At 42.5% G+C, this 72,089-nt stretch overlaps 2 protein-coding genes across 2 annotated transcripts in view; one reads left to right on the top strand and one right to left on the bottom strand.

The window, feature by feature from the left end:
- GPC6 (glypican 6) overlaps nt 1-27,429 on the top strand; it is a gene marked incomplete at both ends in the record, with an annotated part of 788,000 nt that extends 760,571 nt beyond the window's left edge. The window contains 3 exons of the mRNA XM_082479868.1: nt 17,604-17,740; nt 26,611-26,786; nt 27,227-27,429. Coding sequence (XP_082335994.1) covers nt 17,604-17,740; nt 26,611-26,786; nt 27,227-27,429 — 516 coding nt within the window. The remainder of the gene's footprint in view (nt 1-17,603; nt 17,741-26,610; nt 26,787-27,226) is intronic.
- A 24,262-nt stretch (nt 27,430-51,691) lies between these two features.
- DCT (dopachrome tautomerase) lies at nt 51,692-69,495 on the bottom strand (the record flags this gene model as incomplete). Its single annotated transcript, XM_082492800.1, has 8 exons — nt 51,692-51,873; nt 54,170-54,371; nt 55,771-55,906; nt 56,012-56,191; nt 57,944-58,110; nt 59,192-59,292; nt 60,723-61,022; nt 69,099-69,495. 8 exons carry the CDS (start codon nt 69,493-69,495, stop codon nt 51,692-51,694), a joined length of 1,665 nt encoding a protein of 554 aa, XP_082348926.1.
- Nucleotides 69,496-72,089: the final 2,594 nt, after the last annotated feature.

The raw sequence follows: 72,089 nt of genomic DNA, 5'->3' as shown, positions 1-72,089 counted from the left end.
GATTTTTCATAAAAGTGTGCTATCCTTAAGGGGGTTTGATTTATTTTTCTGGGATTTTTTTGGTGCTTTCTACCTACTGAATTCCTTTTGAGTCTGAGAGAAAGATAAGATGGTAGCACTGATATCTGCTGTTGTCTGATTTTGAAGGTGAAATGCAAACTGTCACTAGAATCTGAATCCAGCCTGGGAAGCATCACTGAACCTAACTTGTCAGGTCTTCATATGGCTTTGTTTTACAATGAAGATATCTTTCAGAACGTTATTCCAAAGCAGCAACTGTCATAACCATGGTGTTCTGGAAAAGCAGTTAACAGAAATATCACTGAGATTTTGCTCTGAAATTCTTGTTCCACTGATTTTTTTATGAATACAGTGTGATCTTCCAAGGGACTGATATGAGAAGAGACATTTTAAAAAATTATTTTGTGCACAAAGGCTTGTGTTGCTCCTGGAAGAGTTTAAAAGTAGGATTTTCAGTGCCTGTATCTTCAAGCCATATTCAAGGGCACCTTGGTTTAAACTGTAACCAGTGCCCTAGTGTATAGTCACAGGGTTATTTCTGCTCTTTGGGGAGAAAATGAGGCTGCCAATGCACATGTCCTTCATGGCAGAATATCTGCCTAGAGAGAGGAAAGCAGATGTATGTATAAGTCTAAAAATCCCAAATATAGCCTCTAATAGGTGTGATAATTATTTTCAGGGAAAAGTGATAAGATGCAGTTTAAATCCTTGGAGCACTTTGTTCCAATGAATGTGTAGTGTATTTATTAGGGTACTCATAGGATTTATAGCTGCTCCAAAGAAGTACATCTGCTCTATGACTACAGGCAACGTTAGTTTCTAGGGAAAGTTTCTTGAAACTTTTTTTAATATGCTTTAACCTCTTGCATGCTGACTCGATATATCTAAAAGTGAGTTGCTCTACTTAGTCCTCACCAGCAAAGGCTAGGTGACAGCTTCCAGCTGCTCTGGATGCTCAGGCAGGGGTAAGTCCTCTGGCTTGATTCCCAGCTGCAGACTGTCAAGACTCAAGTACACATCACCCAAAACCTGTGTAATTCCTGCTTTCTGGGAAAGGAAATCTGGGTATAAAGTCTGGATGGGAAACACAGGTCTCCAGTAGTACCTGATTTAGACAACCAGGGGTTGCAGGACATACTAATGGCATGCAGCAGCAATTAAGTGTATGGCATGCAGCAGCAATTAAGTGTAGGGCGGTATATATCTGTTTACATATATAGACTGGTCCTGAGAAATGGATATGCTAAAAGAACAGCCTAATAAAACCCCATGTCTACACTGCACACTTGGCTTTGCCCTATATGTACTCAGTGTTTTGACCCAACATACCTCCTGCCCCATAGCTGTACTCATGCAGCAGCCTCATAGCTTGGAGGTGCTAAGGAATCACAGAATCACAGAGTGGTCAGGGTTGGAAGGGACCTCTGGAGATCTAGTCCAACCCCCCTGCCAGAGCAGGGTCACCTACAGCAGGTTGCACAGGACGGCGTCGAGGCGGGTATTGAATGTCTCCAGAGTGGGAGACTCCACCACCTCTCTGAGCAGCCTGTGCCAGTGCTCTGCCACCCTCAAAGTAAAGTTCCTCCTCATGTTAAGATGGAACTTCCTATGTTCAACTTTGTGCCCGTTACTTCTTGTTCTGTCACTGGGAACCACTGAAAAAAAGACTGTTCTCATCTACCTGGCACCCTCCCTTTAAGTATTGATAAGATCACCCCTCAGTCTTCTTTTCTCTAGACTAAAAAGACCCACGTCCATCAGCCTTTCCTCATAAGAAAGATGCTGCAATCCCCTAATCATCTTCATAGTCCTTTGCTGGACCCTCTCCAGCAGTTCCCTGTCCTTCTTGAACTGAGGAACCCAGAACTGGACACAGTACTCCAGATGCGGCCTCACCAGGGCAGAGTAGAGGGAGAGGATGACCTCCCTTGACCTGCTGGCCACACTCTTCTTGATGCACCCCAGAATGCCATTGGCCTTCTTGGCCACCAGGGCACATTGCTGGCTCATCGTCATCCTGTTGTCCACCAGGACTCCCAGGTCCCTTTCCACAGAGCTGCTCTCCAGGAAGTCAGCCCCACACCTGTACTGATGCATGGGGCTATTCCTGCCCCGGTGCAGTACCCTACACTTGCCCTTGTTGAATTTCATTAGGTTCCTCTCCACCCAACTCTCCAGCCTGTCCAGGTCACTCTGTATGGCAGCACAGCCTTCTGGTGTGTCAGCTACTCCTCCCAGTTTTGTGTCATCAGCAAACTTGCTGAGGGTACACTATCCCTTCATCCAGGTCATTGAAGAGTCCTCCTATCTCTGTGTGACTGCACGAGCGCTGCTCCCCTGTTCGCTGCCAGTCAGGCATTGAGAAAACCTGTTTAACATCTCAGGGGGACAGGGGCAGCACATTCGGGCAGCAGGGTACGAGTAGGAGGCAGCACCCACTGGCTGAAGCTGCTCCTGTTCCCCATCTCTCATGCCTGGCCATGGTGTGGGGCACCGTCCTCCACACTCACAGAGCATTGGAGGCTGTCAAGTCTCATACAGTGGGGTCAGCTCCCCTGCAAGTGTTTATAGGACGAAGCTGGAGGTACCATCACCCTTTTGAGATAGTTAGCGAGCTGGACCACAACCTCAGCACACTCTGACCATGCAGGACAGACAGAGCCAACTCTGAGACAGCTGAACAGGGAGATTCTCCTCTGCACAAGGGAAACAGGGAAGAGAAGAGAAATAAAATAGAAAAAGGAAAAAAAAAAAGAAAGAAAGAAAGAAAAGAACCCAATGAAGAGAAGGAACAAATTTTTCATTTTATTTCATGGTAAGTTATTAGTGCTGTGGCAAAGAAAGTTAAACCTCATCACTCCTCCCTGTAGCTGCTGAATTCATATGACCAAAGCTGCATGACTGTTCCTCCTCGTATGTGCCCATTTGTGGCTGAAGATGTGAACAAGAGAGAATGTAACTACTTGCTTGATATTTAGGGCAGAGTAGTCAGCAACTGTTAGTTCTGCAGGCAAATGACCAGTAGGTCAGGCTGTTACTCAGAAATATCACAGGACAATGCTGCCACGCGGAGTGCTGACTAAGGGAGAGGAGGAATGCCAAATGAATGAGCAATCATTAGAGTGTTGTGCTTAGGATGGAAATCTCAATTAGGATTCTATACTTCTCTTGCTCCTTGTTCTTCCTCGTGGCTATTGTTTTACACTACAGCAAGATGTTAACAGTGCAGAATAAAAGGCATGCTAATAAGTATATTTTTCCTTTTTTTTTCCTTGAACACCATATTTGCTTCATGTTCTTTCTTCTGTTGTACATAGGAATTCAATAAAGAAAAAACAGTGATGGGCTGTTTCTTTCCACAGGGTTTTTGGTTTTGTTTTTTTTCAAGCCACCCCTCTCTGAGCATTTGCACATTTGAGAGCAACTGTATATTTGCTCCCTTTCCTCCACAAACACCAGGTCCCCTCTAGGAACATGTTGTTCTTGTACACAAAGATGTAAGAACAGCAGAACAGTCTGTCTGAAACCCATTCTTACCTTTTATTTTTTTTTATCCCAAGCATTATCTCACTCATTATAAGGACTTCTGCTCCTCTACTTTTTTTTTTTTTTTCAAGATGTCTACTATTATTGGCTTTGATGGACAGATGAAGCATGATAGCCTGAGACACATTTGACACAGTATGACTTTGGCCTGCATAAATTACCATCAAGGAGTTTTCAGGGAAGTACTGAAGTAAATTTGCAGTGACTAAAGAATGAGTTATAAATTATAGCATAATCACTGCAGCTGAACAATTTGATGGGTAAAACAATTAACTGAGTTTATACTTTAGGTGAGTCCTCATAATTTTTCCTTATAGTTTAATTTCTCAAACCACTCTGAAACCTTTGAAGGAAAAGACTGTAGAAGGGGGATTTTCCCACTCCCTGGCCAAAAATCACGTTTCCTTTCTGTCAACACTGTGTCTTTCCTCTCACAGGTAATTCAGAGATGGTGGGGTTTGGTCTTTCCTCACATACCCATACCAACTCCTACGGGGGCATAGCTAGGACCCTTCCACCCTGTGCCCATATCTTCCTGGTCCTTTTCTACTTCATGTCACCAAATCCCAGGCTTTTCAAATGACATCCTTGAAATACTCCAATTAAGAGGATAAGAAATGAAAGACTTTGTGAAGCTCAGGATCCTTATGGGATGCTCCTGAAAATATAATTCAGGCACTGGCCTATATTTTATGCATTCAGTATCAGTGGTAGCTTTGACTCAGTGAGGGTAATCTCTTCTGTCTGGTGAAGAGCTCCTGGCTGGAAAATATCACTGGTTTTATAGGTAAAATAGACAGAAAATGCGAATCTTTCTATTATTATCTTTATCTCATTTGTGACACTACCCTTTGCGAGGCTGCTTTTTTTCCATTCTTATTTTTTTCTATGCTGTAAAGAAGTCTGGGTTTATTTTTTATAGACAAAAATGCAAATTTTCTAGGGTTTTCACCACATCTTCTGTGAAACTGTTTTTCTTAAAATCTGCGGTCTTCACTGTTATGGTAAAACAAATCCAATTTTCCAGCCCTGGTGACTATTACTAAATCCTGCAAAACGTGAATTCTAAAGCTTCTAGATTTTGGAGGCAAATAAAGCGCAGCACTTGTTACTTTCTTAATGTCATTATTTTCATGATCGACTCACGGCCGTGGGAACGCAGCTTGCGATCACCGAGTGCCCGGCGTGGCCTTGCGTGAATCCTCCCTGAAACGCAGCGGCGGGCTAAGGTGGGGAAGGCACTTTTTGAAAAAAAAGAGACAAATAAATAACCCGCGTGCAGCTGCCTCAGTCCTGAGGGTGCCGGCGCAAAGCCTAGGCTGCTTTTAAGCTGCCTACGCACGAGGAGCAAGCATCGATCTTCCGTCCAGCTACCCGCTTCCATCAAGAGGGGCAGGCGGCAGGATGCTGCCTGCCAGCTGTAGGCAGCTCTGCAGCAGGCAGTGCTCCGTTATACCTTTTTGTGCTCACAGGCAGCAGTGAAGAGCAGGCAGAGGATTGCCCGGGCTCTGAGGGAAGAATGAGACGAGAATATTTCGCTGTTCTTTGTGAAGTGACTCCCTAGCTATCCCTTGCAGCTCGATTGCTTCGGGTCCTGTAGCGTTGCTTCCCTCACCCAGCCCGCAGCAGAAGATGCAGAGCACCTTCTTCTTCCCGCATCCCATTTGGGCCCCATATATCCCAGTGAGAGCATCCTTGTCACCCCTGAGCCATGCAGCCTGCCCTCCCTTTCTAGCCTCGGCGACGCAGGGGCCTCTCCCGTTAACGCTAACGGGAGGGGGAAGGGGCAGGCACAGCAAGGTGGTCGGTGCCCGTCGCAGAAGGCAGGCTTGACGTCGCTGCTGTCACTGCCCAGCACGTGCGGAGGCAAATAAAGCGCAGCACATGCGGGGCAGCGGCCAGAGCTGCCTCCCCTTTCCCAGGCCCTCAGGAGCAGCGGCCACAGCTTCACCTCCCCCAGCTCTTCCCACCTCCTCCACATCTTCCTATCTGGCTTGCCTTCCCATCCAGCCCCGGGTTGGTGTTTGCTCTTCGTTCTTGAGAGACGAAATCAACTTCACGAACATAGCTGCCTGACTCAGGCCTCAGCGGCACCCAGAGAGTGGTGTGTCCCCCTCAGCAACACGGTGACATAGATGCCAGCAGCAGGCTTGCAGTGGCAGGAAGATGGATGGCAACCTACAAAGCCTGCCCAAGAGCCACCATAAATACGTGAGCAGTAACACCAAGTCTAAATTGCATGCTGTATTTACCTGCTTGATTTAAATGTAGCTTGAACTACGCTATATTGTCATGACTGTTAGGTAGACATATCTTTGGAGGAGTGGGGAGGCTTATTACCTAAAGCAATACCCAAGGGAGGAAAATAGACTTTTCATTATGAGGAAGGTGCTAGAGGTGTAGGAATGATGATTTGTTTATCCAGTGACTCCCTGTTTGATTTCAAGTAATTTTCTTTGCATGTTTCATATATGTATATGTACAAAATAGGGGTATTTCTTTCTGCTTTCCCTTTTTCTGTTTGGAATGAAAACTCCTTGGGACAGGCACCTTCTCATTTAGATTCACACAGTATGCCTCAAGTGCTTGCTACTGTGCCCATTCTTATCCATACAAAATTTCTCCATCGGTGTTTGTTCTTTAAATTGTCCAGATTAGATTCCACAAATGGTCTTGCAGAGTGTACTGAATTTATGGCAGAGGTGAGCAGGGCTCCTTGAATTCATACTGCTCACTGAGTCACCAGGCTCAGACTCCGGAGTCCAGATATAAGCATGTCCCAGCTCTTTTAGCTTCAGAGTGAACCAAAACCTAGGAGTTCATTTCTTGATTCACGATTAGATTGAACACCAATCTTGCAATACCTAAATTTGTGACTTTCCACCCGGCCACGGCAGAAAACAGGAAATCGATTAGTCTCATTAGATTTTTCTCCTTTAGGATAAAATCTTATGAGAACACCTCATTACTTTGCTGTACTTCAAACTGGGCTTAAATTTTCTCCCTCCTTTTGGAGTGATTCCTAAACACTAGTGGTAGCTGGACCCATACCCAACCTCTATGTCTCCTGCCTACATCTTCCTGAGTCCCTGGCAGCCCTGAGGGAGCTGTGTGCAGTTGTTCTGTTAGGATGCAGTAATTGGAGTACTTAACCCTATCATGAAAGGACAAGAGAGTGCAACTCCACATCAGCGCAGAATAAGCCACCCTCTCCTCAGCAGGAAGGTGATGAAAGTCATTAGTATATTGACATAGTAGATTTACAGTACAAGGCTCTCTCTGACTCTGATTGTTTTCCTGATAAGTGCTTTTCATGCTGAGCCTACTCGCCTTGCCAGAAATGCCCTTTGGTAAATCTTGCTGTCTTTGAAAATATTATTGTTTTCATTCTAAATCTTTTGTGATTTTCATTTTGGACTTAAATATTTTAACAAATTATATTTGCATGTTCTATAACACCAATTTGTTGAATCCTCTCTGATCTCTCTGAAGCAACTCTGAAAATGAAATTGTGTATCTTCCTTTGAGAGTCTGGAAAGAAAATTTGGCAAAAAAGAAATACAGAACTCCACATCACCTGAATTAGCACATGCAGTGCCACAAAGCCTTTACGCTGACTTTTATTTCTTTCCTGACAGTATATATTCACCACTTGTAATAATGCAGATTTGTATATTTGGACTAAAATAATCCAGAACGCAAATATCCGGGCCATTGAAATCAGGCTCTAGTTTCAGTTAAGCTGAATAACTGGCAACCAGAAGCACTAGGGGAGGGAAACCTACCAAGCGTTTATTCTGGATTAAATGAAAACGTACTATTGCAGGAAGCAGGAGTTCGCATGCTGTGCCTGCAAGTTTGGGGCGCTCCAGTAAAACACGACTACTGGTTACCATGCGCAGAAAGGACAATTTACCCGCTCGACCGTCTCGCTTCTCTCAACCGCCCTCCCTTGGGCTGAGCCTGCGGGGTTTGACGTTCCCTCCCCAGGATGAGAGAGAGGGTTTGAACCTCGACGGGCGCCGGGCAGGGATGCTCAGCCCTCCCCGCCCGCCCCTCTGCCCGCCTGCCCGGCAATTCCCGCGCAGCATCGCCGCGCAGCATCCCCTCCCCACCCCCGCCCTCGGCTCATCGACCCCTCTTTTTCCCAAACCCCCCTTTCCCTCCCCTTTTTAAGGCGGAGGCGGGGGGGAGGGGGGGGAGGAGGGAGGGGGGGAGGCCGACACCTACTGACGAGCCTCAGAAACTGCAGCCGGAGAGAGGTGGGAGGGCTCGGTACCTGCCCGGTCCCCCGTGGGGGGTCCTCCGGGGACGCCCGTCCTCCCACCGCCCAGGCAGGCTGGGGGGTCTACACCCCCGGCTGCAGAAGACGTGGTCGGGGGGGTGGGGGTAGTGGTGGGGGGAGAGATTTCGATACGTTTCTCTGGTAGGAACACGCATGGAAAAAGAGGGAACAGATTTCCAATAGTCTTAAAATTAGGGTTTAATGGGCCGAGAAAGGTGTTATAGTCTAATGAACTAATTAATTAATCACTTTGCAGCATAAGAATGCCTGCCATGGAAGAGTGGGTGCTTTTACAGCTAAAAAAGAGGTAGTTGGGCACTGAAAAATGGACAATGCCAAAAGATCCCTGAAGTCCACAGGGAAAACTCTACTAGTTTTGGTATTGTATGGATGACAGCTCAAATATTTCATAACAGTGTACAGTAATTTCAAAATCTTAAGGTGGATCCTTCACCAAAATTCTCACTTGCACACTCTGGCTTTACATATTTCTTTGCTTTCTGTATTTTCGACCACCTTAGCACTGCCTTTGCTCCATGGCTGTCTACTCTGGGCAAACAGCTGGATGTGCCACTTGTGGGTGAGGGAGAGGAAGGTCAGAAGCCTAGAAGTTGCTGCCAGGGTAGCTGTCATCTTATTGCTGAATCTTGAGTTATTTCAGGGCCTTGAGTGTCTGCTGAGAGCTTCTTCAGTTTGGAAGGCAATGGAGCTATGTCAAGAAGTAACCACTAGAAGAAACGAAGTTAAATGTAAGGCTACTTCAAGTATGAAGTACAATTATCCTTCTTGCTCTGTTAAGAAAGGATGTATCCCAGCTCTCGCTGCCCATTGAAAATCATATGCTTCTCACAGTTGTTGGGAGGCTTGAACTACTTGTCTGTTATAACACATGCAATTCCCTGTAAACCCTTGAGTTTTAAGAGAAGAAACAGCCACTTCACTACTGGTACCGGATGAACATTTTCAGGACAAATGAAAGTCTGTATAAGCTTGAAACACTCTATCAGTAATTGTTTACATTAGCTATTAACATTTTTCTTGGGGAGATGAAGGACTGTTCACAAAGAATCAGTGCTTAATGGCTAAGCCTTGCCATAGAAAAGCCTCTGGCATTTTCTTTTTAAGATTCCAGCATATTTCTGGTGCTACTTTTATACTTATCGGCAATAAAAAAGCTGATTCCTCCAAGTGCTTTGGATTTGCTTGAATCAGATTTATAGACCATCTTTTTAGCACTGCTCCCAGCTATTACAGGAGAGGGGAAAACTTCTTCAAGTTCCTACAGATTTCCATTTCAGGGTGCTGATGTTTCCAGTAGCTTCCACTTTCCAAAAGCAATGTTTTTATTTACTGGGGAGCCAAGCGCAGTGAACTTGGCCTGACATACCTACTTCAGGAGGCGGACTGGCTGTGCAAATCAAGCCAAGAGCAAGGGCCAGGGTAAATGGGCCCATTTATGGAAAGGAGTAGAAGTTAGGGCCAGGGTAAATGGGCACATTTACGGAAAGGAGTAGAAGTTGAGCCCAGGTTGCTCCACCATTTGACACACTCCTCCCCTTCCTCTCTCCCCAGCCAAAATGAGTGTTGAACGTGGGAAGAGTATGGTATCAAGCTCTACATGCCTGTAAGCAATAATGTCAGTGTTTTTATTTTAAAAAACTCTCCATTGGATGATATGAGGCAGCGTTAATCTCTTGCAGAGCTGCAGTGGCTGCTGGAGGTAAGGTCTCCAGGTGGGGGTTAAGACACAAAAAGACAGCAGTGCCATAAGGCACGTGCTCGCTTTGCCTGTGTTATTTTTGAGCACGGGGCCGTCAGCTCTGAGCAGTGACACTCTAGCCCCTTACACGGGCAATGGCACCTGCCCGTGGAGCCAGATAACACGCCATGTTGTGGCACAAGTGTTGCCGGACCAGAGATGGCAAGGAGACACAGGCACATGTCAACATTCATGAAGACCTGTAATTTATTTTCCTTAAAACAAACATGCAATAGGCAACCTGGATTGCTTTAAAATGCCCGTTTCAGATCAAAGCTGAATGAAGCGAAATGCAACAAGATCATCCAAGACAGTACACCGGGCAGTCACATAAAACTCGAAACCTACAGGAGATTTGCCCAGGTCGCTGCAGGCATCTCTCAAATGGCGCTAGAAACTTAAGTGAGTCAGCGCTGGGTTGCTGTGGACTGTACTGCAAATGTAGATACATAAGTGTAGGAATATTAGCATTGGAGCTGAACCCACCCTAACTCTTTAAAGTTATATATCCGTTAGTCTGAGAATTCAGTAGGGCCAATAGTCATTCTTTACTTACTGTTATTAAAGGCCTTAACTTTTTTCTGCTCAAGGATGTGGATAGCCCTTAGAGGCAATGAGAGCAAAAAAATCCTTTCATTTCACTTTAAAATACTCTGGTGAGAAAAATCTTGCTTTGGAAAGTCGCCTGGCTCACTTGTTTTATTTCACAAATTACCCAAGTGCTCATTTGTGCTTTATAACTGGGATTCGGCGTCAGTTCTTGATTAGAAGAGCTGTCATCTGCTTTTCTGTGCAGAAACATGAATCATGAGCAGGCAGTTATTGGTAGAGCTCCGGAACATTTAAAGTCACAAAGTCAAATTAAAAAAAAAAAAAAAAAAAAAGAGGTGGAAAAACAAGCATTTGTTGCACAAGAAGGCCTGGGTGAAATTCTCAGAACTTCTCTGCACCGAGAAAGTATCAATAACCGTAAAAATTCACAGCCCCCTTTTTAGAACCGCAGCCTTAACGTTTTGTAGGGGAAATAAAGCTTTGGTTAACCTTGGCACTGGCAGACCTCATTAAAATAACAGCCTGTCACTTTCGAGTTTAAAATAACAGGGTTGTCAGTTTTATATTCAGCGGAACAATCTACGGTCTTATTCTCTGGGAAGCGCCGCGGGTGTGCGTCGGGGGGCTGGCGGCAGCGCAAAGCCTGAGCAACACTGCCATCTCCAGGAACCCCCAGATCCAGGGTGCTCCCCGGCAGCTGGGGCGCTGCGATGCTCGAATGCGAGCCCTATGCCCTTTGCTTTTTAAAAAGATGGAAAATAATCCCTGATCAAGGACATGGGGGTTCGGCAGCGGCTCAGCATTTAAATTTATTTTGTGAGAAAGCGTAGAAATGTATAATGTATGAAAAAATAATCTCCGTATAGAGCAAAATAAAGTTCTGCTTCGCTTGTTCGGAATCGAAGCGGGTCGCCCTTGCTGAGGTACCTAATGTGCATTGAAATTTTGGGCACCTAATGAGCTATTCTAAACAAAAATATGAGCCCAAGCTCCCTAGATCTAATCAGGGGAGAAATGAAGGTGCCTTAAAAAAACCTCTGAGAAAGAGATCCTCTTTAGCTAAAGTCACACACCTGGGTGAGATCAAGGGAGCCTGTTTCAGTTGCTTATACATACATGCCTAGTGCCTCTGAGACATCTCTATGAAGCTGGCAGATGTAACAAAGGACATACGGGAGACACATCTTTCTCGAGGGGCAGCCCTTAGGGGTCTGAGTTAACTGCTTTTTATTAAGCCCAGTTTACAAGCAAAACTGTCAGTTAAGATACCCAACTGTCCTCTACTAACCTGCTTCTGACACACAATTCTTGCCCTGACTGTGACACCCACATGTAGCAGAGACATAAACATAACAACCCGTTAGAGCCAGTATACAATGTGTGCTTGCTAATCTAGTCCTTCTAAACAAATTGTTGGCCATTAGTCTTAGAACGCTTTCAGATTAAATCCCTAATGGACATAAATACTGATCGATGTATGGAAAGTCCGGCGCGGTTTTCTGCTGGCACGGCATAACACAAATCAGGTCGTGATGATCTGTTTGTTCTTCCCACCCGGCCATGCCCATGATGAAGGGCATGCTCTTCACCATCCCACACGCGGCGCAGGTGGTCAAGCACCATATCCATAAATCTGTTATCAAGCTGCCTGTCATTAGCTGAGCTCCACATCATTTTTAACGAAGACTGCGAAGGTGCTGGGTGCGTGGCTGGGCACGTTAGACATGTCTAGGTGGGAGCAAGCAGCAGGCAGTAGAAAACAGCCTGTTTTTTCACCTGGAAATAACGTAGCATGAAGAAGTGGCATTAGTTAAACGGTGCTTGTGAATTAAAGGGCAAAGAAATATGTGACTTAAGAAATGACACAGACACGAATGCGGCTTGTGATGGCTACTTTCATGTCTGTTCTCTAAGACAAAACCCCGGACCTCTTTCTACTCACTGACTGTAGCTGTTCTGTTAGTACAACACACCGGTAGGATACACTTTACATACTCGGCCTGAAGCCCCTGAAATTACAGCTCCTCATCACAAACATCCACTTTGAAACATCTCCCAAGCAGCTATGTTGCCACACACCAACCCACAGTACGTCATCCGGAGCAGCACCCCGGTGCACCAGAGAAGCAACGTCCAGTGAGCAGCCAGAAACATTTGTACATTTTTCCAGAGCATAAAGGTTTAACTCCCAGTGGGACTTTGCACTGAGGTGTTTCTGAACGTCCCCAGGGAGAAGGTATCAACAGAAAGGCAAGCTGAACGTTCTGCTTGCATTTCAAAAGGAAAATCTGCCCAAATTGCAGAATAAACAAGAAAAAAAAATGCACTGCAAAAATATCAGGAAGAAGAAAAGATGGTTAACGAGAAGATTTTCTTCTTAACACAAGCAAGGCTCCATATTATTTTATTTCACTTATTACATTAAACCTGGGTCAATTTTGGATGCATTCCACCATCTTTGAACAGTATTTTAACATCTTCTGATATTCCTCTATCTGTGGGAGTAGGGATTATATTGGCGGGGGTGATAAATCTGGAAGGACTATGAGATGGACTTGTCAGGGGACGACTTGTCAGGGGAGGATGAAGAAAAAAGAAAATATATTTTTTTTAAACTTATTTTAGGGCCCCCACCTTTAAAATATGCTTTTTGGCCCCCATTGCTTCTAAGTGTACATTATGCCCCTGCCAAAGAATCGTGTTTCCATCAGAAACTAACCCTAAGTGGATTCCATGGGCAATTGGCTTTCTGGGATCTTTCATACCTGTTATGGTTTGAGAGACCCATAACAATTTGTTGTCATTTAGACAATCATTCTATCACCCAATGACCCCTCCCCACCTGGGAAAGGGAAATCGGGAAAAACAAGAAAACCCAAGAGCTGAAGTATAAACAGATTTAATAGAATAAGATTAGATAATTAACATTAATAGCACTAAAGAACTGATATTGATCCCGACACCAATACAGAATATGCAAAGATTATACTCAGTCAATTCTACCAGTAGGAAGCTGTGCACTCCCAGCAGTGGACAGCAAATGTCGGACACTGCGAGCGCTACGGCTTCAGGAGGAAGGGAAGGCCTCAGGGGTCCGGCACCAGGGCACGAAGTTCTCAGGATGGCAGCCATCAAGGGAGAGAGAGCAAACTTCGCAGCAAACTTTCTAATTTATAATGAGTGTGACGTTGATGGTATGAAATAATCCTGTTGGCCAGCTTGGGTCAAGTGCCGGGGTCTTGCTCCTCCTCATCCCTGCAACCTGGCTAGCTCAAAAACACTGAGACCTTGAGACCCACACACCATAGCTGGCTGTAAAGTAAATATTTTCACAAATTCGGACACTGGAGTCTTCTAAAAGTGCAGTTTTCCCAAGCATTAGAAGAGAAATTAGTCCTGTGTCTCTCAAACCAGGACAATACCTTTTAAAATGTAGTCATTTTTAGCATTTTTAATGCTCTTTTGAATTATCCCAGTGAATCTTTCGATCTATCCAGGCGTTCTGAATTAAAACAAGCAATGCTAAGGTCTGATTCCTGCTAAAACAATGGGCTTGCTTTTTAGCTCACTTCATTGCTTTGGAGCGCAAGGCAAGCAGAGAAGACAGGAACGTTGGTCAGCTTTATTTACCTGCTTATAACTGAACCCATGCTACTGGGACTGGAACTGAGCTCATGGGTGCTGTTCCAAGTTCTGCTGAGGAATTGCATGACATACGTGACTGCCTCGGTCGCATAAGAAGTCAATGACAGAAATAAGAAATTAATCATGGTTCTCAATGTGGGGCATGTAACTATACCGGTCCCATAACTCTGGATATGAATTTCCCTCTGGAAAAGATGCAAATATTTAACATTTCTCACCTACATAGTAATGCCTTTCTTCTGTTAGCAATTACAGATGAAGGCCAGGCTATTTTAATATCAATTTCTATATATCCCCCAATAAATTAAAAATATAACTCTTTGCGTGACTCCTGCTATATCCTTTTTCTTATGAGAGAGAAAGTATTGCCATTCAAAACAAATTTAGTACCTCCAAAGCAGCTGAAAAAAAGCGGTTCAATATAATATCAGGGCTACGTCAGGAAGATAGCTAGGGAAAGGCAGGCTCACTACAGCCAGAGAGATCCGTCTGTCTTAATCCAAATAAATCTTTGCTAGAGAAAGTGGAAAGGAAATATGTAAAATATCAAAATTGCATACGTCTTGTGTTTAAATGTTTCCACAGAAGTCTAAGTGAGCTTGAAAGTTAATCTTTAATTCAAAGAATAGGAAATACCAGGGCATCATTTACAAGGCCACAGGTCACTGGGGGGATACAGTAGTCTGACTTCCTAAATCACAAGCTGGCAATGTTAACTGAATCCTTAGTGGCTTTTATCTCGTTTTCAAGGGACTGCACATCTGTTCCATATTTTTTAAACGCTAGCCGTGATCAAAACGATGTACAGAGGAACATGCGTAACCACGGGGACTAACAAGAGACTTTCTATGGTCATGCTTGAGGAAATCCCAGAACTGAAGCCACCAAAATCTACAGGCAACAATTTTACTTGTCATGGCAGGCATTACATCACCTAATTCTACTCTGCATTTAAATTTACATTAAAAGCGTTCCAAAGTCATTGCCTGCCCAAGTGTCGATCATGCAGAAGTCAACGTGGCCATCAGGCTACTCCCTGAAAGAGGGGAGTCATCATTCCTCTTTCAAGGCCATCAGAAACCACACTGCACTTCCAGGAAACCAGTTTCAGGCTGAGGTTCAAGGAACTGTTTGGGTAGATGCGTGAACTCCACCAGCAAAAGCTGAGAGCGTTAACAGAGGTCCAGTCACACAGCAGGAAAGAGCAAGACTTCCAGGCTGACTCCACAAGTTGTTTAAAGGTCGACGGTGAAATAATGCAATGGGGAGGGGGAGATAGCTATGAAGGGAAGTATCTGAGGGGCATAAAAAGTGTTAAAATGCACCTGAATCGGAGGCACCTAGTGAGGGCTGCAAATGGTAACCTTTCCCTAAGCGGTAGTCATTTTTGCTATTGCTGCTTTTTGTGAGTTATGTAAATGTCTCCCTCTCCCCCAGGCTCTAAAATGGAAATGACACCTCAGGGGGTTGTCCGTGAGATTTAATTAGCTGTCATTTACCAATAATCCTGGGTAAAGTAAGGGCCATCTTACTTTACCAGGTGCACTTCTGAAATGCAAAAAAAAAAAAAAAAAAAAAGAAATCATTATTGTTAGGAAATTTAATGATTTCTTTTTCCGTATGCAGTACACATATAGAGTATGTAAACATCATTTAATACCTTCAGAAGGGACTGGGGAATGGGAGTTCTCATTTAGATTTTCAGGGAGAATCTGGAAAACATGTGATGCATGTGAGCTGGGAGAACCTCTCTCCATTCTTATGCTGACTTCTATGAAAATACAAGGTTTGTACTGCACATTATATCCTTTACAAGGGCCAAGGGGAGAAATTACTTTCCAAGTGGTGCTGACCCACTTGTGGTTCAAAACAGAAGGCTGCAAGTCCCACAGCACCAGCCCTGATTTGATTACGGTAGAAATCTGAATATAACTCTAAACATCTGAGTTTTGAATAGGTTAAAATAACTTCCAGATAGCAACAAAATTACTGCTCTGAAAACTAATTACTCACCACTGATACCAATCAGGTTTCTTGTGTAGTTACCCAGGCACAGGCAATAAATGAGAAAATCCGTCCCCTTGGCTCTCAACTTTCCCAAGCTTATATGAATGGACCCTCCTCTCTACAAACTATTTCCCCTACATTTTCTATGGGATTTCTTTATCTGATTTACCGTGCTGGGGCCTAACAGGCTTTTACGCAGCTCACCATGAATGCTGGGCACTTTAACTGAGTTGCTTGTGGTGGTTACCTGTACCAGCAGGGACCCTGGGGTTTTTACTACTGTCCGCCCAAAGACCCTGGTCCCATGGACCAAAGACATCAGAAAGGACAGGAATCCTATGACCATCCCCACTGCTGCTGAAGTCTTGCCCACCGTCTGTAAACTGGAATTTAATTTTTGGCTTGACAGGGCTCCCCTATTGAGACTTTAAAGGCTTGCAAATGCTACTATCCTATCTCATAGGAAAACAAAGCAACTAGGGCTTGGCAAGGGGTGGGGAGGAGATTTATAAGGTGTCCGTCATGGCAAGAAACACCAGCAACAACTCATGCAGCGAAATACTGTCCTACCTCTTTCTTACGGGTGAAAATGTGGATGGTGTTTCTGAAATAAAATCCTTGGCTGTTTCTATCTCCTGGCTTATAAAGCTACATTCCACAGAGTTTAAGCACTGCAAAGCAGCGTGGGCCATTTGCTCAGAGAGCTATCATGTCTTCAGAACAAAAGATAAAAGAGATAAATAGCCAAGTACAATATTGTACCTCAACAACCTAAAAGCCAATCTCAAAATTGAATGGAAGAATGGAGAGCTTTTATTCCTTGGTTTTTAAAAGAATAAAGCTCAGCAATTTCCTTTGAAAGCTATTCAACAAGCTCCCCTAAATTCTATTACAACTTAATGTGAAATGCATCTGTTTCCATAAGAACAACAGTGGCACTGTTCATCCTTTGTAGTCTGTCCTTTGTTGTGTTTTCTATCTGTTCTTGTAGATTTTTCCACTTTAGTAAACCAAAGGCAAAACAAGAACTGATAACATTTTAGCCAGAGCATTTATTTATTAAGTTGATGTTGGAAATTGAGTTTATTCCTGCTTGCTGCCTGAATCATGCCAAATTAAGGTTTTGTTCAAGGAGTTTATAATGTAAGAAACTTTCGATACTGTCCCAACATTTCTGGAATGTGAAGTCTGTATGTAGCTACAGATATTTGTCTACACCTAACAGTGAAGATGGATATAGTCTCTGCATGCATGTATATACACAAACTTGTCGCTGTTACTGAGACCCAAATGTACTGCAATGCCTTCAGTTTATGTATCTTAAATCGGTTCAACATCAGCTCTGCACTGCATGATTTTTTTAGAACCTGTGCATGTAGCTGTAAATATAATATTTATCTAAGGCATGACCGAGTTGGTGGGTGAGACATTTTATCTGATGTACACAGTTTAACTGAATTTACACTCAGCAGACTGTAAGGCATATTAATTCTTAGAAAGATGTATATTTAGAAAACCTTAGACAAATGGAGACTAGAAAGACCAAGATGTAACACGCTTTTATTAATGTCTTGCCTGTGGAAAAAGGTGACTTTGATTATTTGTACTCTCCAAACCCGAATGCTGAGTGCCTTGCTCATAAATACAGGAATTTAAATTTTAGTACCTTCAGCCCGTTTAACCTTCACCATCATCACCATTATGGAATTAAACAACTTATTATTTAACAGGATAGTTAACGTGGCTTATGTTTTTAACCTGTTTTCCCTCTCGTTGTCTCTTAATCAGGTAACAGACATTAAAGAAAAGCTAAAGCTCTCTAAAAAGTTCTGGTCAACGTTACCCTACACAATCTGCAAGGATGAGCGCGTGACAGCCGGTCCGTCAATCGAGGAGGACTGCTGGAACGGCCATACCAAGGCGAGGTGAGGTGGACCCCTCGCCACCGCACTCGGTCCAAATGCCCGTCTCTCCCGAAGCAATCAGAAAACAGAGGGCATTGCACAAAACTGTTTAGAAGAGTGAAGGACAAGTCTTATGAGGAACAACTGAGGGAATTGGGGTTGTTTAGCCTGGAGAAGAGGAGGCTGAGGGGAGGCCTTATCGCTCTATACAACTACCTGAAAGGAGGTTGTAGAGAGGTGGGGGCTGACCTCTTCTCCCTGGTGACAAGTGATAGACAGGAGAGGTTTAGATTGGATATTAGGAAATTTTTTTTCACTGAAAGGGTTATCAAACATTGGAACAGGCTGCTCAGGGAGGTGGGGGATTCGCCATCCCTGGAGGTGTTTAAAAAAAGGTTAGATGTGGTATTGGGGACATGGTTTAGAAGTGGTTTTGTCAGGGTAGGTTAATGGTTGGACTTGATGATCTTAAAGGTCCGTTCCAACCTCAACAATTCTATGATTCTGTGATTCTGTGAAACAGAAATAGGGAGAATAAGTAATTTTTCACACGCAGCTTGTAGCCGGGGTTACTTATTGTCAAGGTGCCATTAAAACCAGAGTGTGAGTGAGGGTAAATGTGCACAGTGTGTCAGCATGTGAACACAGAAAACATTCATTGGTTCGGCTCCAGAAGGGTAATTTATACCGAGATTTCAAAGATCTTTTTAGCTCCATTTAGCATCCCTGTGTTGGGACTGACAGCTTGTGAAGCAATTGCACTCTTGGGATATCATACTGGGATGAAACAGAAATTGGGGTTTCGGCTCTGTTCTGGCTGGCAAAGCTTAGGGCTAGTTGCTGGAGGGGGAACCAAACAACTGAAAAATAGCCAGCAGAGAATAAATGTAACACTCCTACTTATCATGTGTGGAAGGCTTGACCTTATGTTACTTCATCAGAGATACTGTGGTCGTCTGCCCTTGTTTGTGATGAGTTTTCTGTGAGTTTTAATTTTGAAGTTTGCTTGGCTCTGGCTGTGGCAGGGCTGGAGCTGGCAGATGAGCAGGTGTCTCCAAAGGTCCCAGCATGGATTCATCAGCCAACAAAGGAGAGGATCTCATTATCCCTGCTGAGAAAAAGAGAGAGGAATTGGCTCAAGGACCACGCCGGGGGTAGTCAGGTTTCAAGTCTGCAGCGGTAGCCTGTGCTTGTGGGGAGACAGGAGGACTTGAGAGGTTTGAGTGCCTGGTGAGTGCTGAATCTGGAGAGCAGTGATACTCCCTGGCACTCTGAGACCGGAATCTTTTACCTGATGATAAAAATGAAGCCAGAATACAAAAATGAGCCAATAAAAAAAAAAAAAAAAAAAAGAGAGAGAGAGAGAAAAAACGCCAAACAAAAATACAAACAAGGAAAAAAAAGAGAGACAACCACATAAAATATAAAAACTCAGTGAATATAAGACAACATAGGAAAAAACTCACAAACCTCTTAAATGCCATTTTACATGGATGGATGGATGAGTGGATGGACAGATACACAGACAGATTGCACCCAGCCCGTCATCTAACCATGTTTGTAAGGAGCACGCTTTACAGGGGGAGGTTTAGCACTGAACGCACGCCCTTTTTCCCAGCCTTGCCACATAATGCTCAAAAGAATTCATTTTACAGGTGAGAGCAGAGGGCTGTTTGGGATGCTGCTAGCCCATTGAACACACTTTGAGACACGCACGAACAGATCTATCCAAAAGCAGGAGTCACTGCTCAGTTCCTAAGCCCCAGATCCAGAGAAAGCCCCTGGGAAGCCTGAGAAAGACAGCTAGGAGGAGCGTCTGGCTGTTACAGGGCTCATCACAAAGGAACAGCGTGAAGAGAGAAATATAAACGTGTTTTTATCTTCCTCTATTGTATGTCTTCTTGTTGGTGGGCTTTGTAAGATATGACCCCAGGCCGGTGTGCTGCAGCAGTTAAAGGGAGTTTCCAGGCCTCCTAGCTGGGTGCCATGCGTCACATCAGGATGCGTGCATTAATAAGAGATATGTGCTGCTCTTTCTACAAAAGAGCGCTCAAACCTGCTAATATCCCTCCTGGTTTCCATGACCAACGCTGGTGTTTGTACCACATCTGGCCGACGCTTTTCAGCTCTCTTCTGCTCCTGTAGTGAAGGGCCTAGCACAACTTCCACACCTGTTGGGAGTTATGGAGGTGCATTTTATGCATGTAGTTTTTCACTCTCCTTTTGCAGTGTTTATCTTATGAGAAGCCTGCTTATTTTCTGGATGCCTTCTGAGATTAATGTTCTGGAGCCTTTGAGAAAAGCTATCCTCTGCTGATCGCCTCCTTGACTAATTTAACACAGACATTTCATTGGATGTGGAATCACAGCTTCAAAGCGTCACCTGAAGATACAGTTTCAGCAGGCCCAGCCACTGCTCCTCTGTCCAGTTTCTATTTCATATCCATTCACAGAGGAAATGTATAGTCATAGTCTTAATAACAGAATTCAATAAATGCTTTAGGTGGAGAGAATAGTAATAAATCAGAGAGAAACCATAGAATGCCATGGCCTGTATATGAAATAAATATTGAAAATATTATTGAAAATAACTAGTTTTAGATGCAAAATCACCACTTGGCTGGCGAACAAGGACATTTACTGCAACATAAAAAAAAAAACATAAATGTTTCCTTGATTGTACTGATTAGTATCTGATATCAAACGCTAGTTCACAAGAACAAGGGTAGCAAAACCTGGCCAATATGCATACATCTATTTGTGTTCTTGTGTCACCCATCATAAGCACACCTGTGCTGTATTAAGAGTTGCATTTTGAATTCCAGAGACTATGACAACAGCCCATTATAGAAGAAAGGAAATTTAGCCACCTTCTGTTATCCCAGACATTAATGCTACGAGTAAGAAAACAACACGGTGTTGGCTACTTTTGGTAAAGGAGTTTGTTGCTAGTATTTGATCAAACATAAAGAATTAGAAACTTTGAATTGCCAGATAGATATTATGCCTCGTGTTTCATTTTACACATCACTTTCTGATGCTGCTTTTACAGAGGAAAAGTTGCAAACCTGAGATCACAGAAAATGAAAGCTAGGCCTTCTCCTGAGAGAGGTATTACACCCGAGGTCACTTGTGGTTATTACACTCCCCAGATACCACTTGGCTATCATGATTTATTTACAGTGACATCAGGTCACCAAATGAAGGTCACCAATTTGCAAATAATCACAGGGTAAGAGTCATCCGTTTGGCGTTCTGGAAGGGTGCACTTGGCTTGTTGCTGATCCTGTACGAAGAATGGTTTTAATCCGGCCACATCAGGTAGAAAGCAAGGGCTGTGGAAATGGGAAAACATTTATTAGGTGGATGAATCTCTTTTTTTGAAAAATCCATATTAAAAAAAAAATAATAGCTACTTCAGACAAAGTGCCTTTTAGAGAGATGCCCAACAGGATTTCCCCATCATATCTGTATTCACAAAAGAACTTGAATATAATTTTATGTTTAAAGAATTGATGTCTTCTACCAAATGCAGAGACAGATTTTTTAAATATATTTAGGACCTAAAAAACACCATTAAGATCAAACTCAAAAGTTTAGTACTTTCCCTACATGCAGATAAATTCTTAACAACAGCTTATAACCTCTTCATTAATTGATGTTCTCCAGAAATTAAGGAATTTTCCCAGGAATGGTGGAATTCAGGCTTTAGGACTTAAACCTAATCCAAGGTATTAGGCCTTGAATAAGTGACTTTTACTGAAGTGAGAACAGTAACAAACAAGGTTTGCATTGAGAATAAGTTGAATGTCCTTTACCTGGAGGTAGGCAAAGATAACCATTTAGCACCACTAGTGAAAGTGTGAATAAACCACTTCTTGGTAAGTGCAAAAACTGCCTATTCTTAATTGATGTCTCTAGTTTATTTTTTCAGCTTCTTCTTCCCAATAAACTGGCAGGTGAGCTATTTTCTCCCTCTCCTTCTGTCTCCTCAAACTTTTTTCCAAGATGGAGCAAAAAAAGAGAAAACCTGAAAATATCCTATGGGGATTACCTCTTGAGCAAACAGAATCAGATGAGGTGATCTAGTTAGCCAAACAAGCCAATTTTCCACTGCACTTATCTTTCTGGACCAGATGTGACTGCCTACCCCCAGCCCAGCCTGAGTAAGCCTGTGCTGTATTTTGTACCCTATTGCCTACAATTCTGTGCACCTGGAAAAACTCCAGGACTGCCTAGGTGGGATGCTCCAGTCGTACTGTAAGCAGCTGCTGCGGCAGCAAAATATGGCGAACGCTGCCCTTTAAGGCAGATGTCTTTTAAAAAAACAGAAGATTCCTCCTTTTTTGTTGTTTTTTTTTTCATAGCTACACCATTTATATCAATGACCTGAAAGATTCATCAGTCATTTTTAGACTTAAAAAAAAAAAAGAAAAAAGAAACCAGACACCCTGGAACATTAACTGAATATTAAAAAAGAAATAAATAAAGTGGTTTTAAGTAGGCTTTGTGGTGCTTGGCTATGATGTGCCAAAACACAACTTTGTGTTGTCTGCTGAGACAAGCAAGAATTGTGGAAAGGCTAAGAGGAACAGAAAGCATTAATATTTTAGAAAACAATGTAAATTACACTAAAATCCTGACATAGCTGAGCAAGGAGCAAACAGCAGAAAACAAACAGTGTTGTTCAGCTTCCCTATACTCAGAGGGCTAAGAAAGCCAATTATTTTTTTTTTTTTTTGCTAGGAGAATGCAAAGAAGAGACACTGATTCAGGTTGGCACTTCTCTTCTTTTCATTTATAATGGGCATAGAGTTCTTGTAATGGCCAGGCGTACAAAGAGATCATTAACGTGAGCAGAAGCAGCAGCAAAGCTTAAAATTCACAGGGGTGTCTCCACTTACAGAACTGCAGCAAAAGCAGCTGTGTTCAACAACTTTGCCCAGCCAGCAACAAATCTTCTGTCAAAAAGTGGTCCCAAGACGTGGCTTCCTATTCGGTGTGATTTAACCCTACCCCCCACACATCAAAAAGCTTTTGTCAGAACATGTGCTGGGCTGCCTCTCAGAGGCTGTCACTCATGAAACACCTTGGGCTGCATGTTCCCATATCTGTACCCGTCCTTTCAAGAAAGGAAAACAATTCAAAGATATTTATGTTCAATATAGACTTTTCTGCCTTTTTTTCCCCTCCCTGAGGAAGCAGGTGAGCTAGTTCAGTAATGAGGGCAGAATCCAGTTTCATATCCAGACACGTAAATTCATGCATTTAAATATAGATGCCTGTGGGTGAGACAATAAGGAGTCATTTGTGTTGCCCAAGTGACAGTAGTGTCATTTGAGACTCTCTGACATGTCTAAGATGAGTATGACACAAGGACACTACTTCCCATCTGGACCAGAGCCCGGGCAAGAACTGCTAGAGCATTTTAAAAACCACCAATGTTAAGGTGCCTGAAAGGGGCCCTAATATCCTGTCAGTGTAGACAATGAGGCACTTTTCAAGTGCCTAAACACACTTATCTACTGATACGTGGGATGGTCTGGATAGTCAAGACATCTTTGTGCAGCTGGCAAATAGGACACTGGACGTATGGGCTATTCAAACCTTACTGGAGCGGCAGCAGGACACCAAGCATTATGTCCCTTGGTGGCTAACGTGGCGCTCAAGACTTCATTCAGCTGCTTAAATAAAGACACCTAATATAATTGTCAATGCCCCAGATATACAAGATCTCCACCTCAAGCCCGTAGATAATAAGACATATGGGAAAGCCACACCTTTCAGGGCTAGTAAGGAGAAGAGAAGGAATAACCAAGAGCATTCAAATGGCACCAGATGTCTGTGTTTGTGCAACTAAATCCCAGAAGATGAAATCTAATGAACTAGTCATCTGGCCAAAGGCACGTGGGACTACAACAGCTGTCTCTGTTCCACTGACAAATAAACTCCTGACTAGTTTTGACTAGATCTTGTGTCAACTAGATCTGGCGAGAGTGGGACTCTGCTCATATGCAGACACTTGCATTTAGACATACAAGTTTTAGCATCTATATAAACCTAAAGGTGAATCCTCAGCCACTCTACTTCTTTTGCTTTTATGCCCTAAATGCCAGGAGGCTCATTTGCCTGGGAATTTAAGTATCCACCTAACTTGTAGGCAATCATAGATTAATGGATTTCTAGATTAATGGATTGCTTGTGACCCACATCCAGTACGGCTCCCTTAGACATCTAGGTGAGGTGCACTGGACCTTTCTCCTGAGAAGTTAACGCTTCCAGGTGAGGAATGGTTTGGGGATCACCAGATTCTGAGACAGATACTAGGGGGTGTGTGACAGATTGACTGAGTCACTTCCTACGACTGAATGGGCTGTCGCGTTCAAAGTTAGATGGTCTTCAGAAGGACACCAGATCCACACTGATCACAGTGCAGAATATGGACCTTGATAAAAAGCACACAACAGAGCACTCTCTAACTGCTTTAAATCTCCAAACTAACTCATATTCTCTCTGTACGAAAAGCTTACTAAGAAGTCAGTACATTCTTCTTTTATTATTGACGATAAGACAAGATGAAATCAAACATAAATCAGTCAAAGAGAGCCTGTGAGCTGCCGTTCAGAGTTGGCCATAGCTTCTCACGGATGGCTTGCAATAAAGAGCAGCTAACCCTTCGTAAACAAGGAAAGCAATCCACGTGAACGCTCAGCAATTTCAGACCGCTTCTATGGCCATTGTCATGGACAAGATACCAAGCAAGATGGACATCCTCTCTGAGCCAGCAGGGCAATTCTTACAGTCTTACTTCTTTTAATCAACTGCAGCTGGAAATCCCTGATTTACTTCCAGGCTGAGTAATTTATCTACAGCAGCCATTTCATTTGTAGAGACCTGTGACAGATGGAGGTGCTGTTCCTTTGCAGCCCAGAGCTTCCCTGCGTGCCAAGGTCTCCATCCTGCTGCCTCCAGGCAGCTCTGCAGAATTATTTCCAATTGCTATCTTTGGTGATTCATAACACTGCGGTTTGCAGTCCTCCGCGATAGGGGAGGTGGCTCTGTGTTCTCACCGTAGTTAAGCCTGTACCACAGGAGTCTGGATGGGATCCCTACAGCATTGTTATTTCTTGTTATGGTACTAGTGAAACAACAGGACACGCAGTTTGAGGCTGGGTATTTTTGGCAGTCATGTTTTTGTTCTTATATGTTCACACTCCCCCAGGATTATTCTCATGTAAGCTTTCAAAGGCCACTGATGACAAATGAGTCTCATCTTGCAAAGCAAGTACCTATTACGATGAGACTAAACCCTTCCTTCGTGCAGCAAAGCAGTCATCATTTTGTGAAACTCCAGAAGCAGTACAAAACTTATTTTCCCTTAACCATGACTTCAGCAGAGAAAGTCCTTCCTTCTCCCTTGCTTTCACATTTATTTTTAAGGAATATATTTATTTTCCAGACCAGTATGAACATAACACTGGCACCAGCACCGCATTTGAATGTTGGTAGAGAATTGGTCTGGCACAAAGGAGACCAAAGTAAAATACTCTTAAACTGTATTTGGTACCAGGCATCATGAAAGTTTGCCACTGGTAAGCTAGGCTGTGCTATCGTTACCAGCTGAGCACATATCCACACGAGGAGTCCCACAAACATCGGTAGGATAGCCTGGTATGCAAACTAATTACAAAATAGATCACATCATGATAAAGAACATCAACAAAGGGTAGATCTGCCCCAAATCCCTTGCAGTCTAAGTATGAGACAAAGTTAGTTGGTAAATAAAGACAGACGAGGGAGAACAGAGAAGCAGTGATACACTATTTTCTCAGGATACCATGCCAGCACAGAGAAATAATGTCAGCCCTTTATCAGCCTAGCAGCTGTAAAACTCGCAGATAATTCTTAACAGAGATTCAAAGCAGGAAAAAAGGTAGCTTTGCAGATGCCTGTAAGGAGAGTTTCCTGAGAACAAAGAGCAGCAGGGGACAAAGTGTGAAGATTTAACAAAAGATGATGAAGACTTTTACCATAGGGTGATTGGAGGCATGGGCTGATTTTTGCAGGGGAGAGATAACTGCAAAAGCATACTCGCTGCCTGTGAGCAGCCTAAGACTGCATTTGCCAAGGTCAGAGAAGAGGACGCTGCAGTAATCAAGAAATGATAAGCTAAGAGCCTGAATAAAAAATTCAAATGTGGGGTGGATAGGAAATGCCACACCAAATTTGCACAAAGCAAATGGAAGATGCAAGTGTAGCCTGTTTGTAAGGAATAAGGACCAAATCAAAGAGAATATTGGAGTCTGGTAAACTCACAAGGCCATTTATGGGCCTGGATGTTGGATAGACTGGACATGTTGTTCAAGGTGGTCAAAAAAGGGATGCAAGGAAGAACTGGAGAAGAAAATTAAGAGTGCTTCCTTTAAACAAGGAGAGCTATAACACCTCAAGATAGCCTTCTAAAATATCTCAAAATGATAAATATGCTATATATAACAGAATTCATAATTTTTAAGCAGGAAGAAATAAAATCAGAAGAATGCACCGTTAGATGCTTTATTTAGTGTGCAGCCATACATATCAGTAGAGGATCTGAACATGCAGTGACTTACTGCTGGCTGATGAACTTCTTCAGTTGCTGAGGAATATGTGGATAGTTAGGAGGCTGGAGAGCTAAAATCCTTTCTGCTCTCCATGCAACTGAACTACGAAAAAAAAAGGCCTTTAGAGTCTGCAAAATTAAAAACAATATTTTTAAAATGTTTTCACTGGAGCTGTTTAAGGACTGTGTAATTGTTATCAGTGTCAGAGTGCTTAGCACAGCATTTAATGACCAGCCTTTTATTCCTGAAACATTGTATTTTGAACTAACCATTCATCTTGATGTATAGATACTTGCCTGAGATTATGAACGATGGCTTGACCAACCAGATCAACAATCCAGAAGTAGATGTGGACATCACAAGGCCAGACACCTACATTCGACAACAAATCATGGCCTTACGTGTCATGACTAACAAACTGAAGAATGCGTATAATGGAAATGACGTCAACTTCCAGGATACAAGTAAGAAACCATTACCAGTCATTAAATAAGTATATTCTTGGAACACATTTATAATTCAGTTCTATTGGAATGGTTTTCCTTGGGTTTTGTGCTCTCTGCTGCTGACAACATAAAACCCAATCTTCTTCTGTCCCATGAAATTCCCGTTGTATGTTACTTTTACTTCTTTTGCTTATCTTCATGACAAATGCATCAAGACACTGAGGGCTTTCCATAGTGCAAGCAGTCTACTCCTTTTTCATAAAGGCATTTGAACACCTAATTAAACCACAGTGACTTTCATTTGGATGCTTTACTGAATGAGAGTCAGCACCACCAATACTTTCCCGTTCCTGAGGTGTTCATCCCCTCCAGGGTGCTGGGTGGAACGGGACCAGAGAAAAGGGACGAACGCTGTAACCTGTGGCCCTCATGTTGTTTCCCTCGCTCCCTTCTGCCAGGTGACGAAACCAGCGGCTCGGGCAGTGGAAGCGGCTGTACAGATGACATCTGTCCCACCGAGTTTGATTTCATCACCACCGAAGCGCCACCGGTCGACTCTGACAGGAGGGAGGTGGAGGCTTCAGCCACACAGCCTGACTGGTCACTGCAGACATTGCTTGTCGTCTTCATCAGTCTCGTACTGCAGAGACAGTGGAGATAATCCTGGATCTGGTCGGAGAAACTGTGTTTTAGCTACAGAAACAACCAACTTGCTTCTTTTCTTATACTCTTGGACAATGGACCATGCCACAAACACTTGCAGTTTTCTATGAGAAGAGAGCAGTACTGCAACCTGCTTCCCTTTTTTTGTTTTCCCAAAGAGTACCAGGTGCCAGACTGAACTGCCTCCTTTTTTCAGATATCTCTGAAGACAATATCCACTCTTGAGAGAATTCTTTCTCAAACCTTTGTTACAGGAGACTTTCTGAGCTTCATTTCCTTTTATGCTGCAAAAGTAAAAGGATCTCACAGTGTGTGTTTTCCCTAACGAGAAAAAAGAAGGGGGGGAGAAACCAAGAAAACAGTTTTCTTTCTGAATCAGGCCTGACTCAAGGCTGCTGCATTTCAACAGAATATCAACAAAACAAAAGCAGACAAGAAAGGAACAAAAAAAAATGCAACCGTTCTTCGCTGACAGCCAGGTTTCCTTTAGGAACTTCTGTAGGATGATTCGGGTCATCAGCATGATCATTGCTATAGGGAGGAAGTCTGGATTTTTTTTTCCAACACAAAAGTATGTCTCAATGGTGAATGTCACGCACTCCATCTGCCAACCACATCAGATTGGTATGAAAGCAGAGAAGCTGAAAAATAAGTTTATCTTTTAGTATGATAGTAACTCCACTAGCTTCAGAATATCATGTTACAGTCATTTAGGATTTAAATCTTAATGCCCAGTAAAAAATTGAGTAGTAGCATGATTTCACCTTGCTTCTTCTAGTATTTATCCATGTTATACAATTGGCACAGATTTCCACTTAGCTCACCATCAGCCGTGGTGGTAATGCTAAACAACGTTCCTGACAAATCTCCCCTCAAGGGTTCGGACAGAAAATAATCTCTTGTGATATAATCTCTTTCCTTTTGTCACTGTTCTGACATCGATTAGGACTTTCTGCTACTATGTTCATTATCCTACCAAGACAGCAATTCTCTAATGGACTAACAGCGACCAGATCAATAGTGTGTTTCACATCTAACTACATCTTTCATATCAGTTAATTTCAGTATCACAAGGATTTCTTCTACAAAATTTCAGAACAAACAAATATGTAGTCCTGACATGGAGATTTCTTTCACTTTTTTAGTCTTAGTACGATCATCTATTTTTATATATATAAATATATATAAATCACAGATTTTAACTTCTTAATTACAAGCTCAGGGTTGACACTTCTTTGTAAGAAAAAAAAATGTTTGGTCAACCAGCTCTTCTTGTTTTGTGCTACTCTGAAAAGTAACCCTTTAATGACTGGTGAGCACAAAAATCAAAGAAGAGAATTTTTTACATATCCAGTTGTCCATTTCTTAACAGGTTTGCAGGGTGGGGGAGAAAACCTCTCTCATATGAGTGTATTTGAGGGGCATGTGAGTTTGTGTGATAGGCCTAGAGAAGGACACGGATGTTATTTGTGATGGCAATTGTACTCTCAGATTCTTTAAGGATACATTGCTTTAATAATCATTGCCTAAATGACCATGGTCCATGGATAGAGTTTCCCTAATCTGAATCTGGTCATAAGACCCAAGATGGAAGCTGTTTAAATCCTGGACAAATGAGTGTCAACAATTAGACATCAAAATCTTCCCTCTTCCATCAGCCACAGGCAAAGGGCTTCTGGGACAATTCTGTGCGGTGTTGAAAAGATTCGCTGGAAAATTTATTTCCTGAATCTTAGGGTGACTCTGGAAATGGTATAGACAAATTGTGGAAACACTCTAAAGCCAGCCAACCACATTGCAATTTAACAGCAGAGCAGGTAGATCATATCCATTGCAATCTCTTTTTCTTGTCAAATTATAATTAGCTATCGATTTAGGCATGAAACTAAAGTAGAAAACACACAGCACGTTAGGATAAAGTATTCTTAGGCACTTTTACCAAAAAGTATTTACAAGCTATCTATATAGTATGTCTAATAACAAAAGGCATAGGTATTGAGCCACTTGTATTCCATTCTTTTTTTCCCAATTTTTTTTGTTTACTTCAAAGTATAACAATGTACTCTTCTGGGCCCGGCCTAGTGTGCGGGAGTCGCTGGTTAGGTTTTCAGATCACAGACATCTTACACCAGCCATAGCAGTGGTTCTTGCTGCTCTGATGGTTCGCTCCAGAGCGGATCTTATGATTCAGCATTTAATGCCTTGAGGAAGTTAAACAGTACAGTTCAAGCTAATTCTCACCGGCTTTTTTGTTGGCCCTGGTACAGCAGGTAGCAAGGAGAGGATCTTTTCTCGGGTTTTTTCTTCCTGATCTCGCATACTCAAGAGCCCTGTAAAACTCTCCCCGCTCTGTAAAACTCTCCCCGCTCCATCTCTTTCTACCCATATTCACACCCTTTTTATGCTCCTCCTCCTCAGCAACCTTGTTTCAGGACAAGTCAAGTGTCATTTTTTTTTATCCCATTGTGCGTTTATTCAGTGGTAACTGATACTATTTCCATCTGATTATTCTGGGTCTGAAAGCTTATCGATAGCTAATGAAGTCCAAGTCCTCTGAGGCAGGTCCCCTGTTGTACCTGCTCCACGGTGCTGGTTAAGGAGTTGATGAACTCCTAGGGCCTTTGTGTTAGCCTCAGCCCACATTTAGGTGATCTGAGACTGTTTTCAGCTGGTGCAGCTGAACTGGCTGTCCAGGGCACTCTCAGCTATATGTAAGACCTCCATGGACTCGTAGGCAAGGAGTAAGAGGGATGCCTAAGAAGTAGGGGGGTTGCTAAAGGCTGTTCTCACTCAGGGAGCTTGCAGGAGGGCCCCTGCTCTGCTCGGACTGGGTCTTACAAACTGCTCGTGAAACAACAAAACAGAATAATCTTTGCCAAAATACAATTGTCTTGTGCGAGTTCTGCCAGAAATTTATGTCTGCCATGTTATTTCTCCTCTTATTTTCCTACTATGCATGGTGATACCTTGTCAGGAGATGGAGATGCCTTTGCATGAGGTATTAGGCATATGTTTCTTTAATAGTCCCTAAAGGTTGAATATTCTCTTCATACACTGCATTTTCCTGAGATTAAGAGAGCTATTAAATCTACAGAGCAAATTAAATTGGGAATGAAGGAAAGAAAAGAAAGACCATTCGTGTTCATAAATGTGAGAATCTACATAATTTCCAATGCTTCTGTTTGCACATCCTTTACATCCAATAACTCTTCTTCTAAGGTAATTCTTTGGTGTGCCACAATTTAAATATTTCTCTTCTGTTAGCAGCTGGTAAAGTAAGAAATGATAAAGAAGACAATTACCGGTTCAAGAAAGAGGACTGAAGTCCTAAGGAAAAAATCCTTTGATTGTGTAAACCCTTTGTGCTCTGCAATCCAGAAGTTCTTGCCATTTTATGTCCTTTTACAGGGGAGGCTCTTAAAAAATTAGACACGATGAATAACATAACCAGTGCTGTAGAGCCCTGAGAGGTTTTCCATTTTAATATTAATTAAATTGATTTTACATTGTCCCCAAATTTTTAGCATTCACTGTACTGCAGATTTTTCTACTGATGGCTCAGTACACACTACCGTAACTACAGTGCAGGCTACCTGAACTCCAGCTAAACTTAAGCATTTCAGAAAAGACAATCAGAAAGAATTGAGAAGAGAGGGTAGAGATTTCCCGCTGGAGAGGAAGAACAGAGGAACCCGTGCCTCGGGGTTCTGGTAAGGGCTGCTCTATCCCAATTCCCTAAGAGGCATGGCAGAGCTCTGTCCATGGAAAGCTCCCAAAATACGAGTCTCACTCATACAAATCCCCCCAGCTCCGCATGATTTTTAGGATGGACGACTACAGCTGTGCATTCCTACAGCTGTGTGAACCAGTTTGAGCTCCTTCCATGCAAAGTGGCTGTGAGCTAGAGCTCTTCCTGGGAGGTGGACTGCACGTGCAGTGTCTCACCAGGCAGCAGTTGCCCTCAGTTTACTAACTGAACCTGAATCATTATCAAATGTAACCATACCTATTTCCTAAGACTTTTATATTACTTCAACGTGAAAAATAAATTACAGCACTGATGCAAGCTGTGGGTTTTGTTTTTAATTTACTTCCAAAGATAATCCATTAAAATCAAATACAGAAAATTATAGAAAAAAAAATGGCAAAATCAGGTTTCTACAGATTTCATTATGGAAACAAATATCTGGACAGACTTCAGATATTAAGAAGAAATCCACATTTCAAAGACCCAAAAGCATGATTTGCTATATTTACTATATTTATATATTAACTCATAAATTTGCACACCTGCTGGATGAAAATGAATAGAGTTAACAGTGGAACATCACACAGGATTGCAAAAAATTCTAATTTCAAAGGGAAATTCAACAGTCAAAGGCTAAGACTTAGCTGTGAGACTGAGAATATGTTGTCAAAACAGAATAGACAGAGCAATGCATACTTCCAAGAGAATTAGGGCAGGTGATGCACTAAACAGGGCAATGTTTCCATTACAGCTACTCACATGGACTATGAGGATCATATTAACGTGTGTAATTATGACTCTTTTTTGATAAAACCAGAGATAAAGACCAGAGTACCATAGTAACAGGGTACATGAAAAACGCACAATATGATAGTAACCATTTTATCATCTGTTAAACAGCATAGGAGACCTAATGGAAAACCAAGAACTTTGAAAGTGTTTTTTAAAATAAACTTCTAGCACCCAGCAAGAGGGATGGCCTCAAATTAATTCAGTGAGAACATTTTCTAACAGTCTATCCTATTAAATCTGCTGACGAATATAACCAACCATTTGAGAGTAATTTGCCAACATAATATGAAGTGTTCAGCTACAGTGGTTACTACTTTTTCTACTAAACTGACTACATAGTTTACAATTCTGATTGTGCATCACACGTGTTCATATAACAAACTTGTGCATTTCACCTGGGTGAAGCCCTGTCCCCATGACAAAGCAAATGAGAGCTATATCATTAACAAGGATTTTTACTATAATCAGGGAGGAAAAATTAAGTCTTTTCTTCTGGAAGCTGTTCGTATCAGATTTCTTTCTGACTCTCAATGAAACAGCAACATTCACCATAAAAGAGGTGACATTAGCATCCTCACCTATAAGTTTCCAAACTTTACCCAAAAGCAGTCACAGTCTTTCTGCCCAGCTTCCTCACAGATGAGCTCTTTGGGCTGTCCAGAAGTTGAAGAAAGTCACATAGATTTGTCCATAGCTTGAAGTCTACACAGTTAAATCTGACCTTTTCAAGAAAATGGGTCAGTATTTCAATCAGTTCTCACTTCACCTTTATTTTTAATTATGTAGTGTGGATACTTAACAGTGTAACGTGCATGAAAGGCTTTTATCTAATGGTGCACTGGAAAAAAAAAAATCTTGTTGCTTTTTCTCCTTTATTCTGACACCAGGAAGTCTGTGAGGGTTAATACTTTAAGCACTGGGCAGCATCCAGTGGTGTAGTTTGTTCATTAGACTAAGAACAGCTATATTAGCTAAAGAAGTTGTGCTTTCTCTTGAGAGGGGTAAGGGAAAGAAAGTACCCTTTCATCCTTAGCAAAAAAGAGGTACAAAATGGCAACTATTTATCTTAGGTATAGTGGGGTACCATCTGTCAGTATCTCTGAGGACCTCTTAAAGCCAATTTTCCAGGGAAGACAAATCTACTTCATCTAAAAGAGAGATCAGTATGATTTTCTTCCCTGAAAAAAATACCAAGTATGTGGCTTTCAGTTCCAAATGTTGAGGAAGTTGGAAAGAAATTTACCTTCTGCAAAATAAGAGGCTAGCCATTTAGACAGTTCTGCTGCTCTCAACTCCTGGAGCTGCTTTTATACCTCTCCAGGGCTCTGCCGAGCTCCCTCGCAGACCACCTGAAGCAGGGAGCCTCCTGGGCATGCAAGTTGTCCCCACCGATGCTGGAGTTTGTTCTTCCAAGATAGTTGGAGAGACAACTGAGGAATGAGTGAGGGGATCAGCAACTTCACAGTGAGACCCAGAAGATATATGATCGTGGGACATTAACAATAAAATCACGCGAGGGGCAGCTGGTGCTCCTCACTGCTGTCCAACTCTTCCTTTCGACCTACTGTCTGTGATTTTTCTGCATAATCTAACTATAACCATCCACCCGTGTTCATTGCAAAGGCCCAAATATTGCTTCACAAGTCAGTGGTGTTTCTGTAGTCTGCTGCAAGGTTTCTCTCTCTCTTCTCGGTTCCCAGGTACTCTGGCTGATTCTTTGTCTTTCAACGTGTAAGGAAGAACTTGCTACCTAAAACAGATTTCTGTGTCCTTTTTCCTAAAAACATACATTATTTAGGCACAACAACCCTTCACGTTTCTCACAGAAATGACTTGATTCCACTACGCATCTAGTTAGTTTTCTTCTCAAGCCTGAAAAGGTCACTCAAAGGGACTTTGGAGAAAGCCCAAACTCTAGTCATTCAGCCAAGGTTTCATAGAGGTCTCCCACATTCCACTAAATACCCCAAATGCCAGGTTACAAGTGGGCTGTTCTCTTTCTCCTCCTTCCTCTCCTCACTCCTCGGGCCTGAAAAATCTTCCCAAATTAAAGTTTCATCAAAGCTAGTCCATTACAGGGAAAAAAAGAAAAAAAAAGGAAAATCTTTTTTTGGCAAATCTGTGTTTACTGATGGTAAACATTTCCAACTAAAGCTTCCTGTCTGGCTCTCCTCCTGTGTGCTACCTCTCCCACCTGTCTTTGAGTCACCAGTGTCCCTATGACCATTTTCTTCTCCAGGCTGGACTATCTTTTCAGTCATTTTTAGCTCACTGGATTTTCTGTCTCCCTTCCTCAGATCTCTGTGCCTTTAGTAGCCCTTAATGCTTCTCTTTTTAGACAGAGGATGGAACAACAAAGAGATTTGGTTCATTTGTTTTTTGTTCTTCTCCAGGTTTTATCACACCCCATCTTTAGCTTTTATTCTCTATTCTAATCTTGTTCTGTCAGGTGTATGTTCTTGATTATCTGAAAAAAATCCTGATGACTCCTTTTTTTCAATATCTACTGTATTATTAGAGTTTATAGACTATATTTTGGCTCATTCATTCAGTTGCAGTAAAATTCTCTTTCTTCCTCGTAACTGTAGCATACAGCTAGTGTGTTGTTACCTTCTGCTGTGCTGGTGTGCCAGCAAGGCCAATGGCAAAGAGTTTGTGGATTTTCTGTAGCAAGATTAACTGGACAGGTACCAACATCAGGAAACATTTCACATCAGTTCTGTAATTGGTTGTTTTGAGGTTTGGTCTTGGATTTTTTTTTCCCTTTTATTTTAACATTCTGGGCTTCATTTGATTTATTTTCACATCGGTTACGTGTATACTACACGTTAAAGAGTGTAGTATACACCCTTAAAGGGTGGGTGTCAGGAGGATGGGGCCAGGCTCTTTTCGGTGGTGCCCAGTGACACAACAAGAGGTAACGAGCACAAACTTGAGTATAGGAAGTTCCACCTAAACATGAGGAGGAACTTTTTTACCTTGAGGGTGGTAGAGCACTGGAACAGGCTGCCCAGGGAGGTGGTGTGGTGGAGTCTCCATCTCTGGAGACATTCAAAACCCACCTGGACATGTTCCTGTGCAACCTGCTCTAAGGTGTCCCTGCTCTGGCAGGGGGGTTGGACTAGGTGATCTCCAGAGGTCCCTTCCAACCCTATGATTCTATGATTCTATACTACATTATATGCATGTAACCTAATTACAGATTCACTGATTCAATCTTTAGGTAACACAGACTAATTTTGAGTAGTCAGTCAATCTTAGTCTGCTCTTAAGAGCTGTGGAGTGATGATCGTTCTTAAAAATGTGCCCAAAGACAAGTCAGAGGAGTTCAAATTTCAGCTTTATGCTATTAGTTGAGTTTGAGGCTGCAAAAATATTCTGTAAATCATTTGTGAATATGTGTGTGTACTTGAGGGGGGGAAGGGCGCACTTGCATCTCGAAAATATTCTGAAGCTTCTTTTCAACTTTTACCTAATCTGAACACAAATTTATTAGTGAAGAGTTTGCATTCAGATGTTCAAGGACGTCAAACTACATAAATTGATGGACATTTATATACCAACTCCTCCCAGGTTACTTTGTTTTGTTGGTAAGCAATATCATCTGATTTCCAATAGCGATTTTGTTACATTTAGCAAATTCGAAGAAAGTGTGTTAAGTAGATCAGATGTCTTGATTTGGGTATCAACTGACATTTATACTTGCTTGTTAAACTTTTATTACTCCAGACGTATGAACATTGCTTGAAAGCATGCAAATTGTTAGCTCTGGTTTTGATGCTGTAATTCTAGATTAGTATTTAACATAGTTAAATGTGAATTGATAGGGGCAATATTTGAATGCAAGTCAAGTTTAGAATAAAATTGATTTTAGACAGAAATAGGGTTGGGTTGAAAAAATCTCATTAAACATTAAACCTGCCATATCCAATTTTAATATTTCAGCCTAATCTGACACCAAAAAACCCCATACAAATCCTGTCTATAGATCATACCTGAAACTAAATGGTACAGCTTCAGTTTTGGGAGAGTTCCAATCAAAATGAAAGTTGAAGAAAAATCCAAAGTTCTCTGATCTCCAAATGCTACTTACAAAGATAAAGTATTCAGTAGCATATGGCAGTGTATGCATATATATATGGTAGTGTAGCAAGGCAGAGTTTGAACTTTTAAGGAAAACATTCTTTATGGCTTTGTAACTTCAGAGAAGTAATGTATCACAGACAGAAATAGAAAAATATATACAAACATTTTGATACATATGTGAAATAGGTTTCACAGAGCCCAATATTTTTTATGTAAAATGCCTTAAATCACTTTCTGTAGGGCTAATGCAATTGAATTTGTTGCTGTATATAGCCTTTTATAATAATTACTTCGGATGCAACACTAGACTTTTCTTTCCACTACAATCATATACAGCCTTATGATTACTGACTACAGTAGACAGACTAAGAAAGCTCTGCTTTATTAGCTGTAAATGCACTTTCGGTCCACTTGTAGACTTAGAGCTTGGATGCAAGACGAGGTGACAGTGCCAAGAGCACTGAGACCTTCTTGATGGGCAATCCCTACGTTCTCTCAGGCTTGAAATCCTTTCCCACCGACAATTTTTCCTGTCACCCCATCTGTCTTCATGGAAACCGGTTGTGTCTTAGGGCTTCAAGTCATCCCACCAGGGAGCACGTTGCTCGGCAGGGTTGTCTTTCTAGGTCTCGGCAGTAAGTCAAGAGACAGGCACCTCCGTATCTGGGAAGGGGCTTACCTCTCTTCCCTGCACAGGCAGCCCGGGATGACAAGGCTTGTCATTTAGGCACCTCACTTAAGTGCCTGGAAGTAGATGTCACTGGTGAGACCGGGGTGGATCCAGGCTTCACCCAGACTCGCTCCTGTCCTTGTCGGCACAATGGTGCCTCTTCTTCATGCCAATGCTGGACTGAGGAGCCTGGAGAGTGATCCCACCTGGGGAAGTCATTGTATAAGGACTTCGTTTCTGGGCCAAACCAACCCTGATGTTAGCAGACGTACAACCAACGTGCATTTGTTGTTCTGAATGCTGCCTGACTCTGTTACGTTTCTATTCTTTCTTCTTATAAGACGTTTGAACCTGTCAACTACCCTATCCATGAACATGCAGCGTGACTGCCTTCAGTGCACATGTGCACAAAGGATGGAGCTCAAACAGGTCTCTCCTGAAATCCCAGATGCCTTTGAAGGCTGGTGAAAGTGGTGCGAAGGGCTCAAGCCAGCCCAGAGAGTTAGCGAGGAGTAAGGTGCACATCGCCGAAGGGCAGTAAGCAAATTAATACAGTGCCTCAAGAGTGAGAACTCAGATAAAGATACCCTTTGGGTTTAATCATGAACGCACTTCGTTGTTTGTCAGTCTCAGAGCTCACCGCATCAATGCAAGGAAAACACGCATTTTCTAAGAGGTCAGAGAAAGCAGGGTTAATATACGCGGGCCAAAGCTGACAAACCGCTAACACACCTCTTGCAAAATAGCTGGTTGTTGTGACAGAGATCAACTTCTTAAAAGCTGAAAACAATTAAGCACAGCTTTCTCTGTATCCCCCGCCATCTCTTGGGAGTCCGTAATGAGGAAACCCATTTTCTTTCCCCAGCCTACTTTTGGGGGATTGGTACTTGAAATGTGGCAGAAACCAAAAGCCCCAGTTGTGAAGCACCCATTCGGTGTCCGATTTTCTAGGTCTCCTGCTCTTCTGCTTTGTTTTCCTTTTGGCATTTCTGAGAATGGCACACTTGCATAGTATATGTGAGCACGCATCTCTCTCCTTGATACACATTTACACACATATGTATCCCTATAAATACAGCCACAAGCCAGTAGATTTCAAGTGCATATGCTACAAAAAAGTATTAGAAGGAATCCATTTATGACAATACTTGACACAGACCTAACGGGGAGAGTCCCAGGCATGGACTGCTGCTTTAGAGATTATTTCAGTTTGTGTGTCTATAAGCATTGCTGCAGTTTTCTGAAATAACTGTGGAAAAGGGTGAGTCCACAGATATTATTTGGCAACATCTGCTGGTACTAGTAAGGAAACGTCAAAAAAGACAACTATCCACATAAAAACAGCAACATACATGGCATGTCCTTCACAGTATTTTGGGGCTTTAGTGATATGAATTTCATTATCTCGTTTTTTATATGAACACAAAAACCCTTGTAAAAGCTAGCTGAGCTTTTCAGAACCCCTACCTCCTTCCTTTCAGGCTACAATAATTGTTAAATGATGACTTTTCTATATTTATGGAAACGTGTTCTTCAAAAATGAATTGGGTAAAATACTGATGATCAAAACTGTCATCTTATTTGGTGGGGTTTTTTTTTAATGAAACTCACAATCCACGGAAAGCGGCTCTTACTTCTAATGGTATCATCTGACCCCCCTTAACTGAATTACGGATTTATAATCATACTGTCACTGTCCATCACCCAAGAATGGCATGACACAACAATACCCAATGGGTTAACCCCACAGCCACTGGGTCTTTTTCATCACACCTTTCCTTTCCACACGCTTCCCTCCACAAAGTTTTGATTAGTAGAAATGCATTCAGATTCCCCTGTGGATAAAAAGAAGGGAAATGTTTGACATTTTCAAGACAATCATCTCAGACGGTACTGTTTGGCCCATTGCTTTTCCATTTCCCCTTGAGTCTTTACTAAGTCCAGTGCACAACAGTTAATGTGTTTTTCACAAAGCAGTGATCAGTAATGTAAATACCATTTCTTCCCTCAAGACTTATAATGAATTCTGTGTTTCTTAAGCCTGTTTCTTTCACAATTTGTCATGTCAAGGATGTTAAAGATGATATTTGAAAACCACAGAACAGTTAAACCATAAACTGCTGTGTTCTTGTCCATTAGTAAGAAAAGTTTGACTGCAGGGATATTTTGTTGGAAGGGTTGTATTAACAGTCATTTACATATATATATATATATTTGTAGTGCTGCGCCTGCTTCTTTCATGTACCTTAAAATTACTACCAGGTAATGAATGACCTCCTATTAAGCTCATTTTTTTGTAACGCATCTTCCTGAAATATAGGCATTAGAAGACCTTGCTGCTCAGCCAAGGCAATTTTGCCTGGTGCAATATTATGTTATTAGACAAAGGCATTTGAAAAAGGCCATACATTTTGTTTTCTAAATCAATACTTTCTTTTGCTGCCTACTGAAAAATCCTTTTTTAGTGCTTACAACACACTTGAGAGTTAGGATAGGATTGTAATATTCAGTAACAGAGACAATAACTAGCATTCTTAAAGATTAATTTTATTTGCCCTGCCTTTTGCCTGCAAACGTTATCCACATAATGCTTTTCAGACAGATTGTACCTTGTTAGTTTTCCTGCTTCATAGTATACATATATTAATGAATACGTATTTTCATTGATGACAGTGTAAGGCAAGTTATTTCTCTCATAGTGTTATTCTACTGTTTATTCATGTGCATATTTTAAATTTGCAATGGCTTGTTGGAAAGTCTAATTGATTGTCACTGATTACTAGCCAAAGTTTTGCTTTTGTTAAGACACCATTACATAAAATTCTGATCATTACATGAAGGTTTAATTCTGATTATTAGATCTTACGGATATTCTTTTCAAAACACAGCAAACGCAGTGAATCCCCACAAAAACTCTGTGTTAAAAATGTTAGACAACAGTTTTTCCAGTTGTCTTTATAATGAGAAATAAAGAGACTTTTCTCAGTTAAACAAGAAGATATATTGACCTTTATATTAATCTTGCCATAATTGGACTGGTAAAGCATTAGAATATAAAATCCACAATTAACTAACTCTCCGTGCAGAGAGCACAATATCTCAGCTGAAAAAGATTGGACTGCTTGTCAGGAAAGTCTTATTGGTGCAACCCACAAAGTCATATGCAGACCAAGTGCTATAGGTATCCAGTTGCAGCATCTACTGTGGCACGCAGTGTCAAGAAAGCAATGAGGGACGCAAACTATGTGCCACCCGATGCCATGAGATCTTGACTGTCTCTACTATCAACAGACAGAAATAGAGAAACATATTCTTTCCACCTGCTGTAGGTGCATATATTACGTGTTGCTCCTACTTCTCCCTGTTGACAGTACAGAGGATCCTTGGTCGGGCATTATGGTATAATAAGCCGTGTGAACGACTCATGACCGTCTTCAGCTTAGAAACCATTATAGACATGCACAGTGCCATAGTCGGTGGTTTGCGCACAGCCCATTAATCCAACTATTAAAGACAGGTGTTTAGATGTAGTTATTTTTGGTGAAGTACCTATTCCCAAGGAGTATGGATCAGGACTCCCCAACATAACTTCTTTCAATCCAAAGTTTAAAAGTGTTACAGCAATCTGGACAATGTAATTTAAGCTGTGTGAGGACTATGCAATGGAGGATCAGAAACACCTTCCCCAGCCTCTCTGGTCTTCCTTCCACTGAAGCTAGCGAGAGTTTGCCATTGGCTCCAGTACCAGGAGAAGCATATCTAACAAGTTTGATACTAACCATTCAAATTTGCGCTTATATTCTCGGTGTTTCTCTCTCAAACAACACTGATGACACTTACTTTATTAGTTCATAATTACAACAGTAATAAAGTGGGGGGCGATCTTTTACACTGTTGCTTAATATTCAGTACTGTATGTATATATATACTTAACACCTCAGTGAAGACTTTGACATGCCTTATTCATTCTAGTTATTTTTATGGTACTGGTTTTGTTAGATTGCTTTACCATATAAAGAATAAAACTATAACTGCTCTGACTTTAATTCGTCCAATGCATTTTTATCTGAGATGTGTTAAAAAAATCTAAATCATGTTCATCAGTTCTTCTCATTCTCATCACCCTTCACTCACATCATGAAGGCAATGTATATTGGTGGTTTGAAAACAGGGATTTGATATTCTCTGATGGACTACAATAAATATCTGAAGTAAGTACCTGCCTTGTGTCTTGTCATTTCTTGGCTGCAAAATGAAAAGTGCTCTCTGCAGGCCAGCAGTGTTAATCCCATGATTGTCAGCTACTGCAGAATCATGAGGTAAAATGAATCTTTAAAATAATTTATGAGGAGTTCTACAGCATTCTCTTTCCAGCTATATTTATGTGTCAGGCATGTTCCCCTAAAATCTGTCAAAGAAGTGAAGAACATTGTAGAAGTGTCAAAAGTCATAACGTCTAAGGACAAAATTTCAGGTGGAAGTTATTTTTTTATTCTCTTGCAAAAGGTGAGAGCTTTCTGTGACTATACCTAAGATATTTTTAAAAAATGATACTCAATTGTTATTTTGATTTACTTATTAGTTCTAAGACAATGCAATTGTGAGCTAATTTAGTGGTAGCATTTTATTGCAATTGTTGAACACCCTATTTTTTTACATAAGACTGCCCATGATACATGAGTCTTAACATGTAAATCAGTCTCATTCTTTAAGAAATGTGGGATCTAGCAAATTAAAGGGGTCTGGTTTTTCATTTCAATTTTCTGCAGTGGAGTCTAAGATTTCATACTTGGTTTTTAAACTGACAATACAGCCTCCTTAAAATTCTTCTGTTGATTCAGTTCTAAGTCTAAGGGATTTGTTCAGCTGCCTACATATTGCTGTCTAGTGTCACTTGAAACACCTTAGGCTAGCCAAGACATTTGTCCAGAGCCAGCAGACTTGATGCAGGACCTGCAGAGGCCCTGCACCCTTCTGTATTAGCAACTGGACATCCAGGTGGGATGGTCTCGAGAACCTCAAATGAAACTAAAGGCCTAGATTTAGGCAACAGAATAAATTTCCTAAATTTGGATGAGCTGAACCCCACCATAACTTGGTACAAACCCAGATTTGGGTGAACTGAATCTCACCGTGAGGTGAGGTTTTGTTGTCTAAATAGAAGCATCATTGCCATTCTGGGTACTGCTGGGTTTGGTTTATCTGCCCACTGGATCTGTTGTAAATCCTGTGTCCGCATTTTCTAGTCCCACTCATTACACCTTGGATTTTCTAGGATATCTCAAATGGCACTGGGCACTTTCGTGGGGTTCATTGAGTCATGGCTTGTATTGCATCCAAGATTTCTGTGTGCAACTGGCAAATAGGCAGAGCAGCAAGAAACCCATGCTTTTCTGGAGTAGGGGCTGGAGCCAACACATGGAACTGCTGAGCATCTCCAATGGCACTGTACGACCTGCCTCTGGGCACCCACACTAGGTGTCCAAGTGTCCTGGTTTGAGGCCTAAACCACAACACCAAGACAGATGAAACCTGCTACCTTCTGGGAGTGTCTGTCACTGAACTGAGAGACACCAGCTCATTTTAAAACAGCATTTGTGAACAAATGGTTTGGAAGCCGGTTTGGGAATGCACTCACTTGTTTAGAGAGGACTGCTGTGTTCCCCATTCTAGACCAAACCACTGAGTTTTCAAACAAAAAATAATATTTTGCGGTTTTCAGCCTCTGAAGAATGATTTCCAGGTTCTAAAAATTTTGCAGTAGTCTTTACTTTCTTAACTCAAGGCAAACCTTGCTGTGCATCTTTCATGCTCTACAAGGAGGAAAAAACAATTGCTTATCATAGAAGAGTTTAGTGGAAGCATCAATTTAAAGTTCAGCTACTTGCCTGAAGAGACATTACCTGCAACGGTGCATAAGAGTCTTCTGTGAATCACGGAAAATCTGACAATTAATAACTCCTTTTAATTATTATTCTTTTCTCAGGCACCTACCCCAAGGTTCTATTAATTACTGGTGCCTCGCTTTAAGTCCTGCTGGAACAGAATGAAAAGGTGAATTGCTAGAGATTTGATTCAGTTCAGTGTCCAAAATCTATCTGCCTATTCAAACACCACTGAATCCCTTTAGTCTAGAAATACTCTGATGACCATTTTCTCTGCCAAATTTCTGGTATTTGTTTCATGACTGTAGGAAACATTGCACATCTATTATGATTTTTTGTCTCATCAGAATGCAAATAAAATTCACGGAGAATGAAATGTGAGAAAGTATTTTAAAAAGTGAAAACATAACTAGCTAACTGTTTGAAAACAACAGATGGTTTTATTTGAATGGCAAGTAAAGGTTCTGGTCTGTTCTTTTACATTTTTTATATGATATTTGAAAACCAGCCTTAGCACTGAAATGATATTGATGTACTAAATTCTGAGGCTTTGCTAAATTTATTAGCACACTCTTGTTTTAATACACTATTGAAAGTAATATCATATTTGCATCTGTGAAATGCATATGCATTCACTCGAATGTTTGGGTAGTGTAGATGGCAAACATTAATAAATTCAGTCGACTGTTGTCACTAATCCAGGAAAAGATGTGGCCAAAGAAAATGTTTTCTGATGCATTGCTAAGCTCAGACATACCAGAGAGCCATCAAATACAGATGCCAAGCTAATATAAAGAATGTGCAGGTGTCAGGTATCTGCAATATGAAGTAAATGCAAGAAAAAACTCCCCTGAAACTGGGATCTGCGTGAGGAATGAAACTGTCTTAAAAGCAGAAAGAACAATGGCCTGGTTTTGTGCAGCGTCAGGTGATGGATGGTGCTCACTTCCGAGATCCCCTTCGCCTGATGAAGCCCAACCCACGGGAAGGAGCGCAGGGGCTGCACAGCTCACACAGCCCGGGGCTGTGGGGACGGGGCAATGAGAGAGCATTAAAAATATGAGGGGCTCAGAGAAGGGACTACTCTACTGCAACAGTCCAGCTTTGACGCTTGTAATCACTGCAAATAAATTATTTGATGAGATGGTGAGCATGGGAGAGGAAAACAGGAGAAGTCCAGGAGCCAAAGAATAATAGAATTAACAGGAGAAATTTGAGCTGAGCATGAGTAAAAATGTCCTTAAAGTGAAACAGATAAAGACACCAAGTATGACCTCTGATTTTGTTTTTTGGGATGAAGTTTCTCTTTCCTGGTGGGTTTGGTTTTTTTTTTGGTTAATAGTTTTCTTCAGTTATGTATTTATGGACTTTTAGCACGGACATTAATTAATCCAAATCAATCAACAAATCAATCAATAAAATTATGTAAATACAGAAACTTTGCACAAACTCTTCATTAGATACTAAAAACTTCTATCTTTTAACAGTAAGCCTAACTGTACTTTAGTGAGAGTACATACAATACAAATGGTTAATACATGGGAGAACTGTTTGTGCTACACATTTTATAGTGCTTTTTAAAAATAAACCTAGGTTTAAGCTTCATTCTACCTTCTCCCACTGTTAATAGATAAGTTAGAGGAGGGTGAAAAGGATATATTTGTAAAGCAAAGCAGAAAGAACCAAAAGGAAAAGGCAAGCAGTGCGGAAGAGAGGAGGGAGACTGGAGAAGTCTCCAGAGGAACCAGCAGAGATGAAATCTCTGGGCACGTCCCAGCAGAAAGCATACAGCTGGTGCAATCCTGCACTGCAATGGAAACATGCTAGAAATTAAAATAGGCTTTTTTTTTTGTCTTCTTTTCCCAACTGTTGTGAAGCTTGGAAAACTTTGTTTCCAAAATTCAGTAATTTGCGCTGCATGTGTAGTTACAGTACCATGAGGCATTGAAATATTTGGGGGACTCTCCCTAAAACAATTTCAAAGATCCTTAACCATGCCACAGCCGAAAACTAAGGCATTTTTGTTCTAGAGTAAGCTGCTCCGCTACACACTCCATGAAACGTGGAAGGAAAAACGTTTAGCATTCCCTGGCTGCAAATGAATTTACTAGAACTGCTCAGGCAAAGGCGATATTCCAAGCAGTCATTCTGTTTTTCGATAAATTACCATTCCCATTCACTTTGCTCTGTAAAACCTGCCCTTACCTTATTTCCAAATGAAATATATTGTGAAATATTAGAGAAAAGTAGAGGGAGCGATTTTGTGCAGTGCTACTAGAGAAGTGCTTTCCACATAGCAACTATACTGATATTGAATGACTGACAGCAACTAAGGCAAAAAAAAAGCGTGAGGCAAGCTGTTGTGATGAGCTGACACAAATTCATCTGTCTGAATAACACAATTAAGTATACATCAGAAAAACATGACTAGGCAATCCCCAGACCAAGCTAAAAAATTTAGATACAGGCAAGATTGAAATGAAAAGTACCACTTTTTTTTCCTCCCTTTTCAGTCCTAAGTAGAAACATACCTTTTATCTCTCTGTTCTTCTGTCCTAGCACAGCCACCAGGGTATACTTCTTTCTTACCAGCAGAAAAGCATAGTGTAAATGAACACCGAGCTCTGTCATCTCTCTCTCCATATGTCGTGTCCCTGATCAGATATTTTTAGCTGGGAGGTTACTTTCAAAACCAACAAATTCTACAGTAAAAACAAATGCTTTCATTGTTTTTGAAAAATCATGAGACTTATCCTAACACATGGAAAGCGTTGGAGGGAAAACAAAAAGAGGTAGGAAAGAGTGTACTTGGCCTGAAAAAAAGGATGATTTTTCCTTCTGTTTAAAATCCAGATTTTCTTTTCTCAGGGAGGATTGTGCTTTGCCTTCACAAGTTGTATTCTTCAAAGCTCTGAGCTGAATTCTAAATCCATAGGGTTTGGCACACCGCGTGGGTGTACGCATCTGCAGTAGAAGCGGGCTTTCTACGTTTCATCAAAGCTCTCATCTCCAGGCTCAGGGAGGAGATGCAGCCGCCTCGGGATGTGACACGAATCTGAACAGTCTTAGAGCTGCTCTAAATGAAGCCATTTGTTCGCATCCCTGCCAGACAGCTATTGCTAACCATGAAGCCAGTTGTTGACATAAGTCCTAAGGACTGTAAGTAAATTCGATGTGCACTTGCAAGGGCTGAGCGCAGCGGCTTTCCTCGCCATCCGTGCACAGCCAACCGGAGCAACACAGAATGAAGCAGCTCTTTGGAAAGGTCTCCTCACCTTGAGCAGCTGCTGACCATGGGATGGTAGGACACGGCAGAATGAAAGAAAGTGGAAGAACTTGTTGATAAAAGCCAGGATGGAGTTTGAAAGTTCCAGATTAAAATGAAAAAGAAACCCAGCAAGGAAGGTTTAATAAGCATTTCAGGCTCCAGCTGAAGTTGGTGGCAACCAGCCCAAAAGAAGCCAGTCATCAGCTTTATTCCAGACAATAACAGCTTCTGACTATTTAACATGTTTAGTAGCTTTCCAATTAACTCAAGCATAGGAGGCAACTGTGAAACTGTTACAGATATTTGAGCAATAACACCTCCACATAAAAATGAAGCTGCTGAAAGATGTTTTCAACCGAAAGACATATAAAAAAAAAAAAAAAATAGTCAGTGGAACCTCAGGAGACCTTCTTCTAAGGCAGAAATGAAAAAAATCTGCTAAGAGACTGGATGGACCAAACCTTCAGAGATAGGCAGCAGGGAAACAGGCCTGGAAGCAGCCTGGGATGCAGCAATGAAATCACCAAGTGAAGGAAGAGGGGACTTTGTGGCCACACCACTGAATGTTTAAGCACCTGTCTCCCAGGCATCAATCCACATAATGCAATCCACCATATCCAAACCAGACAGCTGAGCTCTCTGCTACATGACCAAAGAAAATCAGGAACCACAGAAGGAGATGCACCACAGGCAGAACCACAGTGCTAAAAAAGGAACTTTTTGTATCTAGTCTGCCAGAAAGCCAGAGGGCAACAATAAGGGCTGAAAAGACTTCATCTGAGCTGGAGAGCGAGTGACTGCCTCCTTTATTCAGACACTTGGAAATGCTGCCAAGGTCAATGGTTGGAGTCAGCCTGTACTTTCTTTCCATCCTGCCTGTTGAAGTTGCTCCAGGGTTCATGGGTTTGTCAACAGGCCAGAGACAGCAAGGCAGTGAAGAGAGAAGTGATGAACAGAGACGGATCGTCTGCTGTGGAAGAGACCTGACTGCTTAGTCCCTCTCTGCTGAATAATTTGGTATGTTCAGTGTTAGCTGTTCTTCAAGCAGACTCTCAAATCCAGGTCTCTCACTCTCATCACAGTATTTGCTAGCTTAGTTGCTGTCTGCAAATGCCATCTGTCCTTGCACAAGGGTGGCCTCAGGACCCTTTGAAGGGGGAACACATGGCCATGGCAACATCATCATGAGTGCAGACAGGATTGGTGACGATCAGGACAGGCAAAATGAATGAGACCTGAAGACTCTGCAGTCAGGAACATACCTGGAACTTGCTTTTCATATTTTGTCCTCAAAGGGCACCCTCCTAATATAGGAGCATGATTTTGGATCTATACAATGCAATGGCTTATACATTGGCTTAATCTGAAACCCAGGGTAGAGGTAACTTTTGATGTCCATGGTCTTTCAGCTTTTAGGAGAGGAGGTGGATGACCACCTCATAAGAAGAGAGAGCTGGTGTGTAAAAAGATGGCCAGCGCTGGTATCATTTCTTCTGGCCACCCAGGTCTCGGAAAGCTTACTTTTAGCAAAGAGCTCTGGAAAATGAATATCTTCCCATAGCTGTGTCTCAGCTGCAGGAGCACTGAAGTAGAGCAGAATCATAGATGCAACCTTGCTCATGACCTGACTTTCACCCGGCAGCTGTATGCAGGGCTGGCTGCATAAAGGGCCAAAGCAGATACTTCGGGAAACTCAGATTTCTCCCTGGTTGCCATCAGCCCACGTGTCTGGTTCTGTAAGTGTGCATCTTCATGACTAAATTTAGCTGATAGTCCTTGAATACGCTTCTCTTCTTTCTCTTTTCTTCCCATCACAAGCACAGACACACAACGTCTCTCCCAAGAGCAGTGTAAAGTAAGCAGTTAATAGAAGCAGAAGGTCAGTAATAGCATTGCAAGTTCCAATTTTATATTATGAGATGTGGTTGCTTTGCATTGCTTCTTTCCTAAATCAGGGGCAGAATTGGAACAGATTCCTTTTCAAGCATTCAGCTAAACAGCCAGAAATGAGATTTAATTTACTTCAGAAAAGTGGTCCTCACTAATTCCTTCAGAGAATTTTCATTATAACCATATGCACAAAGGCATAGACTATGCCTGACAGAGACGATGAGATTGCCACCAGCTTACTACAGAGTCAAAAAATTAGGCACCTGACCCACTGGATGAGTCAGAAAGAGGCATTAGCTGCCCACGGATCCAGTACAGCCAATTGAGAGAGCAATTAACTAGTGACTAGAGAGAATTAAACTCCTCAGAAAGATAATCCACACAAAAGCCCTACACACAGAGCTGGAAGCTGCATAGGTCTAGCTAATAAAAAGGCTGAGAAAGGGATGTTCTTGAGTACTTCTCCCTCTCTGGAGCTTAAACATCTAATTTGCAGCTGCATGTTACATGCTCCTGTGTGATTCAGACACTTTCATCAGAGAAAAAAAGCAGCAATTCAGCAGGAATTATTTTAAAGGGGAAGGATGGTGATGATTACACCCATCTCAGCTTGAAGTCATTCAGGAGTGCACCTCCCTTCTGCCAGCAAAGTGTCTTGAGTAAAAAGCAACCACAAAGCTGGATGTGCTGGTCTCTCATCCTTCCTCCCCAGGCTGAGCTGGGTGTCTGCTCATTTCTGAATGTGAGAGGAAAAAGTGATGGGCAGAGGTAGTCCGTGGGCACCAGCTGAGCTCACACTGCACTGATTTGTGGGACCAAAATCCCAGGGTGTCCTGGGCTCTGCGGAGATTTGGGGTGGTGTGTTTTCAGCATTGTTTCCCTCAGTTTAGGAGTCTATGGAAGTCTTGGCCTCCAGCCATGGGACAGAAGAGTCCCCCTTCGTCCCACACCAGTAGTAATAGCTTCAGTAAAATTCATGCAACAAGAGGTGCCAGGTATTTACTAACATCTGCATAAACCAGCAAGAAAAAATGCCTTTTCTGTAGTATGAGATTAACGGAACATTAAAACTCGTAAAACCAACTTTTACAGTCAGACTTGCTACAGGATTTCCTCCACCTGTTTTGTAATGTGTCTATGCTCAACTTCCTTGCTTTTTAAGCATTTCATATAAGTTTACCTGCATTTCTTCCTTTCACCAAAGACACAACTTTCCTTGGTTGCTAAACTGAGATTGTACTTTTTAAAAAGGGGAGAAAACAGCTTGCTGGTGTCACCAGGTAATTTTCCAATAAGCCGCGAGAGGGCAGGTTGTGTTCTCCGTACAGCCGGATTGGTACAAGGAACTGTTAAGACCAGTCACAGTTTTAAAGCCGTAATTATTAAACTAAGGGCCAGCGAGTGGAAAGAGTAATGCACGGATCTTTGGCCCTAGTGTTTTTTATGCGCACAGTATCAAACTAATGCCCTCATTGCTTTTTTTTTCTGGAAAGGAAAATACTTCACCCAATTTACAAGAGAGAACTGAGCAACTTTCGTACCCGCCTGCTCTTAGGCAAAATCAGTTCTAACAAGTTAGCTGCAATACTACATTTTTTTATATTTCTCCCCTGGCTCTCTCCTTCCTCTCCTGCTGCCACTGTCACTTGCCCATACCCAGGGCAGCTTGCAAAGCAAACACTTGGGACAGCAGTCTCCAAACCTCCAAGGAGGTGAAGGTAGTTAGGCACACGCTATGCCCTGTGACCCCAAGGACAGATCTCATTCAGCCTTGGAAACAGCAGCCTAACCTGTCTCCTAAACTTTGGCATTCACATCACATGAAGGACAAAAAAGTGTCAGTCTCCATCCAACGACGTCTCTCTAAATCAGTATTTAGCGTGAACTGGTGTATGTTCTGCATTGTTCAGCCTGAAGAAGAGAAGGCCCCTGGGAGACCTTATTGTGGACTTTCAGTACCTAAAGGGAGCATACAGGAAAGATGTGGACAAACTTTTTAGCAAGGTCTGTTGCGACAGGACAAGGGGTAATGGCTTTAAACTAAAAGAAGGTAGATTTAGACTAGATATAAACAAGAAATTTTTTTACAATGAGGATGGTGAAACACAGGAACAGGTTGTCCAGAGAGGTGGTAGATGCCCCATCCCTGGAAACATTCAGGGTCAGGTTGGACAGAGCTCTGAGCAGCCTGATCTAGTAGAAGATGTCCCTGCTCACTGCAGGAGGACTGGACTAGATGACCTTTGAAGGTCCTTTCCAGCCCAAACTAGTCCATGATTGAGTGATTCTGTTTGAAGGCTCAGTCTTGTAGTGCTGAAAAGTGGCTGACATCTTCTTGAGAAGGGCATGTAGAAACCTCAGACCTAGCTACAAAATGACACTTACCAGGGTCCAACTGATGTGACGCATGCCCAAGCCAGGCCTCTGAAGACCTCATCTGATGTCCTCAGCACCAAGTAACGCTGGTCCCTCAAGGTAAACCCCCCAAAAAGGCAACCTGACTTGGGAGCTAGGGTACCAGGATGTACAAAAAGTGCTCCAACCATTGACATCTTGGGCACAAGCCAGGAACAAGCACTCTGGGACCCCGCAAAGGCACCACAGAACAGCAAAAACTGCAGCAGATATTGTTGTCCACCGGATACAGCAACGGTTATCTGAGCATGTGGTGAGCAAATCATAACTTTTCTTTGCCCCCCAAAGTCTGCATTTTAGAGGTAAGTTTTGTGAGTTACACATCTTCAAGGCTAATTATATGTGAAGACCTACTGAGATCTTCTTTCTAGTCCACACGGCTAGTATTGAGCAGGCCTACAAGAAATACCAGAAATGGTTACTAACCAGAATTTTTTATTCAAGGCTACAAAAGCAGAGGTTTTTTTAAGACTCAGAACCTTACAAAACTCAAAATCTGAGCTCTCCATTAATGTAACATATTAAGCACCAAAGCTGACACAATCTATTCAGGACTTCATTTGCTGTGTACAAACTCTGTCTGAAGATAACATAGGAGAGCCATGCAAATGTGGCCCAAATCTATGTCTAAATAAAGAAATATATAGGGAACATATAAAGGAATGTTTAAGATGGGGTCTAGGGAGTGCCACATCCAAACCTGGTCCCCACCTGCAGCCCTGGGTAATGTGAGCTATCTTAGTCTTGTTACCTTGAGTCCTGGGTGGGTGCCAGACTTTGGAACTTTAAGTCTAGATTCATGAAACAGTGCAGCAGAGCCAAAATAGAGAAGGACAAGCACTGTTTTCAACTTCTGTCACAGGTCCCTAACACACAGGTAAAACACAAGTGTATACCTAGCTGTCAGGGAACTCCCGTTCATTTGAGTTTGGAGGTTTACCTAATGCTAACATCAGCTTGATTGGAAATAACATATGGAATTGATCATGCTTCTGAAACTGTAACCAGGGGGGTCCTACAGTATTTTGTCAAACAGCATGAAACTTTTTGAACCTTAAAAAAAAGACTATGTTATTCAGAATATTTATTGATAATCGTAAAATATGTTATTGAGATATATGTGTAGAGTTAATAACTTTCAGCATATCCTAGAGCTGCTAAATAAAATCAAAAACACATTGAGGTGAAAAATTATCTCAGTTATTCAAGTTGTCTTTTTTCTATTTGGATTCTTAGCTGCCTTGATCTAAATCTATAGATGATGACTTACAAGTGTCACACGCTCCAGATAACATTTGGTAATGGGAAAAGTCTAGCCTGTCTTGGGCCTTGCGCATATGTACCCAGAGACTTCATATATTACAATTCGCAAGATAACAGGAAAACCTGAATGAGAACAATGTAGTTAGCTGCCAAAGGAGCATGTGACAAACTCTCAGCTAAGATCTCAATGAGGCAATCAAGGTCACTTCCTACAAGAATCAGTAAAGAAACAAAGCGAGGGCGCTAGGCCTCTTCCATGTACTTTTTGGGGCTGAAGCTCACATTCATCAGTGGTTCAAAACCTCTTCTCTGTCTCTGGTGCTGGAAAAGTACAAGCAGCAGAACGAGCGTGGCCAGAGCTATAAGCGCTCCTCCAATTGTGGATCCAACCATGACAGCCCATATTTGGGTTTCTTCAGGTGAACCTGGAAATACAAAATGTCACAAGTGAGGACAGCACATAATTCCATTTCTCAAATCACATGGAAGAAAGAAAATATCCCACAGTCTGGTAATGATGATTACTTTTGTGGCCTAGAGACCCACTGGCCAGAGGGGAAATGGGTAATGCACCGTGTAACCAACACACATACCAAAGCCAGAGACATTTCCTGCCAGAGAAGTCTACAGCTGAATTTAAACCTCAGTCTTTCATACAAATTAAAGTGTTGAGAACAGGCAAGATTAACAGTAACAAGACAAAAAGACCATTCTCTTATCTAATTTTGCAAAAATTATGAATTATATAAGCAATGCTCTCTATAATGACATTTCAGCATAGCTGTTTCCAAACTATTTTGGTCAACAGAAACCCCTCAAATTTTCCTATAGACCACAAAGAAGCCTACTGTCAAACTTTTAACTGAAAACGCTACTTAATGTGGTTCTGCTGACCGGCTCCAGATCACACCCTCTGATTTTGGACCACTTTTGGGGAACCACTTCTGTCTTCTAAGAGAATATTGCCCATTCTTATAATAACCCTGCTCCACTTGGATGAATAACTTTATTTTGTGTTTTCATTTATGCTCTCAGAAGTAAATATTGCCTGCTGTCCTGTTCTGAAAAATGCTACGTATACTGAGACGGCAACAATTATATTTGGCTAATATTCACAAAAACTTCTCAAAAGGTATTTAATACTTAAGGTATTTAAAGTTAGTTAGGCATATGGGCTTAATGAGACAGATGGCTCAAGGCGATGTCACACTGACTATAAAAGCAACTGAAAGTTGTGTGCCCCAATCTGCAGTCTCTGTCAACAAAAGGGTTGAGGGCAATCATGCCCAAATTCAGTAAGGTCCCAAAGTGAAACTTTACTATCTCTCAAGTAAGAACCAGCACTGTATTACATACATTGATTTCTAACGTGGTTATATGAAGTAGAATTAGCAAGTTATATATTTAGATAAAAGAGAAGGGTTTGTATGTAAAAAAATGTGTTGTCCGAACACAGACCATGCAGACAGGGATAGATACGCTGCTTCACAGTGAGTTAGCAATTTCTTTAGGTGGCAGTTGAGAAACAGCAGAACCACAAATTGCCTTTTTTCCTCCCTGAGTACCTCATGCCCAGGGAGGAGCAGCATTTCCAAAGCCAGAGTGGGAACAGTAGTCCAAAGGGAGGTAAACATATGCTCCATAAACAGGGAAGTTTAAATTCCCAGGGGCAATTCTGGGGACACCCCTGAGAAAAGCACTGCAGAAGCAGCTAGCGTGCCTCCACAAGCCAGGGCTTCCCTGCATGAATACCGCCTGAGGACAAGGGTTTCAATCTTTTGCAGTCCATAGACCTTTAAACAGTCTCCATGGATTAAAACCACAGATACACGGTAAGCATTTAGAAGAAATTTCTGGCCACATAGGTTAGATAAGCACCTACTGCCTCTCAAAGGAATAGAGAGGGAGAGAAAGAAACTGCTCAGATTTACTCTTCAGTAAAGCATCCGAAGCATGGTTTTCATGCATTCCTTACACTTGCGCCTTTTACAAACATTTGTAACTTGTGTTGCAAATTTTAGGGTTTGTGCATAAATACTTTGCTTTCTTGTTTTTTGCCTTTATCTGATTTGTGTCAAAGGTAATTTCAAACAAATACAGACAAACCCTAAGGCATATCACAGCTACGGGCATGGAAAAAATCTTTACAATTTACACAATTTTACACAATTTTACACAATTTTACACAATTTTACACAATTTTTACACAATTTTTACAATTTACACAAAACACCCAGGTACGTCTCTCTGATGTATCCAAAGATTAATGGGGTTCATCTCTAATGAGATTCACAGTGCAGTATTATTCAGAGCTCTGTGCAAAACACATATTTTCTAACGACCGGCGTCAGCCAGACAAGCTCCCTGGCAGAGTGCCCGACCTCTGACAGTTTAAAGGATCCTATAACAGGCACAAACAGCACTGGGAGCAGAAGCCAAAATCAAAGACTCCTCAACCCCGAAGGAGCACATCGTCTATGCCGGAGCACTTCAAGTTGATGCATTTTGCAGCGGAGCAAACTAAGGATGTGCACACTTGTAGTTACCGCGGCTTACATGGTGAGTTGTAACCGTCTGTGCTACATTATGTGATTGCTGGTGAGAAGGTGAATAGACCCAAGTGTTTTGTGAAAGGTGCCTTATTTTCCATACACCTGTGTCGCTGAAAACGTGAGCTCCCATCTCTTCGCCTGGAACTTCCTCTACACCTCTGAGACGTACCTGGCAGGTCAATGGCGTAGATGTAGCCGAGCTGCTCCGCGGTTTGGAAGAGCTCGTCGTTGGTCACAGGAGGGAAAAAAGGGACCATGTTATACAGTCTGTTGTGACCGATGGGGGCCAGCTCTGCAGGCCAGGCGTTGTCCGGGGGGTTAAACCGCTTCATCCACTCATCAAAGATGGCATCAGTAAAGGAGTGAAGAACCTGCAAATCCAGGCATAGGCACGCACACTTATTAAGGGTCTTTCTGAACTCAACAGCACTTAAAACACTCTCGTCTAAGGTGGGAGCAGCTTTTGAGAGAGAAGAGGGTAATCTAATTTAGGTGGGATTTACAGAACGGGAAACCACAAAAGCTCGTGAGAATGAAGTAAACTGATTTCCTGCATGGGACACTTTGCTGTATATGTCCTTGTTGCTACTTGTTCATAATAAGCTCTTTCTCCAGACAGTTTAATATCAGCCAGCAGTGAACGGGCAGGTCCGTCCTCGAGGGTGAGGGCCTGTTGAGCTCATTCAAGTGAATGTACCTGCCAAATATAATTCACTGTCACTCGTATTTGAAGAGGTACAGAAAATTGCAGGAAATTTGATTCCTTCGTGCTCATTTGACAGTGTGCCACCAGTTCCACAGGTCTTGCCCAGTGAGCCTATAGGTCTGTAAAGCACTAATACAGGAAAGTTGTTTCCCAGTTGAGTTCAGACAACCATTACAAATGTCTGGGGCAGTTCAAATTAATTTCTGATGCACTTCTGCTTTTTAATTAACAGCCTTGAAAAAACTTAGAAAATATCTCATGGAAAATAATCTTGCATATAAAATTACAGCATAGTGAAATGAACACTTCATTGTGTAAGAAAGGAATCGATCTAGGAATTCAAGAATTATTAAGAAAATCATCTGAAGAACTACTTCATAAGTATTTGGGCTAACTTTTCCAACAAAAGATTGCAAACTTAAAATAAAGGTAAGAAAGAAATTAATTGTATAAAAATTTCCCTATATAATCAAGTGTGATTTAATCTAACAAAGAGGAAAAGAAATTGGCGTGAATTTATTAGGAGATAAATATGTGTAAGCACAGTCAACATTTGGCTTTTTATTTGCACGCTGCTGTTTGTGCTGCTTATGGCGGTGCAGCACTGTACCGATGTACCACTGAAATCACATTATTTCTATTACCCAAAAGACCCTGAAATTATATGTGCTTCCTTTTAGCCTGTGAAGTTTTAAACAAAGAAACAAACTACTTAGTCTACTGCTCTAAGAATAACTAACCCACATTCAGTTTATCTTGTTGCTGCAAAATTGTCTGGTGTAAACTATTAAATTTAGGTACCACCTAATGAAAGGATTCAGGGCAACGTGACTTGGAATAGCAGCTCTTCTCCCTAGAAATTTATATTTCACAAATCACCCTGAGATTTCTTCCCGCTTTAATGACCATTACACAGGCATGGCAATGTTCAAGAAAAGAGAAAAAAATCTCCTTTTCTATTTAAAGGACTTATTTTTAGGGAATTCACTTTACTTGTTTTGCAAACCTCTGGTGAGACAGCTTCTCTGAGCCACTGTCACTCATGCTGGGGCAAAAAGACATACCACAAAGATGGGATCATTGGCAGCTGCGTGAGGGAGAACGCTGGTCCCATTCAAGAAAGAGTGAGCCAAATTATGAAGGCTCAGCATCGGCGAGTTAAGGGCTCCACCTGGTTTATCAAAGCCCTCCAGCGCATTCCTGTGGATGGGTAAGAGCAGCATCAACTAACCATATTTTGCCAACAAACACACACATAAAGAAAACCCGTGACCCACTCAGCTCTGGAGGAGCCGAAGGACAGACCTGAAACTGAGACTGGAATTGCGGAAAAAGGGGGGGCTGTCGAACTCCTGCAGGGAAAGGCATCTCCTGACGTCCTCCACAGTGGGCAGCTGCTCGCTGGAGCCCTGGGGCAGCCTCCGCCGCAGTGGCCCCTCGTCACTCCCATTGCACAGTGTGACCATGCGGTTGTAGTCATCCAAGCTGAGCATGAAACAGAAAGAGGCACAATTCAGAAGAAGGTGATGACACCAGGCTCGGTGGCTTTGTCTCCCGGAGTATAAAAGAGGCCTCAGCTGTACGTGCAAGAGAGCAGGGGTTAGGAACTGACACCTCCTGGGGCATCTCAGTTCACCTCCCGTGGCCTGGGAGCTGAAGTTGTCACAGGACTGCCACCATGCCATGACTTTCTGTGGCTCTGCAGCCTCTGTGGACCATCAGTCATTTGCACCAAGACTCACCAGGCTCATCCTCCACAGAGAGAGGACATTTTAGAAAAGCCAAGCTCAATTCCCTTCGCACCTATTCCCCTCCCGAGGGCTTTGCAAGAACAGTTTTTGCCAGACAACCTAAAAGAGTCTTTTGAATTGAAAAACTTTCAGTCTTGGGTAAGGAGTAATTTATTAACTCTTAACAAAGAGGAAAATAGAAAAGAAACTCCCACTGTGGGGTGGGCTAAGAAAATGCAAGGAAAGACAGAAAACAGGATTTCGCTTTCCATCCCTCATCCTCGTTAGAAGAAAAGCAACTGCAATGCGTTACATCCTCCTTTTCAGGGCCTGGAGGACATCCTGCTGTTGCAGGGTTTGCCTACTAACTAATGGGGAGCAAGTCCTTTATATCAGGGAGAGAAAGAGGGAAGGAGGAGAAGAGAAACAGCGTAACACTTGTGGAAAAAAAAAATGTGCTATTCAGTATAAAATGAGATGGCATTTTCAGAAATGCCTGAAGTAAACAAAAGTCCTTCTTTCTTTAACCTTGGCAAGGCAAAAGTTTCACTTTGGGTTTCAAGAAAAAAACAAACCCCTATTTATCTTAGGGAAAAAGTAGGGGCAAGATTTAACGCCAGCTGGTGCCTAAAGCTAGAATTTCAAGTAGTTCTTTAGGTACCCAGAGAAAGAGACTCTTTTGAAAAGCCCTGAGCTCTTGGTACTTCTGTCTGACTGGCTGCACACTGCCCCAGAGCTGGCAGAGGAATGTTTTATGAAAATTGTAACCAGCAGCATCCTATGTCATAGGGCCCCAATCCTGCAGGCCAAAGCTCTGCCCTCACCCAAATCAGTATACGCCTACAGAGAGCCGGCAGCAAGCTCCTGGCTCTCTCCGTGTTACTTTCCATGCAAAATCTCAGCCACTTCGAAGTCAATCCCCAAACTGCACTAAATCTATCAGGAATATAAATATATATATAAATGTATATTTATATAAACATTATGTATATTATATTTATATATAAAAACTAAATCTATATATAAAGGTGTATATATATATATATATATATAAAGGTGTATATATAAAGTAAAGATCTCTTTCAATACCAGGGAACAGATTTTTCAGCCTGTCTCTAGCTTCTTGTATGCCAAAACAGTTTTCTGTTTCTGCTGCCAAAATCAGTGGGGTGTTTGTTACAGAGACCCAACATGCAGGCATTTCTTCTTTAAAAAGATACTTGCCAGTGTGCAAACTCTTCAGACTTTTGGCAGCTTCAAATTGGCTGAATCAACTGAAATCCTGTACCAAAACAATCATCTTAAAAAATATGCTTCCATAATACAAGGGGAGGAAGTTTCCACAGCACCATCTACACACAAACCAATGGTGATTCCCAGTTTTAAAAAAAGATGTCTTGGCCCTTTTCCTGCCACTTACTCACACTGACAGAGCAGCCCACACACTCAGTACTGAATAAAAGCAAGGTTTGATGGGGATGCAAGCTTGCCTTAGATATTCTTGTACCTGTTACAAACTATTTGCCACTGGGAGAACCTGGAGCTCGGGCTGATCAGCTCCGGGTCATCCGGCCGCGATGCTCCGAAGAGCTGGTCCGTGCAGACGTCGCACTCGTTTCTACCCGTGGCAAAGTTCCAATAGGGCAGTGCAAAGGAGTCGTTGCCCACCAGTCGCTGCAATGGACAGAAACACGTTAACAGGGAATCACCTTCAATGGAAAGAGAAAGAAAGGGACTCCAGCAAGTTGTTTCCCTGGGTATTCACTGGATATTTCACTGGATATTCTGCTTTTCATTCTGCATTTCCCCTACATGCACTTCACAGAGATGCTCCAACTCCTTTCAAAAGATTGGGGTGTTAATTCAGTCCTAGCAAAGATGTTGTCCTTAGTTACTCCACTGTTGACCCACGCTTCTTTTGGCCATGTTTGGCTTTCAACCAACTCAGAGACCGGGCAGGAGAGCAGGAGCAGAATTGAATCGAGCCTTAAGCAACCAAGAGGTTTTCTGAGTGATGTAAGTGGGTAATGGGGTAAAATTGTGCATATGGTTTGCTTTTGCTCCAAAAAGGCTAGCCCTGAGGAAGAGTCTGAATTTGTTACTGACAGAGGAATACAGTTCATTTGCGTGTGCTTGCTTGTTAGATACGATTTCACGCAAGCAAGATCCTGCAGCTATTTTGATACCAACCACTTTCATTAGAGATCTGCAAGGCTAAAATACAGTAACATTGCCAACGTAGAAGTAATGCAAATGGAAATGAAACAGTGCTTCAACAACTGACTGTCAATAACGCTAAAGTATGTTTCTCTAAAAGACATATTGCTAAATATATGCGTGTATTAAACGTATAGCGTGGCACATTTAAAGGGGGTAATATTTAGAGTTGCTTTGATTAGGAGTGTATCTTCAATTTCAGCAGACAATATCTGTTACCAAGTTTTACGTGTAGATGTTGCTTTGATTTTTTTTAATAAACACTGTTAATTCACATCTCTTGTCCTCTGTTGGGGAGATGAAGAAAAAAATCTCCATGATAACCTTCACATCATTGTTTGCAGTGAGAAACTGTTCAGTCCGCAGTGTCTTGAAAGCACTGATTTCACTTTAAACAAAAAAGGATCAGTGAGCAAATACTCCTGGGAGTTTGGGTAAGAATCTGTCCTAGGAAATAGCTTACCCTTGGCTGGCTGGAAAAAGGCATGCAGCAAAAGAGAGAAGCTGCATGAGGAAAGGGAAAGGCTGTTCAGCTAACCTGCAGGTCTCTCTCCAGCAACAGCAAATGGTACCTATGCCAAGTGACAAAGGCGGGTCCTTGGTGGGAGAAATCGACACCTTTGAAGGGGCGGCCAGGTCCTACAAAGGGAAGATAAAGTAAGCGTTGAGGCACCAAATGAGGCTTGAGAGAAAGAGAGCACCTTCCTCTATTGCCTGGAGTGAAGTCAAACAAGAACCTGCAACTCTGCACCTTTGGAAAGAAAGCACACATCAGAAGCTACAACACTTACATGGGACAAGTGAACTCCTCCATGGACATTCACTTCAGTGCTTCTCAAAATCTCACATTCCCCCAAAAGTTGGACACTGTGAATATTTCCTACTCTTCTAGTGGATTTTGGTTTTAAGAAACAGTCTTGTCTAAAATCTTCGCTCCTTGCTAATATGTATCACATTACCTCATTCTCTTGCTCAGTGGCAGGACTTGCACCAAGTATCAGTCAAGAGAACCTCAGCATTTTCCACAACCTGCCAACAGTAATTCAACATGTCTTTTGCTGATTCTCTTCAAATTGGGCTTGTTATTTCTGGTACTGTGCTCTTGTTATTACACGTGAGAACTATGACACTCAAAGGCTAGGGGCTTCAAACCACATATGGATTTGTTTATCACTGAAGCGAGCTTCAACCCAGGTACGAATTTATTTATCACTGCAGCAGCACTGGAAGTTGTCTCTTCCCCTTTCCACATGACCGTCCTGTCCCCTGAAGGTCCTTTGCTCTTGCTAGGCCAGAGGCTGCTTCCTTCAGCCGTGCAAAATGGAAGCGTGTCAGAAGGGAAGACTGAAGAAAACCCACTGCAGGGTAGCAGATACCCTCTAGCAAAGAGGTAGGTATGGGCTGTGCGGGTTGCACATAGGACTGCTGGGCAGAAAAGCTGCCTCCTCCTGTGAGAGCTGGGCTTTGTGAAATGGGGCTGGCATAGGTACTTCTGTCTAGAAGAGCAATGAGGACTAGGAATCCTGATTTGGGAGAAAGCATGGGGTTGTTAGATACTCAAACCTCTGGTGTGGTTTGGTTTTAAAAGCTGGCTATGGTTAGACAGACAAATCCCATCCTTAGCGACTTGCTGAAGGCCACAGAAAGCAGTTCCCAACGTCTCTGCGTGGTCCCTGCCTTCACCACTGCAGAGCCCCTTTCCCACTGCTGTTGTATCTACCTTGTCCTGTGGACTAGGAACATCTTTTTAAAGTCGGTCACTGCCTGATCACACTTCAGTTCACCCAACGGTGGAGCCTGTGACCTGCCTTGCTGTCAGAAGGAAGATGCACCAGGAGTGCACAGGGTGTTTGGTTGTGGGGACCAGACTACAGCAGGTCTGAAGGTCCTTCAGCTGCAGGTGGCCACCAGCTTCTTACCACCGTTTCACTCCACAGATCTGCTCCTACTGGGACTCACTGCTTGCTAAAGTAACGCAGCTGTGTTAAGCATACTTATCTTTGTTCAGAAATTATACTTTTCACCCTTTCCTTTACCTGCAGAGCCCCTTGGATAAGAAAAGCACTAACCTAACAGCGTGTCTCTGACTGAGTAGTAATGGAGCCAAACAAAGTAGTTATAAATACTACAGTTGGCAATTTGTGGTTCCTCTCCAGTGGGACCGAGTAGACTCATCCAGTGCTGAGTTGCAATTACATAGTCTGGATGAACGGTTGTCTTTGCACGGTCTAGAGCATCGAAGAACTGCGTTCTCTCCTCTGCAGTCAGGGAGTGGACATCCTTCCTGACAACTGGTGGCTTCCTCACATTGCAGTCAGAGCCGGTCCAGCCAAACTTGCAGTCACCACAGTTATAGCCAGCAAAGTTTCCTGAATCAAGAGGGAAAGAGCAGTCATGACATTATGAATCAGGGAAAATTAACAGTGAAATGCAGAAGAATTAACAATTAGCACCCTTTTTCCCCAGAGACACCAGTTCCTGGAGGGGGAAACATCTAAGCAGACTGGCAGCTTTGCCAATCACCTAACTAGAAGGATGTCTCTCTTCCCAGAGCCATGGAAGGGCCAAGAATCACACTCAGCCAGCTGGGGAGGTGAAGCGCTGGGTAATGGGCTTCATGCCCCAAGGTGCTCAGAGCTCTGTGAAGCCCTCAGGCACGTGAGGAGTCTCACCGAGCAGAGGGCCAAGCACTTCAGGTTAAGCACGTGATGAAGTGCTTTGCTCAGTTGGCTCTCAAGTACTCCCAGACTTCCAGGATCAATCACCAAAAAAGGGTCGGCTCATGTGGATTCCTAAGCACAGAAAAAAAAAAAATCCCCAAACAAAACAGTTCTCTTAAGGACAAAACTCAGGAAAAACTGGTTTCTGTTAACAGTGTATCTGGGACACAACACAATCCAGGACAAACACCAGGGGTGCTGGCAGGACATGCTTTAAGCATTATTAAATGGTGCTGAGAAACACTGCAGCACCGTCATTCCCTGCTGGCATCATTCCAAAGGCAAGTAATGGGGTTCGCTCCAGGCTGTAGGCTCAGACCCTCTCATGCAATGGAAGAGCCCAGGAAAGCGGAGCTTGCTTTAAGCGTGGCCTCTTGCCCACCATGGCAGACGACCAGAAGCAGCAGCAAGGTCCTGCTGCAGCTCGCTTTGCCTTTGCCAGGGGAGATGGGGAAGGACCGTTCCTGCAACGGACATTTGCCTCCTGCCCCTCACACAGGCAGGCTGCGGGCCTAGCAGGGCTGTAGGACAAGCATTGCTGCCAGGGGAAGGAGGTAGCAAAGGGGGAAGCAGGGGTCCTCTGGGATCTCCACGCCATTCTCCAAAATCTGCACTGAGACTTCTTAACCCCACCCTCCTTCCAACCCCACGTGCCCACTCACTCCACAACAACCATGTCAGTTGTCTTCCAAAATGCCACAAAATCTCACTGCTCCCCACACATATTGGCACTGATAGACCCGGGACAGGCTTTGGGCTAACATGGAGATGGGGAAGTGGCTTATGAAATGTTCCTGGATGGGCAGATGCCCCTAGGCTGTAGGATTGAGTCTATGAGCAGAACAATGGTTAACACTAAATCAAGATTTCAGATTGTCGGGGACTACAAGGTTTATTACCAATCTCAAAGACCCCCAAGGTTACAAGGGCTGTTACCAAGAAGGCTGTGTAGGTTATGGCTAGCTTTAGGATAAGGACTGCTGAGCTCTAAACATTTGTGACAGACTCCTATGAGGCCTACCAAGAGGACATGAGGACTTCTAACTGGAGGTTTGGGGACCTTATGGTTACTTCAGAGGCTCTGAGAGCTATAGGTTTACATGCTATCATGGAGCTTAGGACCAGTGCTAAGACTAGGGACCATAGGGGTGGAGACCAACTAGGTGTTGGATCATGCACAGCCCAATGGCATACCATGACAACATTTTTCAGGTGTATGGCTAACGTTTCATCCCGATGCAGGTAGGAGCAGCTGGAGTCAGCCACCGTGTTCCAGCTAGGGCAGAAGGCACTCAAAGCCAGGGTTCTGCATTGGTTTAGGGGGATGAAGACATATGCCACAAAATGCAAGTAATTTATATTTTTATGAAAGAAAGAAGATTGGATGGATATGTTATTATGACGAGGGCAGAGATTAAGATGGGGGGAAGCAACACAGAAAGTTGATTTTATCACAGTATCCTGAGAGTCCCATCAGAAGAGCATAATTGCTGTTTGAATCTGGTGTACTCCACTATCTGTACACTTGCTCATTTTTGACCACTCAGCCTAGCTATTAGGGCCCATCACATACTCCAGCCTGTACTGACCAGATGACAAATATCAGGAATACCTTGCAACATTGCCTAATTAAGCCATGTGTATTGCACAAGTTTCAGTACATGGACCATGAATTTCTGGAAAGCGGTTGTCATCCGCTCACGCCCAAAGGTACAATACAATCCTTTTTAAAAGAAGGGGGGGAAAGCAGAAATTAACTATTAAAAGATCTGTCAATAACTTTTTTTGAGATTGGAGGTTACGCTTCCAGTAATTCAAATGACTCATCTAATCTCAGCATTGGATAAGCATCACATTGAAATATAGCACTAACAGAACCCGAGTCAGTGCAACACCAGGTTTGTTGGGTTTCAGTACCAGAACAAGACTTCACCAGTCACTTGTTGAGGCTCTGATGGTGCCTATTTCTCTGTCTGTGAGGGTCCTTTACCTCTACGCAGCTTTTGATGAGCAAGACCATTTTATTGGACAATATCCGTATTTTAGGTATACTTTATGTGCCTCCTCAGGCTATGAAAAGAAATTTGCAAAAGCCTGAAATTCAGAGTCATCTTCATGGGAAAAAAACTCCTCTCCATCTGTATGGCATCTGAAGTCAGAAAGAACTAGTGACTCCTTACTTGTTTCCCTTGGGAAGGTGCTAATTATATCCAACTGATGCTCTGCAAGATATTCTTCCTTAATTGCCTAATCTATGAAGTAATCCAAGGGGTCCATTCTTCCCACCACTTCACTGGATGCTTTTCAATGGGACATGAGCTTTTACTGAGTAAGAAGGAGGATTGCAGTGAAGAGACTGGCAAACAGAAGGAGCCAATTTCCAGGCAAAGCGGTATTTCACACTGCAGTATTACTGCTGACTGTGTTGAACATGTTTGTGACATCCTCAGATCTAGTTGGCAATGTTCTCTTGTCAGAAATGCACACAACAACAACACTTCATGACATTGAAAGTTGCTTTTTGTCGTTTTCTTTCAATAGACTCCATGCATCACAGGACTGCCATTACGCGGCAGCTGAAATGCTGAGAAGCTGATGGAGGTTTGTGGGATTTCCCACATTGCAAACAGGAAAGACCGCAGTACTCAGACCCATGTTTTTTATGTCCCATCCAAACCAATTTTGCAGCATTTTCTTCTAGAGCACTCTACCAGGAAATGACGCGTTGCTGTTTTCAGAAAGTTAATTTACTGCCTTGTGGACTTCCCACGTGATAGCACTGTATGTCCCAGTCTCTTACAACTTAACTTCTATGTCTGCTACGCTGGTGATGGTGGAGTTCAATGGTACAACTCTAGGAGGGCAGGGAAAGTAATCTCATATTATCAGGGTATAGCACACAGTAGACATTTTCGGTAAGACAGTGGGACTCTTTCAAGATCCTTTTGAATGCAGGGACCATAGGAACATGCAAGGATTCATGCCTTGGCATTTTTTTGCCTTCAGCGACTAACATGCAGCAACTCAGCGTACCACCTCTCTGAGGCTATGCCAGGGACAACGAAGATTATTGTTACCTCTTGTGGTTCCTAGAGAATATAGTGTGGGAGGTTGTTCTGGCACACAGACAGGAGATCATGTCACAGATGGGGTCCAGATGCTCCCTGATTGTTCCACTGCTTTCAGGAATGACCATTGTACTGTTGCTGGGCAAAAAGAATCATCTGGGGCGTCTTCCCCACTAACCCTTTTGTCTGAAGATGGTATTACATACCTCGGGAGCTGTCTCCTTCCATGCCTAATTTCACCATCATTAATGGTGCTCTTTCCCAGTCAAGTTGGATGAATCTGGCTGTTTCTGGAGGCACTGCGGCCATGCTACTTCCCTCAATGTGTCAGTCCCCAGGTACGACACTGAGAAAAAGACTCGTCTTATGACATGGCACTTGGTATGTGTTAATACACATCACTGGTATATGCTAACACCAGTTATCACATATCACTGTAGTTATTTCTCAACCCCAGTGACTGCCTGAGCTCACAGACAGGGATTTTTCTATCTCTGAGCAGCCACAGCGTGTTGTAGGCCTTCAGAGACTGAGCGTAACACAATAACTCCATCAACACAGTGTCTTTTCTTCAGTAAAAAAGGAACCTATCCAACACTCACCATCTTCTGCCTTGTTTTATTATGAAATCTGAGCAGCTGCCATGCCTCTTCCTTCCACAGAGACCAGCTTAATACACATCATTTATTGGATGAGGAGAAAGGACTCCTTTTCAGACTTCTTTAGCTATTCCATTAAAACAGGAGTTACATTAGATCTGAAACACCAACATACTGCAGTATCCCAAGGGTAGGATCAGGATTGCTGCTGTGAGAGATAAATGGTTAGCTCTTCTGTCTCTTCTAGCTCTTCATTTGGACGTACTATTAGGCTGCAGGATGTGGAAGATCTGTACCTAGCACAGGCTTTAACAGGGTCATCAAGGTATGGTTATAATTTAATATTATCCCACAGTCACGTTGCCCTATAATAAGTAAATGAAGTGTATTTTATAACTACTTCAAAAGCTCATTTCTACCTAATGGGAAGGCCATCGTATCAGCTACATGGCTTAACTGGCAATTTGCTTATAGCTAAACAATACAATTTAAACCTTCTGTCCCCAGCTTGAGTAAATATTGCACAGGGATGTTAAAAGTTATTATTTTTTTTCCTTTTTTCAAAAAACTTCTATGAAAAAAAAAAAAGTAATGTTCAGCACATGTCCACATGTCAACTGTAGAAAGTGACAGGAAAAGCAATGAATGATAATCATGTTTAACTCCTCAGTGAACTCAAACTACGTCACTGTTTAATCACTGTCACAATCTGTACTAGCAACCACATGACTGACTGCAGTGGTTTTTTCACAATAATCTTTTGTGCTGAGTTTTTAAAATGCTATACCAGATCTATATCCCGCTAGTACAATTTTTTCCTTCAGAACTCAAAATATCATTTCAATCGTAAGTCTTCTAAAACAGTATTCATCTAAACTAAATTTAACCATCCCACTGAAATACTGCTTTGTTGTGTAATTAGTTACGAGTGTCAATTTTCAGCGTTAGACTAGTGCATCCAACATTTTGTCTAATCCAACACATGCACCTTATTGAAAAACAAACTGCCATATTCCCATTCACAAAGCACTGCACGCTGTTAGGGATTGTCATCAGGTCATTTCAGTTTAAGAATTTATATAAATCAAATTAATATTAGGTGCACCCAAACCAATTGTAGAACACATACAATGGATTCCAAACTGAAATTAGACAGTAACTAAAAACTCTTTCCTACCTCCCAGGTACATTCATCTTTTTTCTAGAGATTATATTTTTGCTGCCACCAACATATTGAGTGAAATATGCTGCAAGTAGCATCCTGACAACAGACTTACAATTGTCTTTTTGACCATAGCTCTTTGTACAAAAAGTGGGAAGTAAAGCTTGATCTTTCTGTTGTACTAATCTTACTGTTATATTTGTCCCCAGTTAAAGAAAGACTATTGCATGTTATCTGTTAAAGCCTAGAAATGGAATTTTTTTTTTAATTTTACTTAGAAAATTTACATTAATTTGAGAAAAAATATAAAAATAATCCAATCCCACAATAACCATTTATCAATATTTGTGCTTGGGATTTTCTTCTTTTTTTTTTTTCCCTGAAATATTCAGCACCCAGACCTGGATGGATATGATTTTAAGACATTTTTTCCTCAATTAACAGCCACAACAAATGGCCAAATTTTCAGACTTCCTTTTATCCCTAGCTATTAAGTTTTTAGCAGAAATCTCAAATCTGGAGTGAGAACTCCAGAATCCCCTCTGTGGAAAATCCTGACCCCTGTTCCTCACAGCTCCTCCAGGTTTTCTACCATACAGCCATCAGCTATATGACACGTTCGAATGGCATTGTCTAACCAAATATAATCAGCTACATGGCAGCTGGAGGTCCCATAGCTTATCATTTACACCATGTCTAAACTATAAATTAAACAATGCCAAGATGGCACTGGAACACGACCGTTTATATTGTTAAAATGCTAGAAAGAGCCTCGGCATGGGTTGGAGTTTGCACAAGCCAGGAACCATTTCAAATAGGCAGTCCGCACATAACATTCTTTTTGAAAATAAGATACCTTAATAGTAGAGATGTGCACTGTTCCATGTCCCTTTGAACGAGCATATCTAATTTATGTTCCCTACCATAGGTATGATAGCCCTAGATGCCTAATAAAGACCACACTTAAAACTCTGGTCTGCAGACAGCCAACCAGTGTATAAAACAGAATGAAAAAAAAAACCACAACAAAATACTAATAGGCACAGACACATGATCACCAGCATTGTAAAAGCATCACATCTAATTCAAATCCCACGCAGTTGTGAACTTCTTAGCCTTCTCCTAGAAATGCCTTTGCACGCAGCATCAAGCAGAGTAGAGCCCAGGAAACCTTTCTGAAAAGCATCCTTAAGGATGCCTTCCACCTTAATCTTTTATCACTGGTATATTTAGATAATAAAGACTGCAAGGAGAAAGAGGAATACAAGTGAAAGAAAAACACAGTGAGAGAAACCAGATTTAAAGCGCCAAGGAGAGTGGACAGCTCAGAAGTAAGGCTGAATGAAAGGACACTACATTCTGGTCACATAACTTAGGACCCAGCCCTGCAAATACCAAATACCGGTGCTTACCCCTATTTGGACAAGCAAATTAATGTCTGCCTATGTAGACCATGTCTGTCTACACTGCTCTTCAATTTACTCCCAGATTTTGATAACCTAATTACTCAGACTGCGTAAACATTGGTGTATGCCCATGTGCTTCAGTGCTCTTCTGACTCAGGGTCTGTGCCTGTATGTGATACCTGACTTTAGTTTTGGAGGTATATAAGAACCTTTAAAATGAAAAAAACCTACATCAATTTTTTTTTTTTTGTAAAGTGTCTAGAAAAGTATTTCCACACAAGCATTTGAAATCTAGTCAAAGGAAGAGGTTAAAAAACAATTTATACTCTGAAGTCTGTTATTATTTTCAGGCGCTTCAGTAAGGCCATATATCCATTTAAGTCACCTGCCACTGCCTCTCTGCTTTCAGCTGATAACAGCATTGCAAAACTTGACCTCATGGGCTGAAATTTTCTGCAGTGCTTCTTTCTCAGATTGATCTGGGCTTTTTTGATAGTGAGAGCCGAGGTATATTTTAGACAAAAGAGTTCAGCTAGTTCTAAGAATCAGGTAGATGGAAAGCAGGTTATTCTTCCCATGTTAGAAAATTCAAACAACTTTATGTTTCCAACAAGAAACCCCAGGCTGCATTTGAAACCTGCCTAGCAGGTGACTTCAGTCCTTGAGACGTGCTCTTTGCCCGAATGTTGTTACCATCTCCTGCCAGCCCTGCAACGCAACCTGGGCTGAGACTGCATTTCCCACTCATTTTATCCCTCCTTCAACCAGGGTTGCTGCTGAAAATGAGTCCTGTTGCCTTATCCTATCCTGACTCCACCTTCCTGTTCCCTCATTCCTGCTCTTATTAAGACCTGTCCTTTTGGCCAGGTTAGCCTCCAAGCACATCAGCTCCCTGATCCGTTTCTCCTCCAGCAAGTGAACGTGGGAGCCCACGTAAAGTCACGGGCCAGAAGGAGCAGCTGGAGATGGGGAGGAAAAGGGCAGGATGGCCTCTTTGGTGGTTGTACGGACTCATTTTGGATCAAAATGAGTTGTAGACTTAGTTAATGACCTCGGGAAAGACCGCAGCCAGACATCTACACATTTTCAGTGCGCAGGAGTATATTGTGCTGCAAAGTACTACTCCAAGAGGAATAAATCTCTGATTGATGCACACTGATACAAATTCACTGAGCCGTGATTAGCAGTGACAGAGGTTTGAATGCAGCACTGAAACATGCAAAACTCTGTGGAGAAAGGTGATGGGTGGCTACAGGGACAACTCCAGGGGGAGAGAGGAAAACCCAAAAGTTTGCATGAGAGAAAACACTTATTCAACTCCGTTGCTCTAAAAATGTGCTGATAGTATCATGAACATGACCATATTTTTAGGAAACTGATAATATTTGAAGCCTTCTTGATGCCTTATGCTACTAGGAATGTTTCTGGCCTTCAGAGCCAGGTCAGCAGACCCATCCATCCCCATCTCCTCACCCCAGCGCCCTTCTCACCTGTGCACCGACAGCTCTGGTTGAAGAACTTGAGGGGCCACCGTTCCCGGTCATCCACATTTCGAAGGGTGTAGGGGCCACTCCAGGGCTGAGTGTCGGCCTGTACCCCCTGACACTGTCCCCTGCCCTGCAGGGACCCGCAGACGTTGCCTGGCTCCGTTCCCAAGGCCGGGCAGCAGCGCTTCAAGCGAAGGGCATCCACCGTCATGCAGGCACGGGGGAACTGTGCCTGCACCCCGGGGGGACAGCAGCAGCTCAGGTAGCCCAACCCAGCCCAGAAGAGCCACCTCAGGGTGCCCATTACGGCCGGGTGCAGGCTCTGCCTCTCTGCTGGACCTGAGCGAGCTGAGCATGGAGATGTCTGTCGTGGGACAACCTGGCCTCGCCACAGCTCCATGCCCCAGCTGACCGGGATAATCCCTCTTGCTGCTGGGGATGCTGGTGCCAGGTGTTTGTTTAATCCTGGTCTCTAATTGCCTTGAATACAGTTCAAAAGACGGGTGCTTTGGCTCTGCGGTGCCTGCCCAGCAGCCACGGCTCCGAGCGGGGTTTATATAGAGGTTGGGAGAAGCCCTCATTAGAGGGATTAGCATGGCACAAATCCTCGTGTTTTGCACATGACATCAAGAGCAGAAAAGACGCCAGCATGAGAGCAAGTTCTGCGGGCTCTGGCGGCTTGTCAGGAGGGTGAATGCCTCAGATTTATTTCTCCATGTCTTTCGTGAGCTTTGAGAAATTGATGGTCTTGTTTCAGCTGAGGTGGCTGGAGAAGCAGGTTTATTCTTTTAATCAGAACCCTGTAAACAGCTGATAAATAGAAGAGGAAAACCCTTCTCTTTTCAGTTCACTCACTGCAAGATAGTACTTTCCACTAAAGCAGCAGCAGCAAAAAATGAACTAGAAGCACAGAGGATAAGGGTGCATCATTAACGAAAATTAATAAACTTGGTAGTAATAGCTTGGGATAGAGACTCCACCTGCTGACTGCAGAGCTCCAGTGCTTGTACTGTAAACGTCTGAGTGGCAAGTGGGGAAGGGTTCCCTTCTTAACAGTCTTTTCACATGCAGAATGAATTATTTAATTGTTTTTAAAGGATCCTTGTTTGCTCTCTAATCCTTTCCCCATCATTACACCAGAGGTTGTTTCGGGGCCGGTCGGGCTGCTAGAGTTTCAGAACTGTCACAGCTGAGCATTTATCACCCACCTGGCAGGAGACAGTCTGTAAGATCAATACACACACCAGACATGCAGACAAGTGGTTTTGTTCAGGACATCGACAAAAATAACTTTAAAAAGGTGCTAGCATGCAGCAGCCCTTGCCCACAATGCAACTCCTATGTGCTAGCACAATAAAATGAATAAATCAAATTAAAGTAGTGATAAGTCATGAGATGAGTCTGAAGCAATAGTTATTTGTTCAGCTCCACCATACTGAATAAAAACTGGCAACTCCCTCTGCTTCACTGAAAGCTTTCTCTGCCTCCTCCCTCCACCCTAAAATTGTTTAGACATATTTGTAAGTATTTATAATGAAAGAAGCTGGGGTTGTGTCTGTACTATTCAATATTTCCATGGATGTTCTACCACAGCGTTCTGGCACAAGTCTATTATCTATGCAGCAAAGTTACTGCTATCATGCAGCTAAGGAGTTCATCCACACTGCAGACACTGTCATCAGCACTTTCAGGTTCTCCAATCTTTATATAAAAAATTTATTACTTGCCAGACAGGCTAAAATATGATTCTACTTAATTTTTGGAAGTACAAAGCCAATTAGCAATACCACGTAGTCTGAAATGGGTTTCAACTCATCTCCCTTAGGATTCACTTTACGTGAATCTTTTGCCTGCTGCTCTCAATACAACATGTGAAGAAGACAGAAAGAGTAGTTGCGGGAAAAATATGTTGAAGAAGCTCGGGAGTTATAAATGGAGGCACTAACTCAAAAACACTCTGAACAACGCACCTCTCCGTACTACTCAGCACCTGAACACATTTCTCTGGTGTGGGAAAGATCAGTCTTTGAATCTAGGTTAGACAATGTCTTGAACCAATGTTACCAACATATCATCTGAGAGCAATTAAAGCGAACACACATTTATCGGCATCAGCAAAATAAAAAAAAAATCAAAAAATACGGATAGGATTCAGCTAGCTGATTAAACCCCTGAACTGAAGTGACTATATGTTAAATATGTGTGCAAGCAGCCATTATAATCAAAGCTGGCTCAGTTCAGACCCCCATAAGAAGGCGCCTACTGCCATTTGAGATCCTGTGTGAGGCAGAAAGAGTAAGACAAAGAAAGGCGAGGTACATTTGCAGGCAAGGCAAGGTAAGGCAAGGAAAAATGCTTCTAACCTGGTACATGAGGAAGGAGAAAATAGTTTTCAGAGAAGTTAGAGTGTGGAAAAAAAGAATAGCGGAGAGATGATAACATGGAGCTTACTTAGTGAGCAGAGGAAAGAAAACTGTGAGTGGAAGAGTGGCACATACGTAACTTTTCTTATAATTACCTCCATCCTTCACAACTACATAATTTTTCAGAACTGGGAGCATGCTACAGCATGCAGTACAGGTGAAGATGTAGCACCAGCTTCTGGTCCTCCATAATGCATCACCATTTTAGGAGTGCCCTCCCTAGCCAGGGGGGGGAGCACCTGGACAGACAGAAAAAGGACGGACAGATCCTGCATCGTGGCGTCACCCTGTTGGGGTCCGTTGCAGGCTTGCCAGCATCAGCAGCCGCACATTGCTGCATGACACGCCATGCGGAAGACACCGAGCAAAATTATAAAAAGACAGTTGTCTTTCAATTAGTCGGCGGGAAAACAGCAGGCACTGTCTGTTTCTTACTGCCTCACTGTTAAGAAGTTCCTGCAGCTCTTACGCTTAAATAAAGGAGCCTTTGTTAGGGCCACAATATCAGCACTATACCACTTTACAAAATAGCATGCGGAACTACTTCTTATTTACTATGAGGTTTCGTTAC

This window comes from Vanellus vanellus, assembly GCF_965231255.1.
Source record: "Vanellus vanellus genome assembly, chromosome: 1".
In the NCBI taxonomy this organism is placed as follows: domain Eukaryota; kingdom Metazoa; phylum Chordata; class Aves; order Charadriiformes; family Charadriidae; genus Vanellus; species Vanellus vanellus.
This window is presented reverse-complemented; position numbering and strand designations above follow the sequence as displayed.